The 67,947-nt window shown below is 43.9% G+C and overlaps 6 protein-coding genes across 8 annotated transcripts; 3 read left to right on the forward strand and 3 right to left on the reverse strand.

Annotated features, from left to right (window-relative positions):
* The first annotated feature begins 1,196 nt into the window (after positions 1-1,196).
* On the forward strand, positions 1,197-3,234 carry pdcb (phosducin b). Its single transcript, XM_036521662.1, has 3 exons — positions 1,197-1,245; positions 1,951-2,099; positions 2,716-3,234. The coding sequence occupies exons 1-3, from the start codon at positions 1,197-1,199 to the stop codon at positions 3,232-3,234; spliced, it is 717 nt and encodes a 238-aa protein (XP_036377555.1).
* Positions 3,235-12,679: 9,445 nt separating this feature from the next.
* tprb (translocated promoter region b, nuclear basket protein) lies at positions 12,680-32,857 on the forward strand. 2 transcript variants are annotated; one of them, XM_036522766.1, is made up of 50 exons: positions 12,680-12,831; positions 13,715-13,819; positions 13,922-13,995; positions 14,136-14,232; positions 14,478-14,581; positions 14,697-14,861; positions 14,983-15,075; positions 15,159-15,239; positions 15,388-15,475; positions 15,872-16,012; positions 16,259-16,353; positions 16,523-16,720; positions 16,807-16,914; positions 17,015-17,244; positions 17,637-17,800; positions 18,200-18,336; positions 18,637-18,785; positions 19,052-19,214; positions 19,364-19,498; positions 19,601-19,741; positions 19,838-20,006; positions 20,501-20,667; positions 20,795-20,947; positions 21,313-21,429; positions 21,884-22,087; positions 22,186-22,373; positions 22,566-22,713; positions 22,917-23,054; positions 23,329-23,460; positions 23,770-23,900; positions 24,006-24,216; positions 24,353-24,499; positions 24,782-24,980; positions 25,071-25,267; positions 25,824-25,897; positions 26,037-26,233; positions 26,498-26,773; positions 27,020-27,168; positions 27,351-27,431; positions 27,537-27,707; positions 28,173-28,328; positions 28,743-28,836; positions 29,041-29,234; positions 29,730-29,798; positions 29,896-29,987; positions 30,199-30,305; positions 30,626-30,724; positions 31,052-31,208; positions 31,836-31,954; positions 32,291-32,857. In XM_036522766.1, the coding sequence occupies exons 1-50, from the start codon at positions 12,681-12,683 to the stop codon at positions 32,434-32,436; spliced, it is 7,101 nt and encodes a 2,366-aa protein (XP_036378659.1). In that variant the 5' UTR covers position 12,680; the 3' UTR covers positions 32,437-32,857. The 2 variants fall into 2 exon arrangements, with proteins under 2 accessions (XP_036378659.1, XP_036378661.1); XM_036522768.1 differs by having other exon boundaries at positions 30,199-30,302.
* A 25-nt stretch (positions 32,858-32,882) lies between these two features.
* On the reverse strand, positions 32,883-40,686 carry prg4b (proteoglycan 4b). The gene is made up of 14 exons (XM_036522769.1): positions 40,595-40,686; positions 40,338-40,449; positions 39,782-39,898; positions 38,993-39,112; positions 38,352-38,435; positions 37,531-37,608; positions 37,037-37,393; positions 35,869-36,831; positions 35,493-35,579; positions 34,920-35,056; positions 34,570-34,729; positions 34,376-34,483; positions 33,616-33,753; positions 32,883-33,087 (listed from the first exon to the last, which is right to left on the reverse strand). Exons 2-14 carry the CDS (start codon positions 40,408-40,410, stop codon positions 32,981-32,983), a joined length of 2,529 nt encoding a protein of 842 aa, XP_036378662.1. The 5' UTR covers positions 40,411-40,449; positions 40,595-40,686; the 3' UTR covers positions 32,883-32,980.
* Positions 40,687-43,487: 2,801 nt separating this feature from the next.
* On the forward strand, positions 43,488-49,992 carry scyl3 (SCY1-like, kinase-like 3). Of its 2 annotated transcripts, none has more exons than XM_036521589.1 (14): positions 43,488-43,753; positions 44,594-44,809; positions 45,361-45,546; positions 45,828-45,941; positions 46,182-46,238; positions 46,329-46,431; positions 46,694-46,805; positions 46,952-47,029; positions 47,292-47,431; positions 47,794-47,978; positions 48,287-48,458; positions 48,551-48,718; positions 48,914-49,707; positions 49,859-49,992. In XM_036521589.1, exons 2-14 carry the CDS (start codon positions 44,645-44,647, stop codon positions 49,919-49,921), a joined length of 2,337 nt encoding a protein of 778 aa, XP_036377482.1. In that variant the 5' UTR covers positions 43,488-43,753; positions 44,594-44,644; the 3' UTR covers positions 49,922-49,992. The 2 variants fall into 2 exon arrangements, with proteins under 2 accessions (XP_036377482.1, XP_036377484.1); XM_036521591.1 differs by having other exon boundaries at positions 44,629-44,809.
* A 1,088-nt stretch (positions 49,993-51,080) lies between these two features.
* On the reverse strand, positions 51,081-59,889 carry c2h1orf112 (chromosome 2 C1orf112 homolog). Its single transcript, XM_036522083.1, has 23 exons — positions 59,850-59,889; positions 59,637-59,725; positions 59,436-59,540; positions 59,007-59,147; positions 58,539-58,701; positions 58,094-58,178; positions 57,608-57,746; positions 57,247-57,336; positions 56,707-56,771; positions 56,093-56,241; positions 55,655-55,784; positions 55,351-55,537; positions 54,998-55,080; positions 54,421-54,472; positions 53,788-53,877; positions 53,487-53,672; positions 52,771-52,887; positions 52,473-52,568; positions 52,230-52,343; positions 51,942-52,046; positions 51,695-51,775; positions 51,492-51,614; positions 51,081-51,300 (listed from the first exon to the last, which is right to left on the reverse strand). The coding sequence occupies exons 1-23, from the start codon at positions 59,884-59,886 to the stop codon at positions 51,103-51,105; spliced, it is 2,625 nt and encodes an 874-aa protein (XP_036377976.1). The 5' UTR covers positions 59,887-59,889; the 3' UTR covers positions 51,081-51,102.
* Positions 59,890-65,589: 5,700 nt separating this feature from the next.
* si:dkey-51e6.1 (uncharacterized protein LOC558617 homolog) lies at positions 65,590-66,799 on the reverse strand. Its single transcript, XM_036522557.1, has 3 exons — positions 66,634-66,799; positions 65,875-65,999; positions 65,590-65,695 (listed from the first exon to the last, which is right to left on the reverse strand). The coding sequence occupies exons 1-3, from the start codon at positions 66,773-66,775 to the stop codon at positions 65,603-65,605; spliced, it is 360 nt and encodes a 119-aa protein (XP_036378450.1). The 5' UTR covers positions 66,776-66,799; the 3' UTR covers positions 65,590-65,602.
* Positions 66,800-67,947: the final 1,148 nt, after the last annotated feature.

Here is a 67,947-nt window from a genome sequence, read left to right on the forward strand (position 1 = left end):
TGAATAGTAGCATTGTCTTGTCCACAGTGATCGGCTAAATGATGTATTAATGATATCATCCATGACAGCATTCATAAATGGATGAATAAATATTATTCTCATGTGAGGAATGTCAGATGTTTAAAAATCAATTATGATTTCTTCATGTTTGATTGGTGTGTGAGTTTATGAGTCCTTCATTGAAACACACGTTTCAATTCAACCACCTGTGTTTTCTGTATATTGCATGCCATTTGTGATGTGCATATGGGTATTCACTGGTCTTCCCATTTAAAAATTAGTTTTACTGTTACCTTTTCATTGTTTGCACTGTGTTCTTGGTCCATTTCCAACTTCAAATGAAATAAAATGTCATGCAAACACATTGTTATTGTATTAAATGCCTACTCCTATAACTACTTTATGGTTGAACTTAATTTCTCAAGGATGATTTAGAACAGGTAAGAGTAGCATTCATCAATATACAAGTGCCTAAAAATATCTAACGTTTAAATGTGACAAGACATGTTAGTATGGCAAGGCAAGTTAATATGAAAAACATACAAGATTACAGTACAGTAATATTTCACCTAACAGTGGAAGTAACTTTCTTAAAGGTAAAAATAATCATATATTTTATCCACCATGGGTGATACTGAGAACTGAAGATCTTGTTATGGAAGGAATGTTTTTGCCTCCTGTTACAGGAATGCTTGCTTTGCAACATAGCTGCCACAAAGAGGAGTGTGTAATGTGTAATGGTTCGAGCCAAAAAACCAAACAAAGTGGATAGACTCCTAATCTTCTAATACCACATCAACCTAGATTGACCTTAGTGATGTTGACAGCTTCTTCCTTTATCTTACGCCATCCTGGACCTTTCGCACAGCACATCATCGATTGCATAATAAATACAGAATTCCCAAGTCATTAGGTAAATGTTCTTTGAGGCGATATCATTGAACCACAGCTCTTATCAGTTTGATGCAGATGTATTTAATAGCAATTAAGTATTTAAATAATTTCATCAGTCACCTTAAGCTCTTCAAGGAAATTATTATAGGCTGATGAGAATGACAGTCATCCATTTAGAATTAAGATCAGCTTTTAATTCTGATAAGACAGGACCCACAGGTGGCGCTGTACAGGTATAAGGACCAATGACTTTGAGACATAAGCATGGGTTTATTATATTTTTTAGGTGACTCTAAAACAAGATGTCGGGCCCAGCTGTGGGTGAGGAGGAGCTGCCAGTAAGCCACACAGGTGAGGAGAGGTCTCCACACAATGTGGAGGTACCATGTTAAAAAAGGTAGCATTGAGCCAAGAATTTTGAGGCTCTTGGTTTCATTTTGCAGCAGGGCTCTAAGCTGTAGTTCTGGAGATCATTCCAATACTAGAAATGCCCAGCACAACAGGTACGTAGGGTCCGTTAGTATCAGTTTGTGAATTTTTTCTAATAACATGAACCTCAAAAATATGAACGAACAACTAGCTCCCATTTTCATTATGTCTGGCTCATTATGTCTGAAATGCGTGGTCCAAGCTTTGCAGTAGCTCAGCATGTTCACCTTTTTCCACACAAACCATGTGAATTCATGTTACTGTCGTTTCTTTCCTCCCACACTGACATTTCTCAGGGACTTCAGCTCCATTGGCTGCACTGTCAATCAGCAATTAAGAGATGGACAAGTAAAGACAGACGCTCTAAGCTGCTTTTCCTGTGTTACCCAACGACACTGCAATTAAGAAGCCGCCCTTAAGACGCTTCTTTATACGTAATCCATCGGCCGCTTGTATAGTCAGCATGACCTCCAGCGGCTTTGCAGCGCCGCGCCACAAGGCTGTCAAATACACTGCATGGGCTGACCTTCAAACTGTTAAAACTGTGACTGTTTAAATGCAGAACCTTTCCTGTGGGTATCCTCTTGCACTGATCATTCTGCCATTTTCACCCTGACATGGCTCCAGGTCCCAAGGGGGTGATCAATGACTGGAGGAAGTTTAAGTTGGAGAGTGTGGACCAGGAGGCCTTGCCCCCCAGCAAGCGAGAGCTGCTCCGACAGATGTCCTCCCCGCAAAATCCCAGGGACGAGTCTGGGGAGAGAGGAAACCGTAAGGTTAGACTATCACAACAGATGAGCAAGATTCATTTTATTTACATCCTAAAGGCGTTTGTGTTTGTAAAGCTGAGGTAAACAGAGGTAATGAAAGGATGAAGTAAGGCTTTGCTGCATTTATTTTGTTTGATTACGTCATTTACAAACTCTGGGACTCGCCAGATCCAGCCATACTTTTACTCCTCTGGGTTCAGCCACACTAAATGTGGAATGCGGCTCCAAAGCAGGACAGCTTCTCACTGCTAAAGTACTGATGGCAAACACAGTCTCTGTATGGAGAGTCACATGAAGAGTGAATAGCTTTTGCAGGCGTGTTCTCTGACCCAGCCTTTACATTACATTACATTATTTTCATTTAGCAGACGCTCTTGTCCAGAGCGACTTACACAGGGCAGAATTTTTACATTATATCCATTTATACAGCTGGATATTTACTGAGGCAGTTTTGGGGTAGGTACCTTGCCCAAGGGTACAGAGGCAGTGCCCTAGTGGGCAATCGAACCAGCAACCTTTCGGTTATGAGCCCTGCTCCTTACCACTATGCTACACTTCCCCCTGCCTTTCAACCCTAACATTCCATTTGACTATGTGAATTCCGCCCCCCCCCCCCATACAGATGAGCGCACAGGAATACGAGCTGATCAAGGAGGAGGATGAGAAATGCCTGCGCAAGTACCGCAAGCAGTGCATGCAGGAGATGCATGAGCGGCTGAGCTTCGGGCCCAAGTTCGAGGGCGTGTACGAGCTGGAGAGCGGCGAGGCCTTCCTGGAGGTGATCGAGAAGGAGCACCGCCTCACGCTGGTGGTGGTGCACATCTACGAGGACTCGGTGAAGGGCTGCGAAGCCCTCAACAACTGCTTCACCTGCCTGGCGGCGGAGTACCCCACCGTCAAGTTCTGCAAGATCAAGGCCTCCTGCACCGGCGCGGGCGACCGCTTCTCAGACGATGTGCTGCCCACCTTGCTGGTGTACAAAGCCGGGGAGCTTCTGGGTAACTTCCTGTGCGTCACTCAGCACCTAAACGAAGAGTTCTTCGCCGTGGATGTGGAGGCGTTCCTGAACGAGTATGGCCTGCTGCCCGAGAAGGATTTCAATCCTGGTGGCACCGAGGAGGATGAGGCTGACGTGGAGTGAAGAGAGTGCTTGGCTGAATGGGCTTCTCAGAGAATAAGTTTCATTATTCTTCTTTATAGCAAGCAGAGGCTTCTAGACACAGACTTTTGTCCATCAACAATCAAAAATAGTGAGAGCTGCACCTTAAATGAGAGCCTTTTGTATTTCCTGAGAGATGAAGAAAGCAGTCTAATGTAGACGTTATAGTATTAAAAGCACTTGCTCAGCAGATTCCCTTATTCAAGGAGGCTTACATAGTTGACATCTTACGTATCCATTTATGCAGCTGTATATTTATTGAAGCAGTTCAGCTTAAGATACAGAATACAACATCGGTGTCTATACAGGTATTTATACACCAATACTCATACACACAGGATGCACAAAATATATTTAAGATTTAGTGGAACATTGTGTAGTATGATGTTTCGTGTGTTTATTCTTCACATCATTGTGAACAGTCTGTGCGTGTAACAAAAAGTGTATGTTTGGTAATACTCTTCATCAGTAGCGAGATCAAAAACATTGCAAGTTTGGCAGTGAACTACAGAGTCAAAAACAGGCTAGAGTGACAGTCATCTAGTTGTCTATGATCAAGCACAGTGTTTCCCAAACCTCTCCTGGAGGTGTGTTGGGGCAGGGGGAGATCTAAAACATGAAGGACAAAGGGTCCTCCAGGAGAGGTTTGGGAAACGCTGATCTAGTACATTCATTGGCACTTTGTCCCATGTGTGCAATGTTTTTGGTGATGCATGAAGTTATTTTCTGTTTGTTTTAAGTTACTTCCCAGGGAACTATGCTTCCCAGCGTGCATAACTGTCCCAGCATTCATTGGCAAGTGAAGCATGCTGGAGAGTGTAGTTTATAACTGTGATTGTTAAACCTGGCTTCCTTAAACCTCTATGAAATGCCACTGAGAAGATAATTTTAAGAAAGGCATGCTTGGCACATGGCTTATGAAAAAACATTGAATAGGAATATCTCTGACAGATTTGAATTTCAAGGGTGATATGAAAGCTTGCTGTAGAGATGTTTCATAAAGGATAAAAGCACTCTAGTAACATATGGTGAACTTTTCACTTGTGTAATATTTCTTTCTTTCAGAAAAATTATACAACTTTTTATTTGTTTACAAAAACCATACCAAGCACTGTACTTTTGACACAAATGTGCTGATAATTGGATAATATCCTTAACCATGAAAACCTTACAGCCTCAAAAAGGGGATTTATATCTTGTTCTCGTAATATCTTTGGCATTTGTTTAAAAGGAATTAAATGTCAACTGATGAAAAGTTTTGAAAGCATGTAAAGTTTAAAAAGTGAGTAATCAGTCTATTTAAAATCCATCATGGCATTTTAGCAATGTTACTGAGGAAGAGAGACATATCTTGATACATGCGCAAATCTTTCACAATGCATTGAACTACATTACATTCAGGGAAAAACTACAGCAATTTCTGGTTTTAATGGACTGCTTCCTTGAACTAGCACTGATAATCAACATACCTTAGCTGTTCTTCCTTTGAGCTAACATTAACAATCAGCAGACCATAGATGTTCTTCCATTCAGCTAGCACTGACAAAAAGCATAGTTGCTCTTGGGCTATTCTGCAGTAGCTCTGCTTGTGTTGCTCTATAATCCACAATTCTGAGTGGTGTGTGAATAAATATCAAGTTTTTTTGAGAAAAATACAAAGTTAGAAAAAGTCTAGTACTGTCCATTGAAGATCAATTTGTTCATTAAGAGTCTGCTTCAGTTGCTGTTTCAGATTCTGATTCTGTAAAACAAGGCAGTTTCATTAAGTGTGAACAATATGTTCCCAAGTGTGCACACATTAACCATGTTAATAAAGTTGTTTCCATCTGTTCTGAGTTTTGCTCAAGGACATGGTAACAGCTCAATGAAATATGCCATCATTCACACAGCTCTTTAAGGATGTGCTGTTAGATTGTAGGGCTGGTTTCATCTCCATTTGAACTTGCATAACAAATAACATTCCCTTTGTTTTTTTTTTGTGTTTATACATTCTAAAAACTTTCCAATGCTAATGTAAGTTTGTGTTGAACAATAATAAAATAAAGAGTTAAATGAAGTGTAGTGATTCATGGTGTCATAGGTTTGTTTCTATATAATGGTTACGTCAATGAAACCTATGAATAGAAATAATGTGCTATATTTAGAACAGTCTAAAGCAAAATTCAAAGGCATCTATCAAAAATTAAGTTAAATTATAGATTTCTAAAAGAAAGGTGGATGCACTTATTTTCCTTGGGCATGCTGTTCCTGGAAATAATGCACATACTGGAAAGATCTAGTCAAAATATTCAACATAATGTGTGGATAAGTGATATATACAGTACAGTGCATTTTGTTTTAAATTTATGGATGGGTTTATAGATTTGTGTTGCAGGATCGCACATGTTGGATGACTAAGCAAAATATGGGTGCGACTCAAATGTGACCTGGCACAAGTAAGTTCTTGTATAATATATTGCTGACACATTAAAACAAAGACTCCATTATTTCCCCATGACTTTATGAATCATAAATTAAAGCAAGCAGCTTTCTTATGTCACACTGACAGCTCCTGTAGTGCACATGCACAAAGTGAAGCAGGCATTTGGTTGAACTGAAACTGTTCTTGGACCATTATTCCACGCACCAATGTGGACAGAAGGATCGTGTACAAAGGCCTGGAGCTGAAATCCTTATAGTGCAAGTGTAGATTCACAGGGCAGAAGAGAAACATGTCTCAGTTATGTTTGAGGAAGATGTCCCTGTCCCAGCTGTGTTAATTTAATTCCAGTAATTAAGTTAGAGTTTTGCGCCCCCTGCTGTCAATAATTATGCAACACTATTAACTTCATGAATTTCTGGAATAACGATAACAGCAACGTTAGTAACGACAATATTAATAACAATTACAACAACCGCTAGAGGTTGCCAACACTCTCAAAGCCTTCCAAGCTGAAACATATTAACGTTTCATTTATGAAATATGGCTATCAAGGCATATGTTTTATCAATATGAATGAATTTGTGTCACATGATGTCCAAGATTTTGAAGGCAACACTAGTGCCAATACAGACTTTGATGGTTATGCTACTGACAGGTCAAGCATTTCAATATATGTTTGCTACATGCAAGATGGCTGCCAAACTATATGACATCTATGCCAATAAAATATTTTTCACAAATTTATGGACTGTGACCAACAAAGAAAGCCAAATCTGAAAATAATTGATGGTACCGTAATGTTTCCTTACTGTACACGTTTGGTCATGTACAACACAAATACAGTACAAATTTACACAGTCCATCTTTGCCATCTCGTTTTCACTGGATGGCCCTTAAAAGTAGTCATCATACCTGTAAATCCTTTCAAACCCTGCTTATTTACCTGGTTGCATATTTACCTGATGTGAATAAAAATGCTTTCATTCATTACTAAAACAATACACGCTCGTAAGAGCAGTCACACCAAAGTAATCAATTTTAAACTTGGAGAAATATGGCCAGAAAAATGTAACTTTTAACACAAGCTGGCCTATAAATTAAACAGAATTGCCAATTTGAATTTAAATCTCATATTTCCAATATGAGTTTGTCGCAACATCACATAAGTTCTTGTACTCGCTGTTTATGTTCTATACCGTATATTAGTGGTGTAACGGACCGTAGCTGATCTGTGACCCGTACGGATATAGTTTTATGTTTGCAAGTTTATTCGAACATTTGTATGAACATCTTTGTGTAAAAACTGAGTATTGAATATTTTGTTTTAAGATTTTATCTAAACATTGGACATCTTGAATGTTGTTTTCATTTAAGACCTTTTTTAAGAAGTTTTTTGCTTATCCGCAAAATGATCCGATCCGTAACTCAAAAACAGTGATCCGATCCGAGCCGTGAGTTTTGTGATCCATTGCACCCCTACCATATGGGAAGAAGAGCGCTACATTTGAAAAAATGATACGAAGTTGCATGCTAGCCCATTTTTTCCCAGGGGAATCTGTGGATGTTGTCTTGGCAAGAGCATGCTGTGGAATCTGCTGATACCAAAAGCGCATGATAACGAAATTAATGTAACCTTCGCATGACATCCAAGTCTGTTTCGTGCAATGGGTCGTCTCCTCAATGTGAAAGCGTGTCCCGACAGCATCCTCCAGACATACCCCTCCGCAAGAACGATTACAGTGCTCACCGCAACTGTACGTAGCAGAATAGCCGAGGCCTCAGCTTTAATTTCCTCCCCATGTTTGGACCTCATACCTTAACGTGTAACCACTGGCCCGCTTCTAACATCCCAGTTGTGGCATTTCAGCTATGATGTGTGCATTTGCAAAAGCAGATTTAATTGCAAGTCATGGTGATACAGTGTTGTCTGGATTGTGTTATGTGCACTGTCAATAAAGTGAGTTTAAGTACAATAACAACAAGAGGATGCACTTGAGGCTAACCAACATAAAATGTTTCCATGAGGGGTCTTTCCTGTAAGAGGAGACTATGCAAATAATTCTGATATGTACTCACATATATTAATGAAATTATAAATGATCTCCATTTAATAATACATAACCAAGTTTTCTTCTTTTGATTTGATAGCTACTCGTGTGTTAAATGTTCCAATCAGGGCACAGACTACTCTGTTGGATGCATCGAGAATTTTCTTTCAGTTTGCATTACACACACATGAGAAGATTTATTGTGGCATTCTGCAATAGCTGTTACTGGCCTATTTAATCCATACAAAACTGGTTTTCATCTGATGCAAGAAGCTGCAATAAAGACCGTGGCCTGGAATAACTCAACAGTGAGTCAGTCCATGGGATTGCATGGGTGACGTGTTACATTATAAAACACATAAAGAGAAGGTAAGAACGTCGCTGACGCATGCAACATCTCAGTGTAAATGCCTACAAATGTCAAAGACTGCAAAACCAAATCTCTGATCAACAGCGGGACCTTTCATAAAGATGCAGTAGATAATACATACACATAAAGTAATCAACACATAAAGTACAAGATGGATTTGAAAAATGTACGTGCTTGAAGATACATTGCTTGAGATAGTACAAACTCAGTTTCGCTGCAAACCGTCCTTGAATAAAACCTTTCGGATAAGTTTCTAAGAATGTAATATCAGTCAGCGGATCCTCTCTGGGCATGCATTTTTGGAAATGAATGGAGGCAGAGCAGAGGCAGGGCTATGACAAAAATGGCAATTCCGGCCGCCACTGCCACACCTAAACAATGACAAAGACACAAATATGAGTAATTTGAAGAGCAAAGGTAACTGAGGGGGTGGCAATGCTCAAAGCCTTATGAAGCCGTATAAATTACAGCCCTCCTGCCTATAGGAATGTCATCAAAGATTACGTGTAAGAGTGTTCGCACGCAAAGTGGTTTATTTAGTCAAATGGTAACCATAATACACGAAGAGAAAAATAAATGAACAGTATCAACACCAGAGCAGTAGTTTTCCATTATAGCCTGTATTTTATTAACATACAGGGGGGGCTTACATAATTGATATGTTTTAACTATACATGTACATCACTAAGTAACAATAGTGTGGTAGTAGGCATGAAAACAAGGGGAAAATTAAAAACTGAAAATTTATTTTAAAATGATTACTTTTAAGAACTGAATATTACCTGTCTGTGTTGTATTGCGTTGCACAGTAGACCCACAGTAAAAACCTGCATGCTATTTTCAAGCATTTTCTGGTACACACAAAAAAGACCTTTCCGATGCTCCTCTCTCTGGGCAAATATGGTGCCGTGAACTCTGAAATATACCAAGGTACCAGACCATGCAAATTAAGTATTGAATAAAATGTTGAAATCTACTCTAAAAGCATTTTGCAGCCATCTTAAGGGGGCTTGGAGTAATAATGATGCTATTCCAGTTAGGACACTAACTATAAGTGAGACAAAGCATGGTCATTAGGAAAATTTACATCACAACTATGCATAATTAGACTTTTTCAGTTAAGAAAAGATCTAATTGTGGATATGTTTCCTAATTCATAGCCTCCAAAGTCCATTTAAGATCAAACTTAATGCTAGGATTACTCACCTCTGGGTTTACATAGGTGATTAAACTGTCCAGATAAGAGTGAAATATATCATATTTTTTTACCAGAACCCAGGATCAGAATTTCCAGATTTATTGAACTGGATGCATTGTGACACAACCAAGGCTCAATTTCACTGAGACTGTAATGGAAAACAGATAATTCGCTTTTATCACCCAGATATGACAGCCTTTTCCTGTTATAATGAAACATGTTACAACCTGAAGACAGAAGCTGAATACCTTACAATAATATCATTGTGAGGTATTTGTCTTTTGACATTTTGCCATGAATTAAACCTGTTTCCCTGCTAAGGGGCCGTAGAAGCACTCGGAGTCCAATTAGAAGACCTCAGAAACCCATTAGTACAAATATTTTTGGTAGAGAACACTGGATGTGAATCACATATTTCATGATCAAATTATATCTTCTGTGTTTGTTTATCTGAAAACCACAGATAAAGTACTAAAGATAATATTTTGACAATATGCAAGTAAGTGGATCAAACTAGTAGATAAGCATGTCAACATAAATTATAGAGGGAAGGGCTCAGTTCTCTGTAGTCATCAAATGGTCTGTTGTCTCATTCAGATTCAGAACAAGTGCCGTCACGGCACAGAGTGAAAGTGAGAGAAAGTGAATGACACAAACTGTCACATTGCATGCAGACATGAGGTTACTGAAATCCTCATACTGTATAATATCTACCGCCTGGAGCTATTGAATGACTTTGATTTGTCTTTCTCCCCTTTCATTCAAATTCCAGCTTGATTAATCATATGCAATCACACAACATGTGTGTTTAAACAGGTCAGGAAGCTTTGTGGGTATCAGGTAACTATGACACAAAGGAAATAGAAATGGGTGTGTCTGAAACTGAAAACAGACTTAAAGCCGAGCAGTAAATCATCAGATAAGCTCGTGAGATACACTTGTGTTTTTGTGCAGTCTTTTTTTTAGTTTGAGAATACAGTGTAGGCCCAACATCTAGCTGACAGAACTATAGCATACAAAGGGATCAAACATGGTGTTTCCCAATACACTAAAGCCCTTGAAAGATAATACTTTTAGTATATGTTGTTCACTAGAGTTTGCTATTCAAAATTCTCTTTTAAAATCCACTAAGACAATTGGCCTTTTGCCAAAAAGGTTTCAGATTTTTACAATCTTTTTCATCAATTTTCTAAAACCAGTTTTCTATATAATGGTTTATTGGCTTAAAAAAGGAGCAAATGCCGTTTGTATTTTCGGTTCAAGTGACAGAAACAATACTCTGATGTGAATAACATGTGAATAACGGCTAACTAAAACACCAAGTTCACAACACGTTCATAGGACCCAATAAAAATGAATTGAGGACCAACTGCGCCATCTAGTGCTTCAGTATATATATACACCGATGAGCAAAAACATTATGACAAAACAGCGCCGCCAAAACAGCGCCGACCCGCCGAGGCATGGACTCTACAAGACCCCTGAAGGTGTCCTGTGGTATCTGGCACCAAAACATTAGCAGCAAGTCCTGTAAGTTGTGAGGTGGAGCCTCCATGGCTTGGACTTGTTGGTCCAGCACATCCCACAGATGCTCAATCGGATTGAGATCTGGAGAATTTGGAGGCCAGGGCAACACCTTGAACACTTCATCATGTTCCTCAAAACCATTCTCCAGCAATGTGTGCAGTGTGGCAGGGCACATTATCCTGCTAAAAGAGGCCATTGGGGAATACCATGGCCATGAAGGGGTGTACCTGGTCTGCCACAATGTTTAGGTAGGTGGCACGTGTCAAATTGACGTCCACATGATTGGCCGGACCCAGAGTTTCCCAGCAGAACATTGCCCAGAGCATCACACTCCCTCCCCCAGCTTGTCATCTTCCCACAGTGCATCCTGGTGCCATCAGTTCCCCAGGTAAGCGGCATGGCCATCCACGTGATCTAAAGGAAAACAGGACTCATCGGACCAAGCGACCTTCTTCCACTGCTCCAAGGTCCAGTTCCCACGCTCGCATTCCCATTGTATGCGCTTTCGACGGTGGACAGGGGTCATCATGGGCACTCTGACCGGTCTGCGGCTACGCAGCCCCATACACAGCAGGGTGCGATGCACTGTGTGTTGTGACACATTCCTCCCATAACCATCATTAAAATTTTCTGTGACTCAGTAGACCTTCCATCGGTTCGGACCAGACGGGATAGCCTTGTTTGAGATGTTAGAGATTTTGTTAAAAATGTTAGAGCTAAGAAATAAAATACATGTATCAGTATGCATTCATATGTGACAGCACAAATGGGGCCTGCACTGGGCCATGTGGGTTACTGAGGTGCTGTTACCTCTTTGGCTGCAGGTGTGTTGATGTGAATATGGATTCAACAGTGTATGGCTCCCTTCAACTGCACAGTGCATATGGTGTAATGCAAAAGAGAATCCATAGGCTATAGCAGATATACGATGGACTTTTGATAGCAATAAAGAATATATATAGTACATCTCAAAAAAGTATTAGCTTTGATATTTTATACAATATGACAATATGAAACCGTTCAGATTTGATGTTGCTTAATTACTCTCATTTTAGTTCCCTTGGTATGCTTGGCATTCCCTTGATAAGCAGGAGGACAGAGTCAGCTAGGCCTGCCTAACTGAAGATGTAAAACCATTCAACCATAAAACACAAAACTATAATCTGTCGTAACGAATGCTATCATTTCTGTTCATCATTGGGGAGGCAGCTACCCTCGGAATACCTCTGGACATGGGCATAAATTACCGGGGGGGGGGGGGGGGGGGTTGTAAACACCCCCCCCCCCCCCCCAAAAAAAAAAAAATCATATTTATGGAGACCTCAACAACCCCCCCCCCCCCCCCCCCCCCCCCATGTTCAACCCAAAGTTACGCCCTTGCCTCTGGACATACCGTTTTTTTTTTTTTTTCAAAAATATTACACAAAACTCAGTTGTTTGGCATACAGTACTTGATGGCACCATGTAGCAAAATTAAAATCACATCCACTAAAAGTGTAGAAATCATATCAAATCATCACTTGATCAACTTTAGTCTCCCAGCGTGAACACATTTTTGCAAATCAGCCCGGGTGCTTTTTCAGTAAATATCTTTTTCAGTAAAAAATCTTCAGCAAATGTCTTCTCAACTTCGCTCATAGACACCGTGACGATGAAAGTCTCCGCATGCCTTTTGTTTATGTTACTACAGTATCTATAGTACGCAGACGTGAGCGGAGCGCAGTCTCTTGTCTTAACTACACACGAGGGCCAATCCAGGTCGTCGCAGCGGAGGTTCAGCTCCCCAGCCTGTGTTACACTACGGAAGTGGGCCATCCAAAGGTTGGCGCTATCCCCCGGTTCAAATCGCAAGCAGGGTGAAAGATGGCGGCAGTCATACAGCAGATCCTGGAGCGGTCTGAGATAAGTAAACTGCCGAAAGCCGTTCAAAACAAACTCGAGAAGTTCTTCTCCGACCAGCAATCCGAAGTAGATTCTCTCAAATCGTACCATGAACGTTTTAAAGTGGACAGTGGTAAGTTGTAACGTAAAAGCATTTGTTTTTGATGATTTGCATGGGGTGCAACACTTAGCTAACTACACTAGCTAGATACGAGGCTAGCTTTGTAGCTTGCAAGTTTATGAGCTGGGTTATAATAGCTAGCTAGAAGGCTGCGTACTATGTGATCTGCATTAATCGCTGGCGCTTCTGCTAACTGACCAGATATAAGCGTAATATATTTCTTCTGAAATACGTGTATTGAAACTGCGTGCTCGGGAAGATGGCCTAGCTAGTTGAGTTCCGACAAGCAGGCTATGACACAGCTAGCTACAATTAGCTAACAAGCTACTGTTTGTGTGCTGGACGCATCTTTTAATAACCCGGTAACTGGGTAACACCACTTATTTATAATGAAGCGGTGTCTTTTTGCCGGCGTAAACTTACCGAAACAGTGTCACTTCTCAGCCCTTAGCTTTCTGTTGTGTTCCGCAGTGAAATGGTAGTTAGCTGATGTTAATGGCTCACAGATCTGTCGTGGCTAGCTAATAGTGTCAGCAACATGTAGTCATATTCACTTGTAACAGGTCGGTGTTTGAGCCATTTATTTAAACATGGATATATTTCATTACCTTCTGTCTTGTTTCAGAATTCAGTTTATCCGTATTGGTGATCTAGTTGGTCTCACATGTTAGCTAGGTATGCTGATGAGCCAGCACAAGCCATCATGTTGGTCGGCTACCTAGCTATATGGTGGCGGGCACGTTGTCGGTAATGTGTTAAGTAGTGTTCAAGTTCACGAATATACTCACGTAGAATGTCAGTGCATCAACGAGTATTTTGCCTAACGTTACATTTTCCCATTGCCGGGATCCCGTTCTGTTCTTTAATTAACCACAACCTTGTCTAACAACATCAGAGCAACAATACTTCGAGATTGAGAAGCGTCTGGCACAGAGTCAGGAGCAGCTTGTGTCCCAAACTCAGGAGCACCACAAGCTCAAAGAGGAGTTTGCCACGCTCAGTAAGTGAACGGACAATCTGCTTACTGCCGTGAATGCAGCCGAGTGGAAATTATATCACTCTCAGTGCAGACCGTTGTTGACAAACCATGTTGTCTGTGCAGGTGAAGAATTGAAGATTGTAAAAGAACAGAACAAAGAACACGAAGCATCCAAAGACAGGTTCTCTTCTGAACAGGTGAAAACATTCTGTCAGTCTATCAGTTTATGCAGTAGTGGTTCTACACTGTTAAATAATGTCATATGGAATAATAACTGTGTTAGCACTGAACAAGCGTCTTATTATAATATTCTTCCTTAAACTTTTTTCGGCTTTAGAGTGAACTCTCCAAGGCTAAATATGAGCTTGAGGTGGAAAAGCGGGAGCTGGTGCGTACGCTTGAGAAGCGATCCCAAGAAGTGGAGCATCTTAACGGTATGGACATTTATTTGCTTTGGCACTCATACAGCCATACAGACTCAGACATACATTCCTCGTCCCATTAAGGAAAACCAAAACATCAGTTTGAAACAACTTAATGTCATCATTAGCATGATATGTACACAGTGAATGTATCTGTCTGTATACCTGAGCTAATACCACAGTACAGCCACGCTACTTTGCTCAATGTGTTAAATAGCTTATTGGTGCTTTGGTGGTTCCATTTAAAATTCTCACAGAGGACCTGAAACGCCTCAGCGACAAACTTGTTGAGACCAACGCAGGGAAGATGGAACTCCAGCTAAAACTGGATGAGCTACAGTCCTCAGAGGTTTCCATCAAGGTGAGGAGCATTCCCCTCTCTCCCTTGACAGAAGGATCACAGATCCCAGTGTGGTGTTGCAGATGTTGCTGTTTCATTATGCCCACCAATTCACATGGTTGTAATGGCGTTCCAGTACAGGGAGAAGAGAATGGAGCAGGAAAAGGAGCTCCTGCAGAACCAGATCACTTGGCTGAACGCCGAGCTGAAAACCAAAAGCGAGGAGCTGCTCTCCCTCTCCAGAGAAAAGGGCAATGAGATCCTGGAGCTCAAATGTAACCTGGAGAACAAGAATGAAGAGGTAACATAGAAAGTGGTGCAGGCTCTCCGTTGGACTTGCTTGTTTCACAGATTTTGAAAACGTTTTCCTATGAGGGAAGCCATAGACAGTGTTATTTACATTGTGGTCTGTTCTTGTGCAGTTGACCAGGCTCCAGGATCAAGTGACCAGCCTCAAGACATCTAATGAGCACCTCCAGAAGCAAACAGAGGACTTTATAAACAAATTGAAGGAGGTAATTTAGTTTGGCTTTCCCTGTCGTGACTTGCCTTTAAATTTGAAATTTCAGATACCTAACATTTTGTTTGTTTTCATAAGGCAAAAGAGCAGCACGCCAGTATGGAGGAGAAGTTCCGCAATGAACTGAATGCCCACGTTAAGCTGTCCAACTTGTACAAGGTAAGAAGAACTTATGCACGCAGGGGTTTTGTGGCGTGTGTGGAGGCTGTAGAACTTAGCTGGGGGGTTAAAGTAAAACATGAAGGGGCACTCTGATTAGCCAGTGCAGCCGTTTAAAAGTTCAGGCCTTGTTGTCCGGTGCTTGCAGGGTGCAGCTGCGGACTCTGAGTCCAAGAGCGAGGAGCTGAGTCGTGCTGTTGAGGAGCTCCACAAGCTGCTGAAGGAGGCAGGAGAAGGTGAGGGACGCTCGCCCTTCCAGACTAATTCTCTGCACATGAACCCTGTTAAAGGAGAGCTTGCATTTGAATTCAAATTTAATAAATTTTAGGATGTGTGTTATGTACATAAATGTAGTGAGCATTTCAGATCGTGGCCCTTTAAGCCAAAAATCCACTCCTCCTTTTCTAATCGACACGACAAGCTGACTTCGCTATCAGAGTTCTCCATTAAAATGGTCATCGACAGAATCATTGTCATTTTCAAACAGGTTGTGAACGCGTGTAAACAGTAAACACATGGTTATGTCACAACCTGAATGTTCATTAACGTTTTTCTGAAGCGGGTTAGAATCTGAAAGGATGGGATAGCTGGTCCATCACTGTTTGCTAACGATTTTTTCCTTGCTCTCAAAGCCAACAAAGCAACAGAGGCAAGACTGCTGGAAATGAAGGAATCCAAGGACCAGGTGGAAGCAGAGCTGAAGGACAAGATTAGTAGCTTGGAAAAAGAGCTAGAAAATGCCAATGTGCTACTCTCCGATACCAAGCGCAGAGGTGAGAAATTCATTATAAATGAGTTATTATTCATGTATGTAATTATTTCGCAGAGGTCCCTATCCAGGGAGACTTACAAGATTAATATGTAGAATAAGCAAGTAAAGTATTTCCTGGTGCATACAAAAGGCAAAACAAATGTGTTCAGAGATATTTTATGCAGTGTCTTCATGATAAATTCTTTAGTACTTTGCCCAGCAGAACAGGTGGTGACTTGAACTTTAGTGGATTGATGGTGTTTTTCAGGAATAGATGTCCTTTCAGAAGACCAGCTGACCACCATGTCCCCGACTGCAGCAGCTGTAGCAAAGATTGTTAAGCCTGGCATGAAGCTAACGGAGGTATGAAATCAAGTCATCATCACAACTCTGTAGCCTCAATAACGGCATGATATATGAAGGAAGCTTGACTGTTTTTTTGACGCGCTCCATCAGGGTACATTGGTGGGTATGGTTGAACCCCTGTGATGGGGTGTAATTGACACTCTTTCCTTGTGCCCCTATGTTTTAGCTCTACAGTGCGTATGTGGAGACGCAGGACCAGCTGCAGATGGAACGAATGGAGAACAAGCGAGTGAACAAGTACCTGGACGAGATCGTGCAGGAGGTGGAGGCCAAGGCGCCCCTGCTGAAGCGCCAGCGCGATGAGTTTGAGCGCATGCAGAAGTCCGTGGCCAGCCTGTCCACCAAGCTGGAACAAGCCATGAAGGTGGGAGGAAGCTTATCGGTCGATCTACAAGGAGAGTGTGGTACACATGGGGCGTTTTTAATAATGTTACCTTATTGCTGTTCCAGGAAATTCATCGCCTGCAGAAGGAAACGGACGAGGCCAACCAGCGCTCCTCTGTCCTGGAGAGGGACAATCAGAGATTTGAGCTGCAGCTTGCTGACATGTCTCAACAGGTGTGCTAAAACTATGTCCTGTATAAAAAATATAAGTATCACTGGTTCACGAAGCTGGGTTTTGTCGTATTGGGAAAGTGACTTGAACCGCTTGCCATAGGTCCGCGTTCTGCTAATCGAGCTGGAGGAGGCCCGTGGGAACCATGTGATCCGAGATGATGAGGACGTTAGCTCCGCTGACATCACTAGCACCTCTGACGTCATCTCTCAATGCCTGGTCACCTTCCGCAGTGTGGAAGAGCTGCAACAGCAGAACCAGCGCCTCCTAGTGGCCCTGAGGGAGTTGGGCGAGGCCCAAGAAAAGGAGGAGATGGAAGCTGCATCTTCAAGGTGCCATATTCAGTCTGCTCTGTTTCTCCTATAGGCTGCTTTTTTCCTGATAGTAATGCATGTTTATAGAGAGTTTATATTTAGCAGGCAAAACCAGGACCTGTTTGAATTCAGTAATTTGATTCAGAAACAATTTAAGGCATTTTAGCACGTAACTAAAGTCCTGAATGAAACAACCAGTATAGATGATGCCAAACATCTCATTTGCTACTTTTTGTCTGCGCTTGAATAAAACTAATCAGGTGCATCCCTGAAGTAGGCTTGCTGGCATTAGGGAGTGAGCGTGCCAGGTAGTAGTATACCTTAAAGAAGCTTGACTGTGTTAGAGCTTCTTTTCGTGACTGTATCTGGATGGCTGCTGCAGTGCTGGAGAGTATCTCCTGTCCCTGCAGGAAGACGGAGCTGGAGCTGAGTCTGGACAAGGTGCAGAGCGAGCTGGAGCAGCTGCGGGAGCAGCGCAACCACCAGATGCAGCTGACCGAGTCCATCGTGCGGCAGAGGGACATGTACCGCATCCTGCTGGCCCAGACCACCGGGGTCAGCTTCCCTGTGCAAGGTGGGCCGGCCCTCTGCTGCGTTCTGACGCAACGAGGAGGACCTCTGACATTCAGTTTCAGACCAGAGGGGCGAGAAGAAAGGGTGAAATGAACAGCTAATGGTTCAGTTACTGTATTAGTGCCAGTGTGAGGTGAAGTTCTTAGCCATCGAAGTTGGCAGTGTATTGGCACTGAGGTGGTAGGTCTATGCATGAGATGGATGAGACGGAAAAGAATGGCTCTTTTATAGCAGTGTTGCAGTATCAGCTCTTTACAGATTATGCACAATGTCATCCTGCTACTGATATTTCATAAATTCTGTAATGCATTATGTGCCTTACTAAAAAGGCACCCAGGACCTAGGTGTAGTAGTTGGTAATGTAAAAAATTCGCTTCATCATACGGTTCACGCTTCCTAGGTGCAACCCCAGAGGAGTTCTCCCTGACCTCCACCCCTCGCCGGTCACCAGCAGTCACTCCCACCACAGCCACACCTGTGCAGGTTGCTGTAACAGAGTCCACAGAGGCTGTCGAGGCCAAGGCTGCTCTCAAACAGGTGAGGACAGCTCTCGGACAAATAATGTGAAGTCTTCTCGGAATGGAAGTGCGTTTTTGTTGGCAAGCATGCCACTAGAGGGCAGTATTCAACTTCTGATAAGATTTTTCTTTCAGGTTTGTCCCTTCTTCGTCTTTAGTTTTGCTTTGAAAATTAAGTCTCATCAACCTTGAGTTATATTGAATGAATATTGTCAATGATTACCAGCAATAGAAATAGCTATAAGTCACTTCATCTTGGTGAGAGTTTGCTCTGAATAGGCAGTGTGTTGGTATACAATCTGTTGTGCTGTTGCTTTAGCTCCAAGAGGTGTTCACCACATACAAGAAGGAAAAAGCTGAGAATGACAAGATTCTCAATGAACAAAATGAGAAGCTGCAGGAACAGGTGTCTGAACTCCGCTCCCAGAACACCAAGATATCCACTCAGCTGGAGTTTGCCTCTAAACGGTAAGCTAACAATGCATAGAGGATCTCTCTGCCTGGTAGTACATTGTTTATAGCTGTGAGATGTTATAATGTGTGAGTTTGTTGGAACAGACTTAAAACCACCTGTGTCAATATTTCCCATCTCATTTGTTTTTTTTGTGGTCCCTTTAGCTGCTGGATTTTAAAACATCTTTGCCATTTAGATAGTACCTCAATTGGAAAACCAGGTCTGGGATCACACATATCAGTCTGTAAATGTGGTATTTCATTTCCTGTGTGTGTTTCAGGTATGAGATGCTTCAGGACAATGTGGAAGGATACCGACGCGAGATCGCCTCACTGCGTGAAAAGAGCCAGAAAATGACAGCCACCACCCAGAAACAGGAGCAGATCATCCACACCATGACCCAGGACCTGCAGGCAGCCAACGAACGACTCGCCATGGCTGAGGTAGGAGAGGGCGCTTGGGTGTTTTGTGTGTGTGTGTGTGTGTGTGTGTGTGTGTGTGTGTGTGTGTGTTTGTTTGTTTGTTTGTTTGTTTGTGTGAGAGCCGCCACTCTCTCACTGCACGAGCTTATGCAGCGCATGGTCTCCCTCAGGCCCGCACTGAGAACCTGAGGAAGGAGAGGGACATGCTGAAGATGGTGGAGACCAGGCTGAGCCAGGAGAAGGAGTCCATCCTGGCCGAGCAGCGAGGGCAGAACCTGCTCCTCACCAACCTCAAGTCCATCCAGGTACATGTGAGAGGAGCACAGCCTTTAAAACGGCCTTGGAAAACCACTCATTGGTACATGGGCCCTGATGTGTAGCACCTCCCTCCCTCTTTCGTGCGATAGGTCACCCTGGAGCGCGCCGAAACCGACACCAGGCAGCGCCTCAACAACCAGATCGAGAAGCAGGAGCGAGAGATCAGCCAGCTGCAGAAGAAGCTGGAGCACGAGGTGGAGCAGAGGCACGTGCTGAGCCGCAACCAAGACGTAAGCACCTGCTCCCCTCTCTCTCAGAGCGGCCCTACTCGCGCAGCAAGGCCCCTGTAACCTGTAACCCCCCGTTCTGTATCATTGACATTCCAGCTGCAGCTGATGGATGCTAAGAAGCAGCTGGAGGCCCAGAGCGCCATGCACCAGAAGACCAAGGAGCTCCTGAACGCCGCCCAGCAGGAGATCAGCACTCTCCGGCAGCAGCTCAGTAGCTCTGAGAATCGTCTCACCCCGTTGTCGTCGCCGGGAGCGATCCTCAGAGGTGTGGGTTGCCGAGGCTGTGGAGTTCTGCATGGAGCACGTCACTGAAACTGCGTATCGCGCTTATCCCTGATTTCAGTTACAGAATGGAGAAGTTTGTTTTGTAACGCTACATGTGTTTGATTTCAAACCCAGAGGGCTGGTCAGCGTTCAGTTAGTCTAGGCCAGCCTTTTTATGTTTAAAATATGTGTCCCACTTCTTTTGCTTGAGAAGAAACATGTAAATTCTGTCTCATTTGGTTGTTTGATTTTCCATATGTAAGTGGAGGTCAAGCCCTACAACAGAGTTGAAATTGTAAACAGGGTGGGTGTTTAATGTTTTCAGGGGAATGAGGCAATTAAAAGTTACATTCAAGCCTGTGGTTTTGAAATACAACGCCATCTTGACTGTTATGTTACTTATACAGTAAAATTTAACGCAGGATATGGTTTTTGGGCAGCCCTAACAGATGTGCCCTCTCTGTGGTTTGCGACTCCTGTTTGTGTAACTGCCAGGGCTGCGTGGGTCGGACCAGGACGTGGAGGAACTGCACGGCCGCCTCAGGCAGGCCGAGGAGCAGGCCGGGGAGCTGAGGGAGCGGCTGAAGACCACCGCCACCAACATGGAGCAGTACAGGGCCATGGTGCTCAGCCTGGAGGAGTCCCTCAGCAAGGAGAAGCAGGTCAGACCAACCTGCATGCCGCAGTGCTTGTAGAAGTGTGCAAATGGCCCAGCACCTGCCTCTGCCGCTGCCCACCGGCTGTTACAGGTTGTCACCGTGTTGAGGTCTGTCCTCGTTCTCTCTGAAGGTGACGGAACAGGCTCGCTCCACCATCGAGAACCGGCTGAAGGAGGCCGAAGAGTACCACAAGCAGCTGGAGAAGAAGCTCTTGGATGCTGAGAAGGAGAAGCAGGGCCTGCAGGAGGAGAAACGCACCGCGGTCGTGAACATAGAGCAGCAGGTACCGCAGGATCAACAGTCTTCTCAGCAGCACAGATGGATGTCAGACCATGGATGTCTTCTTTGAACATTGCCTAGAAGTCAGAAATATACAGCAGAATACAGTGTCAGTTATACCTGTCTATTTCAACTCATATGGACAATTACTTTACAGATAGCTCATTTTGATATTTATCTTATAGATTCCTAAGACATATGTATTAATATATCTCCTTTAAGCACAGAGAAATGCAGTGTAGTGAGTTATTGTACTTTGTTAAGCCGTACAGAGTAAGCCTTGTCCAACTGAAAGTGAGTCCGTTGTTCGTGCACCTCTGAGCTATGCCCCATCAGAGCTGAAGCTGGAAATCTTTCTCCTCCCGACAGGTGAGCGAGCTGAAGAAGAGCCTGAGCAGCTTGCAGGCGGAGCTCCAGGAAGCCCTGCAGCGGGCGACGGTGGCAGCGGCCCACGAGCAGCAGGCCATCGAGGACAGCCAGCAGCAGGTGAGGAGTGCGCACATCCACGAGAGAACCGCACCCACCCAGCACAGCTGCTCTCCACAACCCCGCTAACATTAGGGATGGTAACGTCACCCCACGTTAGAGAGAGGCAGCCAGAGTGCCGGTGTTTCTACCAAGTGTTTCTGTTTTTTTTGTTTTCCCTGAGCTCTTCACATAATTGGATTAATTATCATGCTCAATTGATTCAGGTCACCAAGTTCTTGGGGTGCCCAGCATTTCACCGAGTGCACACAGTCACCTGCATACGCCGTAATAATTGCCCCAATTATGTTATTTACAAGGTGAAACAAAAACAAAGTCTTCTGTGCTCCAGGGCCAAGACTGCCCCACACAAAAATAAGAGAACAACCATAACCCATTAATGATGAGTGGAATGATATAATGGGCCAGCTGCAGGCGCTGCCATTGTGACGGTTGTCCCGGCGGTCTGTTTCAGGCGAAGATGGCTGCAGAGGCCCAGAATAAGTACGAGCGGGAGCTGATGCTGCACGCCGCCGACGTGGAGGCCCTCCAGGCGGCCAAGAAGCAGGTGCTGCAGGTGTTCCAGATGCGAGCGCAGCTGGAGGAGAGGGCGCAGAGGGCCAGCGCGCAGCTGCTGGAGGCCCGCGTGTCCTGGGAGGAGCAGGAGAGGATGCTGAAGGTGAGCAGCCCGCGCTTAGAGGCCCGGTCTGGGAGGTCTGGGCTGGTTTTCGCTGGCTCCCCCACTCACCTCTTTCTGACCCTTTCTCTCTTTCCCAGGAGGAAGTGTCCAAGCTGCTGTCCCGCACGGAGGACCTGCAGAAGCAGAACGGCCTGCTCCATGAGCAGATCGAGAACATGAGCAACAAGATGGTGGCGTCTGTCCAGCAGGCCGCACAGGACAGCCCCCTCAACATCTCCCTGACTGAGGAAGGGAAGTCCCAGGAGCAGCTCCTGGAGATCCTCAGGTAACCTGACCTCTTTCTCTGTCATTTCTCTCTCTCTCTCATTCCTCCTCTGACTGCCTCTCCCCTGTTTCTCTTCTAGCTTAGACAAGCAGATTGCCTGGCTTATCTCATACAGGATATTTGACACTCAGTCTCAGTGCACCTGAATGTCTCCCTGACTCACCTGGCTGTGGAAATGTTCGTCGTGTGCAGGTTCGTGCGGCAGGAGAAGGAGATTGCAGAGACCAGGTTCGAGGTGGCTCAGGTGGAGAGCCTGCGTCACAGGCAGAGGGTGGAGCACCTGGAGAGGGAGCTGAGGGATCTGCAGGACAGTCTGAACGCAGAGCGGGAGAAAGTGCAGGTGAGGCTGCAGAGAAATATTACATTACAGTCATTACGTTACATACAGTAATGCGAGTACCATTATATCTCAATCTGAACTGAACAACAAAGGAGTTCTGATGTTAGATGATTGGAGATTAAAAGGAGTGCTATCTTCAGCCAGGACAGTCAGTTCAGGGCCCTTGGGGTCTCATTTCTTACTTGTAACCATTTGCGGGGCAGGTGACGGCGAAGACCTTGGCACAGCATGACGAGCTGATGAAGAAGACGGAGACCATGAACGTGCTGGTGGAGACCAACAAGATGCTTCGAGAGGAGAGAGAGAGACTGGAGCAGGAGCTGCAGCAGACGCAGGCCAAGGCACGTACTCGCACACAGAGGGCTCACCGTGTGGGGAAATACCAGGCCCACTGCAGTCACCTCCCGCAGCAGTCAAAATCGGACACAGACATATATAGATACATGATCTGAGTTGTGCTTAAGCACTGGGGTTCATGTTATGCCCTATCGTGTCTGTGTTAAGTCTTACATGATGATGAGGACGTGCTGTCAGTCTGAATCCTGGTATCCTTGGAAGCAGCTCAGATCTGTGAGGGTTTCCATGCTGATGCTTGCTGTGGGCTGTGACCGGCAGGTGAGCAAGCTGGAGGCGGACATCATGCCCCTGCAGGAGTCGAATGCGGAGCTGAGCGAGAAGAGCGGCATGCTGCAGGCCGAGAAGAAGCTGCTGGAGGAGGACATCAAGCGCTGGAAAGCCAGGACTCAGGTCAGAGCCCCGCTGCGGTGTATAGGATTTATTCACGAACGTGTATTTGCTCTTCTGCATTTTTACCGTTTCATCATGAAGCACTGGGAAAGAAGTATGTTTTCCAGAGACAAAAAAAATCAGACAGAGCCAGCTGGAAAGCGCTTAAAAATTGATCCAAGAAAAAGGCAGGCAATAGAACCTCCAGCAAAACGGTTTATAATTGAAAACTCAGAATGACGGTTATATTCATTTACGTATTTATTCGAGATCCTGTGGCCAAGTGCTTGTGTGCCTAAGATTAATGTGGGGTTTGTTGTGTCTTGGCAGCACCTGGTGAGTCAGCAGAAAGACACTGATCCAGAGGAATACAAGAAGCTGCACTCTGAGAAGGAGGCCCATCTGAAGCGCATCCAGCAGCTGACTGAGGAGACGGGCAGGATGAAGGCTGAGATTGCTAGGTAAGTGCCTGCCCTGGGTTCTGCTACTGAGTGCCTGCCCTGTGGCCTGCTCATTTTCTGGGGGAGCCGGCGGTAAATATCTTAACTTTTCCCACCTCAAAACAGGAGCAACGCTTCTGCAACGACCATGCAGAGCCAGCTGCACAACCTGCGGGAGAACCTGGGCAAGGTGACCACTGAAAGGGACAACCTGAAGAAGGAGCTGGAGGTCAAAGTCCTGGACATCCAGGAGAAGGTGAAGACCATCACACAGGTCAAGAAGATTGGCCGCCGATACAAAACCCAGTATGAGGAGCTCAAGGTCCAGCATGACAAGGTGAGGTGACACAGTGCCCTGCCATGGGCAGAAACCGCAATAGCTTTCAGCCTCATCCTTTAAGCTACTCAAACCCATTCACTTACTCTGAGGATTGGTGGGCCTGAATTTGTTGTTGTGGGGACACATCTTACAGCTGGTCGCTGAAGCCGCTGCCAAGCCATCCCAGGAGCAGGAAGCTCAGCAGGCTTCAGTCCAAGAGATCCAGACCCTGAAGGACACTCTGAGTCAAGCAGAGACCAAGACCAGAGAGCTGGAGGCCCAAGTGGAGAACTTGCTGAAGGTGAGAGAGCCTTCTTGGAGCAGTTGTGGGCTTATCTCATGGAACCAAAAAAAAGCATCCGTGTTTTATGTGTGTGTAGTGGATTTTCTATTTGTTTCTCCTCTCTTCTTGTACCTGAGAACATCCACACAACAGTTTTACTAGTATTAAACCTATTCATGTATAAAAGTCTAACAGAAACCAGACAAAATAAGACACTCTGTGGACAGAATGGGTTTCTGTGCCTGCATGCCATATCTGCTGGTGAGTGACAGCGAGGCTGACTGTGTCCTGTCTGCTCAGACGGTGGGCGAGCGCGAGGCCGAGGCCAGGGGCTTCCAGGAGCAGGTGAGCAAGCTGCAGCCGGAGCTGGCCCGCCTCAGGCAGGAGCTGCAGGAGAAGTCCGTGCAGGAGGAGCAGCTGCGGCAGCAGATGGCCGAGAAGGAGGATAAGACCAAGAAGGCCTTCCTGGGGGCCAAGCAGAAGCTCAACCAGCTCGTCAGTGAGTAGCGTAGCGCTCGGCCCTCACTAGTGTGGCTGTGCGGGTCACAGACATTGTCGTTCGTAACCCGAACCCCTGGCTGTGGCGCAGGTGCGAAGGAGCAGCTGGCGAAGGAGAACGAGGAGCTGAAGCAGCAGCGGGAGGAGCTGGAGGTGCGCATGGGGGCCCTGAAGTCGCAGTACGAGGGGCGTATTTGCAGGCAGGAGCGCGAGCTGCGGGACCTCCGGGAGCAGCAGGAGAGGCACAGCGAGCAGCGCGACGAGCCCCCCGAGCAGGGGCCCAGCAAGGTAGGGGGCGAGGCCAGGGTGTCCACTGTGTACACATTACATTATGTTACATTGCGTTACATTCATGTGGCAGACGTTCATATTCAAAGTGACTTTCAGCACAGAAGAACATAAGTGTATCCATTCAGATTGAATGAGCGACATTCAGACCAGGCTCACAACACTCCTAGGTCAGTGAGTGTTAGCGTAACACTGTTCAGACCCTACCACAATTTAATTTGTGCAACCTGGCTAGACAAGGAAAGCCAAGTATACTACCATACATAACTCACTAGATCACAGAATCCAAAACACAAACACTAAACATAAAATACAGCAAGTAATACAAGTAGCAGGTGTTAGGGGGTGGGAACTGATGTAGTCTGAAGAGGTGGGTCTTCAGTCTGCGTGGGAAAATGGCCAGTGATTCCGCTGTCCTGACCCCTGTGGGACGTGTATAGCCGGGGAGAGGAGCGACCCCATCAGGGTGGGACAGTCAGTTGCCCGAACCTGGCGGTGAACAGACGCACAGTGGTGATCGATCATGCAGGGTTTACACCAGCTTCTGACCCCACAGGTGCAGGAGCAGCAGAGACCAGCGGAGCAGAGGCAGATCACACTGAAGACCACCCCAGCCGCTGACAGAGGGAGGTAGGACGATGGAGGGGGGCACGGCATGAATTCACACGTGACTGTGATGTTTAAATGTCTTCCGTCATGTGATTTGAGTGTTGTCTTCACTTAGCGTTGCACGGTGATGATTGAAATGACTCCCCTCTGTCCACGACAGTGCCAGCACTTCAGAGACACCAACGGCTAACATAAAGCCAACTCCCCTGGTGGCGACCCCCAGCAAACCCCCTGCCATCCCTGGGAACAAGCCTACACCCAGGGCCAGCATCCGGCCCATGATCACGCCAGCCACCATCACTACGCCCACACCAACGGCCACGGTCATGCCCACCACCCAGGTGGAGACACAGGAAGGTGAGCTGAGTATGGAATGTAAGTTCTGTCTGCTTTATGGTGATTCACTTCAGAGACTTAAGATAGCATTGACAGTCAGGAATTTCCTGAGGGATCTTTCTCTAAACTCATTTCAAATGGAGCTGCCTTTTTCATTCTCATTTCTTCTTGTGAGGGTCTTAGTCAACGTCTGCACGCTTTGCTGGAATGCAGTTACTACGTTGCTGTAATTTACCGGAACATGACATCACTTTGCCGTTTTTTTCCCTTCGCCTGAACCCCCAGCCATGCAGTCCTCGGAGGGGCCCGTGGAGCATGTGACCGTTTTCGGCAGCGCCAGCGGCTCCGTGCGCTCCACCAGCCCCAACGTCCAGACCACGCTGTCGCAGCCGATCCTGACCCTGCAGCAGCAGACCCAGGCCACGGCCTTCGTGCAGCCCACCCAGCAGAGCCTGCCCCCTGTGGAGCCGACCAGCCAGGAGCCGACCCCCAGCGTGATGGAGGCCGTGCCCAGCGCCCAGATGGAGAGGCCCTCCACTTCCACTGCAGTATTTGGTACAGGTGGGTCCAGTTCCTCACTCTCTACACCATGGTTTCATGCCAGGCTCAGAAACTGGGCCATTGGCAAGCTGTACTGTTTACATAACTTCTCATTACTGTCAGGAGTAATTTAGCAAGTGTTGTGGCAAGACCCCAAAGAAATCATTTCCCAAGTGGATTTACATTGTGGGTTTGATTCTGCCCAGTGTAGGCAGTGGGGGTTCTGTGAAGTGTTGGAGGCACAGGACTAACTGTGGGGCCTTGCAGTTTCAGCCACCCCAGGCACGTCCGTTCCCAAGAGGCCCCGCGACGAAGAGCAGGAGAGCTCCACAGACAACACCGAGACGACGCAGGAGGAACCCGGCGAGCCGCCCATTCCCAAGAAGCTCCGCATCATCCAGAGGGTGGGCCCGGAGGTGAGCGCCGCGCCCTTAATCTTTCTCACACGCACTGTTCGAGCTCAAAGGCTGCTTTCACGCAAGGTGTGCTGTGACGTGGTGTATGGTTGCTGCACTAGCCGCACATGGTTGTGGGACTGTGTCTCACATGTCTGCCTTGCCCTGCCTGATGGTGGTGACATCACCATTCCTTCCTACAGGAGGAAGTGGTAGCCGATGACAGCACTGACGCTGAGATTGAGGTCCCTGGAGAGAGCCAGGAGGCCCCAGACGCTTCCCAGGTGAGACCTGCTCTGAAGGGTCTGTGACGTTTGGAGCCATGTCTGATAGTGGTGCTGTAACAGGCGCTGAACAGTCTGTCTGTCTGCACATCTGTGTGGCTCTAGGTGTCTGTGGAAGAGGAGGACCCTGTGCTGGAGGATGGGGAGGGGGAGGGGCTATCCCAGTTCGTCCCCTTGGAGGAGAGCATGACTGAGCAGCCTGAGGAGCAGCAGCATGATGTCATTGTCATCGGCACAGACAGCGAGAGTGAGGAGGAAGAAGAGGAAGTGGACCAGGTACGCCTCATCTGAAACATTAAGTGTTATATCACATTCATTTAGCGTATGCTCTTATCCAGAGCGATTTCTGGCACAGTAGAACATAAGTATATCCATTCAAGTCGAATGAGTAACAGTGTCAGACCAGGCTAACAACACTCCCAGACCAGTGAGTGTGAGCATAACACTATTCAAACCCCACCACAAGTTAACTTATGCAACCTGACTAGACAAGGGAAGCCAAGTATACTACCATACATCAGTCACTAGATCACAGAATCCAAAATGTATAACAATACTACACATAAAATAAACAGCAAGTACTACAGGTGTAAGTATACAGACATAGCAATGCTGTAGTGTAAGTAAGAACATGCTGGCTCATTGAATTGTAGTATGTTTCCTGAATAATAAATATTTCCTGTTATTTCCAGAGGGATCTCCAGCTGGTCATTAAATATCTTTTGAAATGTTTCCCTGCAGGAGTACGAAGAGGAAGAGGAGGAGGAGGAGGAAGACGACGATGAGGAGGATGAGGACGAAGATGACGACGTTGGGATGGGCGACGAGGGAGAGGAAAGCAACGAGGGGAGCGGGAGCGGGGACGGCAACGAGCCGTACGAAGGAGACGACACGGAGGTGAGCCACATCCCCCACGATCCCCGGAGCCAGCAACGCCTACGCCTACGCCCACGCCGCGACCGGGCCAGCCGCTGCGCTCCGCCACACCCCGCAATGTGGATTCAATTAATCAGCGTCTCAGCAGGCGTATAGCGTTCTGGTGATGACTTTATGTTAGCGCCACGGAGCTGCGAACAAAGCGGCGACGTGGCTTTGTGATCGCAGCTGTCTCTCGGAGATTTTACTAGACCTCTGGGGGAATGCCCTTCACACATGTCTGCCTCCCTGTTTATCTGGAGGCTTCTGCTTCGAGGGATGGGAAATGAATCATGAGCTCAGACCTAGCGCGTTGTTTCCAGGGCAGGATGCTGAAACGTAGCGTTTGTTCCGCGACGTGCCGGTTAGTCACATGGCTTCTGTTTCACCCTCCAGGGAGCTGAGGCCACCGACCCAGGCACTGAGAATGAGGAGAGCCTGGGAGCCACTGACTCCAACCAGAGGCTGGCCGACTCCCAGATCCCCAGCTGTAAGACCCAAACTGTCTGTTAACGCGTAAACTCTACCTATGAGCTGTGAACTCTGAACCAATTAACAATGAGTACTCTGTCCTCTCGCTGCTAAAAACAAACATGTGATAAGCGTATAAGCATATTATAAGCTTTACGTCTCCTGGTCCTTCGTGTTCAGTAAGTAGTCGTCTTAATCCCCTGTTGTCCCCCCGTCATTACAGGTGAGGGGAGCAGTAGCACCACCGAGTCCTTTTCTGCTGAACCCCCAAGAGAACAGCAGGCAAGCACCAGCTCTGCTGACCGCCAAGCCCCCCGCCCGCCACAGTCGCCTCGGAGACCACCACACCCACTTCCCCCTCGTCTCAACATCCACCCCCCACCGGCCCAGGAGCTGGGACCACCTGCCCAGGTGCAGGTATGCACGCCTCCCAGTGTGCAGTGTGCTTTAACTGCCCCCGCCCCCACCACCACCCTCTACATTATTACATTACATTACGTAATTGTCATTTAGCAGGTGTTCTCATCCAGCGCGACTTGCATAGGTTACTCTGTGTTATCCATTTATACAGCTGGATAGTTACGAAGGCAATTCTGGGTTAAGTACCTTGCCCAAGGGTAGAGCAGCAGTCCCTGAGTGGGGAATTGAACCAGCAAGCTTTCAGTTTCCAGCCCTGCTCCTTACCACTACATCACACTGCTGCCTCTTATCTTTGCGCAGTAAGCTTGCAACAGACACATTGTAGTCTTTGTAATTCTCCAGTGTTGAAAATCAGATCAGTTTAATCAGATGATATGTGCACCAAATATCTGTCAGATTGCTGTACACATATCTTAGCTTGGATGTTTCTGGCTGCCTGCTGCTGTCTGTCGGGGGGGCCTGTGTTGAGCCACTGTGTTCCTGTCCCCACAGCGCATTCCCATCCGCCGGCAGTCGGTGGGCCGCGGGCTGCAGCTCACCCCAGGGATCGGCAGCAGCATGGTGAGTGTCTCCCCCCCCTCCGGCTGGTCTCATCTGTCTCTGACAGCCGAGGCTGAGAGAGTCCCCCCCTGCTCATCTCCGCTTTCGTGTCACGCAGCAACACTTCTTCGATGACGATGACAGGATGGTCCCCAGCACCCCCACGCTAGTTGTGCCTCATCGCACCGACGGGTTCGCAGAAGCCATCCAGTGAGTATCGTTATCTAGACGGTGTCCTTCTTTGCTGAGAACCTTTATGGTGTAGATACTTGTTAAGTGTGTTAAATGTTTAAATGTAACCTCCCTGGTGGTGGACACACTCAGGCCCACGAATGTGGTCAGGTCGGTGCTTTACCCATGTCTCTACTGTTGTACCATTGCTGGTTCTGACCCATTGGCCTCTGTTTTTTTGTGCGCTCAGCTCGCCCCAGGTGGCCGGAGTTTCACGGTTCCGGTTCGGCCCGCCTGAAGACATGGCACAGACAAGCTCCTCCCACTCAGACCTGGGACAGCTGGCGTCTCATGGAAGTACATTGTGTTTCTCTCTTAACGCTTAATGGCGGAAGGCGTAATTGTCACTTGCATATTCTTAGCATGTTGACTTCTGAATATATCCACAGCAGCTGTTCTGGCTGGATCGTTAAAGCCAAATTTGAAATGCCAGTACACTGTTTTTGGAAACATGGACTTGCGCTCTTTAATGAACCGTGCACAGCCTCCAAGGTGTAATTTGTAACTGTTTCCAGTTTGGAGATGTAATTTTGAACAGTGTCTGTAATTGTGATGGAAGTCGCTCTGGAGAAGAGCGTCTGCGAAATGCACGTAATGTAATGTAATTTGTTGTACAGGTCTGGGAATGTACGAAAGTCCCCTGTTCCTGTCAGCACACGAAGAGGAGTCTGGTGGACGCAGTGTTCCCACCACTCCCCTGCAGGTTGCTGCCCCAGGTACGCCGTGGTACATCTCACTCGTACTCCTTTGGAATACGTTTTAATAACTGCTCGTGTTGTTATGCTTTGTTCCTTCAACATCATGACTGTTTGATGGATTCTGTGTAAAAGTTGAAGTCTATTACAGAGAAAGTGTTAAACGTTCCTTTGTAGCTCATGGTATTATTGGGGACTGGGAGAAACAAGACCATTATCTTTTTGTCCTCTTTCACAGCTGGTTTGTGCTTTTTTTTTTCGCTTTGTTTGTGTTGGCCCAAAAGTGGCCCTCTGACAGCGCTGGTGTGTGACTGTGAGGTGAAGCATCACTGTGTTTGTCTCTGTCAGTGTCTGTCTTTACTGAGACCCACCCATCGGACGTGCCAGAGAATGCCTCCCAGTCGGTTCCCATGGTGACCACGTCCACACCGGGCCTGTCTGCTCCTGGGGACCCCAGCCCCGGAGACGAGAGAGACGAGGTGTTCATGGAGGCAGAAAACGAAGGGTACGGTATCAGTTCAACGCAGCAGCTGTGTTTGTGTGGACAACAGAATTGAAAGCAGACTGGAAATCTGAGGCATGTCACAGAGGAAACGCAGCCATGCTGGATTGTAGCATGGTAGTTGGATGCAAGGCCTTGAAATGAAAGCCAGATTTCTGCCAGATGTTGGGGTGTTGGGCCATAGGGAAGTGTTATGCCTTCTGGGCTCAACAGGACCAATTACCTATTGAAGTGATTAGGAACACTGCTGAAGGAGGTGTAAAAATGAAAACCCTGACTTTTCAAAGTGGTAACCTAACCAGGTGTATTGCTGCACTGATGTGTGAAGTGGCTCTCCCATCACCATCATTTAGTGGATAAACTTATCTAAAGCAACATAGATTACACATAGATTACAGTTTTATCCATTTTTACAGCTGGATATTTACTGAGACAGTTGTGGGTTAAATACCTTGCCCAAGGATACAACAGTAATGCCTCAACAGAGAATCAAACCACCAACCTGCTCCTTTCCCCAACACCACACTGCTGATCCCCTTGGTGATCATTAATCCCCAAGTACTCTGATTGAATAAGTGTAAATAAATGAAATGGAAATATGGCACGTATGTGTTTTTTTTCTTTGGTCAGGACCAGTGTTGAGGCCTCCCTGGAGCCAGAGAGCCAGGCAGAGATGGAGGAGCCGGCCCAGCCTTCGGACGAAGCAACCCTGAGCTCGACCAGCCAGGACCCGTCCTCCAGCTCCACTGGTACGCCAGCAGTCCTCAGTGCGAGAGGGGCGCAGTGTATCTGACTCAGTCTGGATCCATGCTTAACTTCACATCTGCTTTGTTCAAACATATATTTCCATAGAATGCTGTTGAATTTAGCCATGTTTTCCCCAGGTTTAACAGGTGCTTGGTTTATTTTTTAAAACGCCACCTTACAGGTGTTCTCCACCAGTTAGAAATCGGGCTGCAGGTTCTCAGGTTAAATGGGGATGTGCAAAGTAAAAAACAGTGGTGATGTGATTGTGAGTGATGTCATGTCAGTTCTTGGATTCAGCAGCAGTTTAACATCCCTGGTTAACACATCTGCCCCGTCAGAAATGCCCAGCAGTCAGCCCAAACCGCTGAGGCCCGGACCCAACCGCCAGCTGCAGCGCTGGAACGAGAGCAGGGGGAGGCACATCAAGAGAGGTGAGACCCCCACGCAGTGGACCACTCTGGCACTCAGTGAGGGCACATCCTGACACACACCACTTAGACAGAATCAAACTTTAATGTACATTCCAAAAAAAAAATAACAAGTGTTAGAAAATAAACATTACAAAGCAGCGTGTTAATTTAACTGATTCCTGTCTGGATTATTGTTAATTTTTTTACTGGCACTGTATACAATGTATGATTCTACATGACAGGGTTTTAAGGGATCATTCGCAGGTTCAAAGGCAGATTGAATATCACCGTGGTTTGACAGTTATTGTCCCGCTAAACAGGGTGTTGCCATTGTTCCCACAGGTGTGATGGGAGTAAGAGGCCGCTTTTCCAGGTGAAGCAGGAGTCATTGACCATCAACTCCGTGCCGCCATACCCCAAGGCTTCTGTTTTTTTAAGTTTCTGAGGTATTGAAATCTGCCTAAATGCGCTTTAAATGTTCGCTTGCGTGTGTGTATTGGGAGGGGGGGGGGGTTGTTGTCGTACATCAGTCCTTATGAAGCAATGTTTCTTTTTATTAATAAATTTTGTGAAGATTTTTGGTGTCCTGAGTGCAATCATTCTTCAGGGAGAGACGTTTTACGGACACTTGAACCAGTTCTTAGCGGAGTTCTGCTGTGAGGTCTGGCTCAGTGGAGTGACCAGAGCTGGTTGCTCGTCGTCCATCTTGATATTGTAGTATTTGGCTAGAAGACAAAACAGTATTGTAAGATTCTAGAAACATTATTTGCTTGTCACATTAGAGTCCCCTTGTGAACGTCGGGTACCTAGAATATAGTCATTGTGCAGAGCTTGTTTCATGTCTACAAGAAACCCGGACTCAAAAGTTGAATGAAATAAATTCGTCGTTGCGTTTGAATCAACAAAAAGAGAAACAACTATATGCGTGTGCAGTCTGGTGTATGTGCCAGACACGCACAGGCAATGCAGAAAATATGAAATTTGGGAGCTTTCGTGAGATGACGAACCCCTGAGGTCTGGTGCAGTTTTGTTTCTTTAGTGACAGAATGACTAGACAGTTGGATCTCCCTGTGAGGCTTGACTACCTGTGAACAGCGTCCGGCAACCTCTGAGGAACAAACTGCCAATGTGTGCAGGGAGCCTGAGTCACACTCTGTGCATGTGTGACATGGCATGAGTAAACAGAAAACAAAGTCAATATGTGCCAAAGTCAGTACAATCGCCCTGTACGCATTTCCGTATCATTTACTTACTCTTTGAGAAGATGTAATAGTCGTATCCGTCTGGTTTCCTTGGGCTGGGTATGGACACTGCGGACGTCACCACAGAAGGGAATCCCCTCCATGTGAGCCTAATGTTAATCTCTTTACTAAGGCTCATCTGGGAAGGTGCTGTGAATGAACAACAATCAATACATTACATTACTGTCATTTAGCAGATGCCCTTATCCAGAGTGACTTGCATAGGTTACAATTTTAACATGTTATCCATTTATACAGCTGGATAATTACTGAGGCAAATCTGGGTTGGGTACCTTGTCCAAGGCTACAGCAGCAGTCCCACAGTGGGGAATCACACCAGCCGCTTTTCAGTTATAAGCTTTCTGTTACTAATGTGTTAAATAAGAGGAATGTCCAATCAATCAATTGATGTTATTTTTCCCCATTTCTCAAGCTTGCACAGTATAATACAAGATCAATTTGTCAGCCTGGAGGACATTTTGAGTAGTTTCCTTCCTAAAAGTTGAGCAAGTGCCCTTAAATCCCCAGATATGTTGTTTTTAACCTTTTGAGTGGCGGGTAGGCTACATCTTGCAATACTTCCCAGCAAACCTGTTTAAGCTGTTAGTTTTTGCAGAATCTGAACCTTGTACCCCCCTGAGTCATACATTTCCCCATCTTTTTCATTTTTGGGAACGCACAGGCACTTCAGAGGTGTACACAAATGAGAATACTTTACTGGTACTTTTTTCCTGTAAGATTCTGAGAATATCAAGAGTGAAGAGTACAATACCTGCTTGCCTGGCCGTCCGGGTCCTTACAGCATAGACTATGTGCTTGACTCTGTTGCTGCAGGTTGGGTTAGTCCCATGCAGATAAGTGTATTTTTGTACCAGGCCACCTACAAGCAAACCATTGAAAGGAAAATGTCAGAGGACAATAAACTGAAAACTATGCACTGTAGAGCAGTGACAGAGAGAACGTCACCTCTTTTGAAGAAATACACAGATTCTTGGCGCCTCCTGTCGGTAGCAGGCACAGACAGAGCAGCTGTGATCTTCCCAGCCAGTCCGCTGAAGCCTCCAGAGATGGGTTTGGGATAATTCGGATCCATCACATCATTTTCAAATCTCCAGTAATTATTTCCCTGTTGAAAATAGAATGTGCACTGTATGAGGAGATGATTTTACTATTACAACTAATCCTAGCTTCTAAATATTTTCAGAGGTATTATAGAAGTATTATATTATAGAAGTATTAGAGATAAATTATTTCAAAGATATGTCAGCTGGGGAAGCTGTGTGATTCTTAAAATCCTTGGAGATGTTCCTGTATACCTTGAAGAAGTAGGTCTTTCCCTGGCAGTTGCAACGAGTAAAGACTGTGTCAATGGGTGAAGGAATGCCCCACACATCTGTGATACCACGGGCTGGGCCAGGCACCCTGTTGGCATCCAACACCCAGAAATAGTGTCCTGATGACACAAAAGGTTAAATATAACTCAAAGAAGGGCCACAGATCATATGATGAGCTCAACCAATCACTGTGCTACAATCCTCATTCTCAGTTCAAATCTGAGGCTTACTTTTATGTAAACTTAAGCAGAAAGTTCTTCAGATTAGCCATCACATGCATACAGAGCCTTTCCTCTGCTATTTTCAGTCTCACTTGCTTACAGAACATTTCTCCCCTCTGAGATTAATGTTTTAAAAATACGAGGATAGAAGCAGAATCCAGCCTTACTTCACTTCTTCATTTAAAATCCAAATGGAAAAAAAACAACTTGGGAAAAAAAAGACTAAATTACAAAGTTATGTAATGTCAGAGAGGAATTAGGCAGTTGCATCATCATTCCTGAATGCTCATCAAAGCAAATAAGGTAAGTGGAAGGTCATCTGAACAGGACATACCTCGGAACACAACAACTGTTCCGTTCCGAAGCGTGGTTAACCCATTGATGGGCCTGCCACTGCACAGATTCGTGTCATTGTTGTCATCTGAACAAAGAGTAAGAAAAAGCCTCCAATGAGTAAAAACATTCCCAGATAAAAACACAAAGTACAACTAGTGTAATTATTGGATGTACTGGTAAATTGAATTACGTGTGGATGTGTGTAAATGACAAAAGTTTTTCCCGAAGCAGGATATTTACCCCTGCTGGGGTTTTTTCTATTTTTTTTTTAAACCAAAGAAACTGGCTTCAGTGTGTTGCTTCAGAGAGTGTAATTGCTGCCAAAATGGAAATAAATGAAAATGCACACCATGCAAATGAACAGATGCTCCTACCTGCTAAATGGTCACTGGGGCTGTTGGTGGCCAGTGCCTCAGCAATGTCTGTTAGAGTGCTGGGTCTGGGCTTCTTGGAAGGCCATGCTGAGGGGAGACTGGGCTTTAGTGGGGCGCTGGGGGTATTGCCTGAGAGGGTGGCCTGCGTGTCAGAGTCCTGAGCTTCACCAGCAGGTGTGGGTGGCAGCTCAGTGGCTTGCCCAGATGTTGAGCCCCCAGGCTGAGCAGCGCTGGTGATGTCATTGCCTGCAGACGGTGTGTCAGCTCCCGTTGTCGCGCCAGGAGACGCCGGGCCAGACTGAGCCTCTGTCTCGGCCTGCGGAGTGACGGACAGGCTAACCTGAGGGGGGGAGCTGGTGGAGGCATCACCCTCTACCTTTGGTTCATCTGCCTCCATACTCAGGGAGGGAGTGCCAGCCGCTGCAGAAGTCTCATCAAGTGAGGCCGGGGTGGTGCTGTCTGCAGAGACCAGCTCAGGCATATTTGTAGGCAATAACCTGTCTGCAAAACCAGTAGAGGAAGGTATATCTGTGTCCTGACTGACTGATGGTGAACTGTCTGCAGTAGCAGCAGGCTTGTCTGTATCCTGACTGACTGATGGTGCACTCTCTGTAAGGCCAGGGGCAGCAGATGCATCTAAACTCTGGCTAACTGAGGGTGTGCCCTCTCCTGAACCAGTGGGGGCAGGTGTGTCTGCTTCAGAGGTGGTGGCTGTGGTCTGGGGTTCTGGGGCTTCAGCGATCTGAGTGGTGGTTTCAGAACCCACAGGGGAGATTTCTTCATCCTCTCTGGTTGAAGATGTGTTGGGGTTCATCGTCTCAGCAAGATCTTGCATAGACTCAGCGGTAGGCTGAGGGGTCAAGAATCCATTAGGTGCTGTTACTGGCATCACGGAAGATGATAGACTGCTGTTAGAATCTGTCTGGCCTCCAGAAGTTGATGAAGTAGCAGTAGCAGTATTGTCTGTCAAAAACGGAGAAAATGGTCTCAATTATTCGAATCAGCTAGTTCATTAATGCATACCTCAACCTGGATGATGAATCTTCATGACAGATGCGCTTTATGAGCTGATTATGGTCTTGTGAGTCATTATGGATGAAAGAGTTGGCCAGTTAAATACATCTTGTTAAGTGTGAAATACCTCTGTAACAAGACAGATATCGGTCACCTGTTATCTCAATGGGAGGCTCACTGGCTGGTATTGCTGGTGTTGCAACGGAGATATCGTTGCTTTCATCCACAGTAGGAGTTCCAGTGGGGTTGGATGGCAGCAACTGCTCTTCAGGGACCGGTGTGTGGATCTCCTCTGCAAATGCGTCTGGCTCTCCCTGTGACGTAGGTGTTTCTAGGCTGGGCAGTGTGGGGTCTGGAGTTGTCTCAGCATCACCAGGTGTGGGCATGTCCTCGGTTGTGTTGATCAGTAAGGGTTCTTGTCCACTCATGCTCTCCGGGCTCAGAGTTGACACCGGATCAGCAGTTTCAATCGTTGGAGCTGGAACCTGATGCAGCGTCTGATCTATGCCCTCTGTGAGAAATAATCCAGTCACAATGGGATGGGGCGTTCACTTTAACACTGATGCTGAGAAAGTGACAAACATGACAAGATGGTAATTACTTCTGACATGACTCATAGGGACTGCCCCTGCAAGTTCATGTACTCACCATCTCTCTGTATTTCCAGTGTCTGCTGTATGGGTTCAGCAGGGGTGGACAGGGGAATGAGAAGACTCTCTGATAGATCTAAAATGGTATGCATTTATTAAAAAGAATGAATTTACACATTTATGTCTCTTCAGAATTAATACTCGCAGTATTTCTTGGCAGTTTCAGATACCTCCCAGTTTCTCAGTTGGTCTTTCCTGCCTCACTTTGAAAGGGTTATATCAATTTACTTGTCTCAATCAATAGCATTAGTAGGGAGTCAAACAACATTCCTTCTTCGAGTTGGTTTGACTCCTGCCTGTGTCACTGACAGGAATTTGGTGCTTGATCCCAGCAGGGTGGGAACAGCCATAGCACACCAAGCTCCTGAAAACTCCCCGGAGTAACCCCTCCTGTTCTCTCACTGCTTACGCAATGACTCATTCCCCATTCCTCAGTCCGATTGATACTGAGCCCAGACTCCCTTTCAGTGCAGCCCCCAAATTACATTATTTCCCTGTATTTCCCTTGGCCCACAGGCTAAAGACGTGGGATGCCTGTGAGAGGAGTTGGCCTTGCGTTCTGACGCTGAAACTCAGTCGATATCCATGAACTGACAGCCAGGCTGAACACTTGGGAAACACCATCCCCAGCACACGTCTGGCTTGTTATTACATCATTTAAAATAATATTTCATTTTAATGAAAAAAGACAATGCAACTATTTCCCGTAGGACTGCATGCACATTTTTGCATTTTCAAGAAATATTCAAATACAGTATTTTGCTTTTTGACCACTGGGCACTGTTTGAGTGAATGCAGTTCCCCTCCATTTGGGTTTACCTTGGTTAATGTCCTCATTCTTAGTGCTGACAGGGCTCTGAGTCACATCTGACGGCTCCTTGATGGGTTTGCTCTTTAGTGAATCTAAAAACAATTCATTTTAAATAGTTCTAAGCAAACAAGCATTTATTGACAGTGACTGCTCTCAGAAAGAGGTTTAATTCAGAATCATCTTAAAAAGACGTATGCAAAATAGATTACTCCTTAATGTAGTAAATGTTCATTTTGTTGCCATGCTTTTACTAAAGTTAGACCTGATGGCTTGTTTTTCTTTGAATTTTGCCATATGGTGCTTTTCAGCGTTGTTGCTGGGACTGCTGTGCTTGCAGGTCTTGTGGTAGTTTCTGTAATAATGATTCAAAATTAATAGGCACAGAAACGACATACAATGTTGTTGTCAAAACAACAAATGTTCAGTCTGGGAAATACATACAATTTCCTGACCATTAATGACAGCAGGATCAATATGTGTGCATATGATGCATAGTGATGTGTTGTTGCTCATGAAAATGTAATGCAACTGTCTGGCTTATTTGTACAGCATATGGAAGGACAACAGAAAGTGAAAATCATGCAAATTATTGTGATTAGTTTGGAGCCACAGAATTCAGTCTATATGCTGAATATGGAAACAACCTTACCTCTACCACAATGATTTTCATAATCAGGACAGCACTGGTTATACTGAACGCAGTCAGAATCACAGCTGCAAGGCCTACCCCTCCTGAAGGATTCACCACAGCGTCCTTTACATGAATCACCTGGAAAGCCAATAGTAGGAATTTCTAGTAATAGTAATTTTCCACCTATACATCTATAAAGCCTTGGCGCATGACACTATGATTTATATTGTATGTGGTTCTACTGCAATCCCCTGTGCAGCATCACTTATAATGTTTGATTCAGAGGATATACCTATGTCCATTTCCAAACCTCATTTAAAGCTCAACTGTAAATGTAAAATAACTAAAAACTGATTCAGTTCTCCCCGTCCAAAACTGCTAGGTTATGGAGGAGCTTGTTTTGCCACTATTAATGATGTTAAATCTGCTGATGTGGGCCCCTCCTTATTGAGAAGCAGAACCAAGACGATTTTGTACGGACTACAGGTACTCAGTATTACCTCTAATTCCCAGCAACATTGATGAGTTTACAAAGTGAAAGAAAAGTTGATGCACTCAGTTAAGGAAATAAAAATTCATTCTTAGGTTTTTTTTTTTGCACTGTGTACAGACAGCACCAATTCTGCTCTCAAGTTTATGCAGTGAATGTGCCATACTCACGATCAAAGGTGACAGAACTCAGCTAACTCATACTACTCTCTCATCACTACACTATTATACAGATAGGCTGTGAGAATGATGTGTACTTCTTTTTGGATACATCAAACACAAGAACAGAATAAATTGAGGAGATAATCAAGGCCTTACTTGTAGTGCACATGGATTCATAGTCCTTGCAGCATTCGTTGTGAATGAGGCAATTGTAGTCACAATGGCAGATATGACCCCTGTAGTATGATTCTCCACATCGCTCACTGCAGCTTGCTAGTGAGAAGACGACATATTCCTTTAAAAGAATCTGTTTAGCTCCATATGATACAGTAAGGTACAAGAATAACTTTAAATCTACACTAACAACACTCCCAGTATAGTTGGACTTCAGTGTAACTTGGACACACAACAATTAAAATATTAAGACGACAAGTGAGCTGAATTAACCACAACCTTTCTTAACATCTGCCGGTGGCTAATGATTTGCTATTATGTACACAGTAAGTAGTACATGAGTGGGCTATGGACTGCACATGCTGTTTCGTTGTCAGTCAGGACTCAAGAAAGAAGCTTATCTGTACTTTGGTTTGTGCTATCAGTAACTCTTTATGTTATTTAAAAATATATAAATGTTTCTACCATCACTTTCATCTTAGAAATAAACTTTCACTTCGTTAATAAAGTCTGCAAAATACTCAGTGACTGAACTTACCTTGGGCTTCACATAATGGGAGAAGAACACAGGCCATTGCCAGAAGGATACCAAGTATGGATGAAGCAGCCATCGCTTGTACTTGTTCCAAACTGAATGGCAAAATATAACTCTAAAATAGAGACAATAAAAAGTGTAAAAACCTTGAATAATATTTCGGAATATGTGGTTATTCTCAGTCCAAATACAAAATATCTGTAAAAACAGAGTAAATGCCACAACAATGATTTGTGAATGAAACAAAGAAAATGACCCACCTTAGGAAAGAGAGCTCCTGTCCAGCTCACATAGTTTTTCCTAGGTGGGTATCAGCTTTTATATGATGTGAAGGGGAAGGATTTGTCTGACAGGGCAGGTCTTTCTAATTAGCAAATCCAGCAAATTAAACCACAAATTATGCGCCCACTAGAGGCCCAGACTTTGTTATACGCACACAGGAAGAGATCCCAGACTGTACGGGTTTCACTCCCGCATGCTTTGCGCAAGAGCTGGACAAACATCAAAACACATCTGTTTAAAGAGCACCGGGTGACATCATAGACTTTTGCCTTTTTAATGCCCAAAAACAAAATGTTCCATCGCATGACAGACTTAAAATTGATATTTTTTTTCACCCAATCAACACCAATTAACTCAAGGGGTATGTATCAAAATAATTGTCTTGTTATGATGGCTCAAATTCAACAATTCTTTTCATCCTGTTTATTTCAAAATCAGAATCTCAGACTGAAATTAACCATTTTTGGCTGGGAAATCGGTTCCCCAAGCCAATAATTTACTGGAATAAATTATTTTTTATTTCATTTTTTATTTCGTGATTATGCAATGATAATTGTCTGCATGTACTGGAACTGACACCAGTAAGTAACTTACCATTCAATGTTATATTGACAGGGTACCTCCACCAGCCCAGCTCTTTCTGGTCTATGTGTAACGCAGATGTTATATACACCATAAAGATGAAAGGCACAATATATAGTAGAATAGGCTTGAATGGCAACCTCATTTCCCCTGTCTCAAAATAAAATAAACATTGGTAGACATGGGTGTTGCAGACAAGTTTTTTTAACCATTCATCTCCAATATTTGTAAGCCTGTTGTGGTTATGACCACCATGGAAACCATTCCAAACTCTACTCATTGCTAATAGAAAAAGCAAATGCTTTCATTATTGTAATTGATGTAATGAGGCAATGGTTTGTGTGAGAAGTTCTCTCATGATAAAAAAAAAAAAACATTTGATGATACTGGTGCAAGAACCAGCACAAGGAGGAAAATATTTGTCCAATTTGCTGAGCCATTTTAGTAATGAGGTAATGTCTCCAAAACAACACCCAGGACTCCTCCTTTGAACACAGGCCCACAGAGATTATTTTATTCAATAGCAAATACCCTGAACATATGTTTTGTACAAAAAAAATTAAAAAGCTAGAAATACAGCATTTAATAAAATAACTTAAAAACATAGCATAACATAAATATGGCCTTAAAATAACTAAGTAATAAAATGTCCTAATAAAGACTAGTTGTCCATATTTATTAATACCCTTATTAAACAGGAATAAAAATATATAAAAGAAAAAAATGTACATATTGAATTATTTTACTTTATCAAAGCTTTGTGGGGCAACCCGCAAATGTAAATACAACAGCTGGAGATCTCTAAAACTAAGTGGCATCTTCAGGATACAGAGTGTTAAAAAGTACTATTCTAAATCATTTGCATGACTGCATTTATGGCCAGGTGTCAGGAAGACCCCTCTTCTGAAGGCCTACTACAAAAAGAGCTGCCTTGAAGCCTTTAATTTGGCTAATTACATCTGAATGACAAGTATTGTCTTGTTGTCAGATGGAAGCAATAGCTGAGCTTTTTGGCCTGCTTATGAGTGCAATGTTTGGTGTAAAATAGAAGCTTATGTTGAGAAAGACCCCATGTCCATGACGAAATATGGGCAGGTGGTTATTATGTTTTGAATGCTTTTTCCATTAACAGGTCCTGGAGCCCTTGTTAAGGGTGTCATGAACCCCAGTACACAACAAACAATTTGGGCTACATGTGTACTTCCCTCTGCCAAGAAGATCAGGTGAGGCTGAAAATTAACATTCCAGTAAGACAACAATCTAAATCCACAAAGAAATGTTTAAGTGAGCACAATATCAATATTCAATTCAATTTCCAAACCTCAGTCCAATTGGACATGTGATTTGCACTGATAAGAGCAACACCCCCCCCCCCCGCCCCAAAATGTCAGAACTTCAATGGAAATGTCTTGTAGCCTGCATGTGCATTTCTACATGAAATGTAAGTATAGTCAAAGTCTGAGTAGGAGCTATAAAAATACAAACTGGGGCAGCAGTATAGCATAGTGGTAAGGAGCAAGACTCCTAACCAAGAGGTTGCTGGTCTGATCCCTGCTGGGGCACTGCTGTTGTAGCAAAATGGTACTTAGCCCAGAATTGCTTCAGTAAATATTCAGCTGTATAAATGGGTAACACGTAAACATTGTAGCCTATGTGAGTCGCTCTGGATAAGAGCGTCTGCTGTAATGTGATATAAGTCAGAAGTCATTCCGCGCATTCTCTGACGCAATATCGTGCAAGGTGAAGTTGCCACAGAGTTACTTTAAGGTTACTTCAATGTTGGTAGGCGCGGAGGATGTTAGCTGCCAAACTGATTTAGTCTGCTTGTAGTATATGACTCTCTAACTACCTATAGTTCCAGATATGGCATTTTGTGCCCGGCAATCTGTTACACTTGCATTACGTTACATCGCATTGCCTTCAGTTAAGGCAGTCCAGCTAAACTGGGTGACTTTCGTTGTACTTGGCCTTCCGTGCATCGCTGAATGTTCCTCTAGGCTGCGCTATGCACAACCCCTGCGTTGCTTCACACTGGCCAACTGGTTACGTGGTAGAGACCATAACAGTCAAATGTAGAGTATGCAAGCTAGCGACGCCCACGTAACTTATTGGGCAAATTCACGGAAGTTGTAACTTAAATATGAAAAAATACATGTAATGAGTAATATTCTCAATTTATAACTGGCTTCTAAATTGACGTTTCACTGGACGTCTCCGCTTCTGTACTGTGTATGTATCCCCTGGTTTGTAATGGCTCATTCCAAATCCGTGACAGGAAAAACCGGTGTTTACACGCAAGATACAGGAAGCCTGGTGTTAGCGCGATGTTAATAGTGAAAATGGACTCTTTGTACATGTATTGGCATTGATTGGAATGCAGATATCCCCATATCTTTTAGTCATTGGACGTATCATTTAGCTAGCAGGCACAGGCATCAAGCCGTGTAATCGCCGCGTGAAACTTGAAAAGCCAAGTCGCCATCAATGGCTAGCTAGCTAACAAGCTAGCCTGCTAGCCAGCACACCTCAAATAGAAGTGACATACCACTGCGCAGGTAAACCCCGATGTGACACGTCGATTTTGAGAAATGCGTAGGGTAGCTCTGAGTAATAATGCATGGAGCCAACATTACTGTATCATATTCCGTTGGCAACAGTGCAAGATATCAAGTTAGCTAGCTAGCTGAAATGTTTCTTCTTTGACTCCTGTCAGGCTCATGTCATGAGCAGAGATAGCTAGCGTTAGCTTCCTGTAACGATGACCTGCTTTCTATCTAGTTAACGTTAGCTAGTTATCCCTACTTACGATAAGCAATATTTTTTACAATCACACCAGTTAGGCTGTAAGCAAATGCAGCTTCCTAAGGCATCTGGCGACCGAAGTTTTCAACACTAGTAAATAGCTTAAGAGGACGCCAACGTTAGCAAGTTACCAGTTAGCCAGCTGCATTTCGTTTCCTCCAATCATGAGAACAGCTAATTAACCTGACACATAGTGAAATTATCTATCTGAAAAATGCATGAATTCACAATGAAATGTTTGTAGCTTCTGTTTAACATGAACACGTGTTTAGCTAGAAAGTATGTATACCTCAAAAATCTACCAGAATGGCCGATGTCTGCGAATAGTACCACATTTTGATGTTCACATGTACAAAATAAATATATATTTATTCTTTACTTTGAGATTATCACAGAAACATTTATTTACGGTGGGATTATTGCTGCAATGGAAGCACAATGCAAGCAAAAAACCATTGCCGGATTGTCAGAGAAGTATACCTGAGAGTCTAGAGCCTGAGTGAATGTTATACTCTATCAAATACACTAGTACGTGGTCCTTATACCGTGTTTACGTCCGCTTAGTATTATAAGTTACGATGTGCTTTGTGAAGGGTGGCCTTGTCATCTCCTGGGTCCAATATCGCAGCACCTCCAGGGTGATCATGGGTGCGGAGAGCAGCGCCGTGAGGAGTTGCACCTTGGAGGAGCCTCTTCTCACCCTCCCCTCGGGCCTCACCATGTACTCCGCCCAGCTCCAGGACGGCAAGCCTGCATCCGTGTTTGTTCACAAACAGGGCAACGAAGACAAAGTCAGCAAAGCGGCAAAGGTAACCAGACTTTAAAGGAGATGCTGCTGTTGCTTGTTGCGCTACATGCCATAAAATTGCTGCTTTGGTACCCTGAAATGAATTGTGCAGTGTGTCCTGTTGAGGTTGTGGAAGTGATTGGTGTTTCTCTCTGAGGCTGGGAAAAGTTTTTGGTTAGTATATTACAATTATTCAAGTGGCTTTTGTGCATCTGCATCTACTCCACATGTGACATTACATTATTGTCATATAGCAGACTCTCATCTAGAATGACTTAGATAGGCTAGTTTTTTTGACAAGTTATCCATTTATACAGCTGGATATTAACTGAGGAGATTGTGGGTTCAGTACCTTTTCCCAAGGGTACAAAAGTGTCATGTAATTAAGAGCAGAGACCAAGCAAAGCTCATGCAGTTTCATTCGAGATTTGCTAACTCAGTGTCACGAAAAAAGGGCTCATCTGGTACTTGAACCCGAGACATCTCACACTCTAAGCAAGACTCATACCCCTAGACCAACGAACCCTGCTCGTGACCTGTCATGGTCTACCTTTGCGTGCCCCTCTCCCTCAGCACCTGAAGACCCTGCGGCATCCGTGCTTGCTGCGTTTCCTGTCCTGCTCGGTTCAGGATGGGGGAATCCACCTGGTTACGGAACGCGTGCAGCCCCTGGAGCTGCTGCTGGAGAATCTTTCCCCTGAGGAGATCTGTGCTGGAATCTACGACCTCCTGCAAGCCCTTGTCTTCCTTCACGACAGAGTGGGTATCCATCTCCTTTGAACAGCCAGCTTTGCAGAAGCGATCCCTAACAGTGTGGACAAAAAGATTTCTCAGAGGAACTATTTCTAAACAAACAAAATATGGATGAGAGTGGTTTGACATTATTAATGTCATCAGTATTATCCCTGTATTGTCCTGTACCCTTGTATTGTGTTTGGACCTTGACTTGAGATATTACTCTTCAGAATAAAAAAAAGCACTCTACTCAATACTACCATTTGATCTTTGAAATAACAACAATATACTATCCCTTAACTCAGGGGAAGTCAAGCCACAACAATGTCTGCATGTCGTCAGTCTTTGTTAGTGAAGATGGCCATTGGAAACTTGGGGGAATGGAGACGGTCTGCAAGTTTTCTGAAGCAACTCCTGAGGTGATAGTTTTTCTTTGAATAAAAATGGATTTATACTCAGAACATTGCAAAGACACTCCAGTAAAGTGTAAACGACTGAAAAATGTATTTCATAATCATTTAAAAATGTAATTTGAAACACTTAAACTCGATAAGAAGAATCTCAGTTTACTGTTCAGATGTTCAGTTCAGGAATTTTATTAAAAGTCATTTAGCGTGTTTCATTGGCAGACAAATGCAATGTTTTCTTTATGCTATTAGTTCCTTAGAAGCATTCAGACAGTGAGAGAGAAAAGTGCAGTTCCACCTGAGGAAAGGGTAAGTAGAGGACTCCTCTGATGGTGCTTCATTAAAAAATAGATTTACATATATTACTCTTGAAAGTCAAAAGAAACATTTTCATTGTAGGTTGAAAGCTTTAAAACACTAGCAGACAAATATGGGCATTCAAGAGATACCTTTTCCTTTGGAGTGATGGTGGAAGCTTTCATCCCTCTCCTGAGTGGTTATGGTAAGTTAAATATTTAAATCTGTCATTTCCTCCCACCTCATCCCAAGGAACTCATCATTCTGAGCCCACTACTTACAGTCAGTAAAAGAAATATCATGTGGCTTGAAGATGACATTCCAAAACTATGACTTAAAACAGGAAAATCTACCTAGAAGGGTATTGTTTATATGCAAGAGTTATTGTGCCAGATACAATGTTATTGACTATCGTAGAAGAACTGATGATTTGACCCATCTTCTGTTTTTGTCCTTCTGTACTGTAGTCTCTGAGGAGCTGTCTGAGAGTTTGAAGTGCACCCTGCACCAGAGCCTTCTGAACCCCGACCCCCTCTCTCGCCCATCTCTCAGCACTCTGCTGACCCACGAGTTTTTCAGGTGTGCTGCCGTGAATGTAGCCTGCGCAGAGCATTTTCCTCTCACACGGAAAGTTATACTTGAGTTGAATTGGTCTGACCTTTGACCTTTGACTGTTGTTTCATTCATGAAGTTTTAATGTTGGTTGTATGTTTTTATGTAAACAGGAATGACTTTCTTGAAATAGTGAATTTTCTGAAGAGCTTGACTCTGAAAACTGAAGAAGAGAAGAATGAATTCTTCAAGTAAGCGCCCATATTGTCCTCTTTGTACGTTATTTTTGAATCTTAATGGCTCACAAGCAAGATTAAGTGTATGATATTTTTTCAGTACTTAATCTGAAGGTTTCATTTTTAGTATTAGATCTGAAAAATCTAAAATGACTCCTGGGATTAGCGTTAATGTAACTAGATATTTAATTTGAATATGACTACAAAATCACAAGGGTAAACTGGTGAGGCTGTTAGAAATGCATGTGTCAGTGCCGCTGTGGGCCTGTCTGTGCAGGTTTCTCCTAGACCGGGTTCAGAGCCTTCCTGAGGAGCTGATCGCAGCCCGACTTGTCCCCAAACTCCTCAACTCTCTGGTGTTCGCAGAACCCACAGCCATAAAAAGCTTCCTCCCACATCTCCTCAGGCCAAAGAAGGGTAATAACAATATCTGCAGTACACCAAAATGGATTTTTCTTTTGGAATAATCTCTGTCAAACCGTACATCTGAACCCTGTCTTCAACAGTAATATTGCAAACATGCCACGCCAAGAAAACAGATAATGAATAATAACTGTTATATTCCATTTTGCATGTTAGAAATGGCCAAAGTTATAGTTGGAATCTAAGCATTTTGCTTACAGTGAAAATTCTAACTTTCTACTTACTGTCACTTGGGATAAAATATTGACATTGTACTGTTCAAGGAAATGAGGAAAAGCCCTTGCCTTGGTGTTAGTATATGGTGACAGTCATGAGGTTGCTTTTGTTTACTTGACTTTTCTTGGTGTTCTGGTCAGATTCGAGTGGCAGCAGTGAGGACTGTCTCCTGTCTGTGCCCCTCTACCGTAAATATGTGACCCCTCACCTACTGAAGCTGTTCAAAGTTAACGAGGAGCACGTCAGAATGGTGCTGCTGTCCCACATTGAGGCCTATGCTGATCTTTTCTCTCATGATGAACTGAAGAATCAGATACTACCTCAGGTGAGATTTTGGAAAGACTTTTCCTCCACCTCTATATGTGTTACAGTGTGTTACATTGCATATTACAGCACCCACAATGGTCCCATAATCTGTTGTATCTATTTTTCTGTCATATTTTTATGGCTGATCACCCCTGCCTGTCGTGTAAGAATGCTGTGCTGTTTCTGGCACAGAATGGATATTTGATGCTTGCATTAATTTCATGGGCCATTATCATTAGCATGTAATTTCAGAAATGGTTCTGAAATTGGGACTTTTAGTTTACCTGCATCAATGATAGATTTTTCCTCTTTGTTTCAACACTGCAGATTTTACTTGGAATGAGAGACACAAATGATTCGCTAGTTGCCATGACGCTGCAGAGTCTAGCAGTTCTGGTTCCTCTACTTGGAGCGCAGGTTGTGGTAGGTGGGGAAAGAGCAAAGGTGTTCAAGCGGACAACCCCAAACTTCACTAAATCAACCGAGGTCACCCCAGAAAGTAAGCAGTTTTGGTACTTCAAAACATTTCACATCACATTTCAGGTCATTTTTTTTTAGTGGAATGTTTACAGAGGTATTCTTTCTCTGTAGGCTCTCCCATTCACATCGTTGACACTATACAGCCACAAATGTCTCAGCCATCTAAAATCCTTAAGCTCTTCCCTAAGCCCTCTGGAAGCAGAGAGGTGGTCCTAGAGAACATGGACTCCTTCTCTTCTGGAGAGCATGCTGGTGAATTCCAACCAGCAAAAAAGTCAGGTACTGAGCAAAGGCAGATCTGGAAGTGGGAATCTCACTGTCCTTTATTAAAATTTTTTTTTTGCTAAATCTATTTGGGAAATTGGGTCTTCACATATCTGATTAATGTGCAAGGTATTTGGGAAGGTATTGTCTTGAGAAGATAAAAATCTGTACTGTGTCATTAATTTTGCAATTTATCTGTTCCTTTTACAGTCTCAGCAATGAAGAGAGACATGACTTTACCACTGAATGGATTCAGTGAGGGAAAAGAATCTGCTCTGGCTGGGGTAGAGGCCTACAGTTTAAAAAGACTAGACAAGCCTGACCGACAATCTGAGGAATGGCCAGACTGGAGTGACACAGACGAGGTGGAAAAGGACAAAGATCAGTCTGTCCAGATCTATATTAAGCCTGCAGAGAAGCAGGAAGGAGCCAACAGCAACACCCCTGCCGTGTCTCATGTGGAAGAGGAGCCGTGGGATGATTTTGACGACTCTGAACTGACCTCAGATCAGTCCCCTACCACATCAGCCTGGGACTCTGGGGTACCATTGCATGAAGGCTCTGGAGCGAGCACTGTACCAGAAGCAGCAAAGCCTTCCAAAGCCCTGAAGCTGTCTTCTGTCTCTAAAACTGCAACAGAGAGAAAGCCCACCACGTGGGACAATAGCTGGGACCAGGAGGGGGATGTGAAACCAAACAAATCAGTAGACTCTGCCAAGCCAAATCACACACGAAAAGACACAGGAAGCGGGGTTTTGGGGGAGGAATTCACGATTGAAGTGAAAAAGAAGCCACAGAAAGACCCTGAGTTGGACTTCTTTGCAGATATGGTCCCAGACATTAAGTTGTCCTCGGCAGCGCTGTTGCTGCCCTCTGAAAGGACTGTTGCCAATGCTGGCCTACTTACAGCTGCACCTTCCGAACACCCTGAACCCACAGCGCTGGATCAATCAATAGACGCGCAAACACTCACAGCAAAGTTTGCCGCAGCTGACGTGGCAGAAGTAAGTGTCACTGGAAACTGAGCTTTGCAAAAAAGAATCAATCTCTCCAGATTTCATTCAGAGCAACATTGGCATGTTCATTCGCTGTAGGCTGTGTTTAGGCTATGTTCATGTTTCAGTGGTTCTCACTTGGTGTGCTTGGTTGTTGCAGACCGAAGCGGAAGGCTGGGGTGATGGCGATGACCTGAACTGGGACGATGAGAACACCTGGTGACAAACTGGAACACAGCCTGCTCTGAGCCATTGAGTGGATGCAGGACACGGCACACAGCTTACGACCCCCCCCCCCCCCCCCCCCCCCCCCCAAACAGGCCAATCGGAGCGCAAGGGAATTGTCTTCACTTTCCATGCATTAGGGTTAATTTTGTCTTGTTATCTCTGAAACCATGTGAAAAGGTGATTTCAGATATCGATATCTAGAGATGTTTTCTATTGATCATTTTATCTCTGCAGTTTTTAAGCTTACAAATTGAACTAGCATCTTTTTGGTCGTTCTTCAGACAAAATGTTTACGGTGATCGTTTATTTCTTTTAAGAGGCCACACTTACTGGGTAATGTTTCAGCTTGACTGGACACGCTTAACTCACTTTGCCAAATCTTACAACAAAATTTAGTAGACGGCTTTGGTTGTTGGATCAGGATTTAAATTTGGAGACAATGGACCGATACTGCAGTAGATTTTCAAGGCTAAGATGTGCCATAGGTTTAACTTTTCATCACTATACTGTAAGAACAGGCCTTATGAGGACACTTTGCCTTGTACAAAGTGAAACAAATATACCTTTAATTTGGGGAGACGGTAGACGTATAATTTATTTGTATTAACAGCTGCTGATGGAATAAATCATTATTTGACTCCATTTTATTACTTCTTGTACTTGACACACAGACCTATTGAATGTTCCAGACACTTATTGTTTGACAAGACTACAGTGCTTTCAACTGCTGAGAGCAATTAGCCTACCTTTCTGTTGAAGACATGCATGAAAAGCTAAATGAATAGAAGACTGTTTACAGAATTTCTTGCTGATCTTGTTTCATAATCAAACTAAAGTGGTACTTAGCTAACACTTTAACAGAAACCTCTTGGAAATAATAATGTCCAGCTGGTTGGAAATTTGACGCAGAACGAAAAAGCAGGAACAAATTACACTAGTAAAAGACTCGTTAAGAGCGCTATAATTTTCAAATATTAAAGTTTAATAAGATATCAAAGGACATTGTTTTGTGACCATGTGCTGACCCTTGCCATATAAACAGCATTTGTGACACACATGCAAGGACTGATATATCACAGAACAGTCCTGTTGAAAAGGAACACAATTGAGCTTACTTCATAAAAACAAGGGAATGTACAGTACAGTGGGACGTTTTTCCCCGCTTCCACGGCAGTGCTATGTTCTTGGGGGCTTGGCTGTGTTGATTCGGGTTATCAGTGCCTGCAGCTCCCAGAGCCTGGCCGTCACCCATTGTGGCGGGGGACTTTTTTCAGTCAAGGCCTGTAGTGTTTTCAGGGCGCTTTCCGCTGTCTGGAGATATTTCTCGCACTCTTCCTCTTCGCTCGTCTCCTGTCGGGCACGTTTCGGACATGGCTGAGAAGGAAAGACAAACGTTTGCTCACATTGCCTGTGTAACACTCCAACCTCCAGCAGGCATGTCTAAAATCTGCTGTAGGTATATATATAATACATCCACAAGTATCTCTTGAATGTGTATCCCATACCACCTTACCTTCATAAATACACAACACAATGTCCACTTAATGAAGGTACGAAAGGCCCACCTGTAAGTCAGCTGTAGACTCCTCTCCATCAGCTTCCAGTCTCTTGATGTGTCTTTCAAAAATGGACCTCTCCATTTTTACCCTCTCAAGTCGTTGTTGCTCTGTTTCTTGCACATCAACGGTCTAGATCAAAAGACAGGTCTCTATTACATTCTTCTTTACTGGTAATTGTAAGAATTTCCCATTCAGGACTTTAAGTTTACCTTGCTGAGGAATTTCACGACTTTATTTTTTGTTTCTTCTGATGACAAACTCTGGGAGATCACTTCTTCATGATTAGTTGCCTAATAAATCGAACAAATAAAAAAAAAAAATCAAGACAAGTTTTATGCTATTTTCCTTCAAGCCCCCAAATAATTCAGTGAAACAAGACTGAAAAGAAAAGGCTGTTATTCACATCAACCATTTTACAGATTTTCTACGGTGTAATGAGAATGTGTTGAGACTCACCTCTGCAAATAGGGAGAAGGCCTCTAGAGAGTGCTGGTAGAGAATCCAAGACTCCTGGGCCAGCAGGACACTGAAGAGGCTGCAGATTTTAGGCAAAACCTGGCTCTGTGGGACAAGACACTCCACTCATCAAACAGAAATAGACCCCTGTTTTAAAGCAGTTAATGATCTGGCCCACAGAAAGGTCCAACTGGTGTGATTTTCCCAATATAATTTTTGTTTTTCTATGATGTACCAAAATGAGGCATTTAAATGACTGAAATTAATCAGTGTAACATGTAGATATACCTGAATTTCTGAAGGAATAAACACCTTCCCCATGGATGCCAAAAAGTCCAGTGCTGCCAGCACAACATCATCAGGACACTTGTGTGACAGCAGGGAGCTCAGACACGTCAGAGCCTGAGACGAAAATCAATTACGTATTTCAGTGAAAACACAGTTTCCTCTTACGCGTGACGAGGCTCTCAAAGCTAGAGGAGGTAGTGAAATGAATGGCCATGAAGTTGTGAAGACAGGCTGACCAGGTACCTGGCAGATGATGGGGGAGTCCACTCTCTGCACGAGAACAGCAGAGATGCTAAGGAGCAGACACAGAGTGCACTGAACCGCTGGGTAAGTTTGCACCTGAAATACAGTCCATAAAAACGATGACCCAAACTGCACATTACTCGGACCAAACCAAATCTGTTCTGGCACTGCATCAAAGACGCACATATTCATTTCACACGTTCATCCCGAGAGAGTAAGCGCATGCTTTATTTTTGGCCTTCACATAAAATCTTGCATCACTGTGTCGTGATGTGTCGAGACCTGTTTCCTGCCTTACCTGTTGTGGACACATGCGAGGCCACAGCTGTGTGACCAGTCTCAGGACGGCGGACACACACTCTGAATCTGGAGCTTCGCTTCGAACTACAGCCAGCGAGGAGGAGAGTGCCACATTCTAAAGGAAACAAGCATCCCATCAGTACGGTTCAGCTGCAATACAAGCGTAATGAAAATGCATAATACATACATTCAGTTTACATATGTTTTCACATGGGTCCCTGTTCACAGAGCTGTTTCTGTGCCAAGGCTAATCTGTTTGTTCATTGTTTTGAACTAAAATCTAAGATAAAATAGTGAACTTTAAAAATATGGTGACCATTTGTAGGCCACAGCCTAGTTGAAGCGATCCTAAAATAGCTCTGTGAATACAGGCAAATGTCTACCTAAGCTCTTTTACACCCAGACTTGTTCCCAGTCAGCTATGAATGACCTCTTCATCCCCCGGTTTGTAAATGGCCATGGGAACATGTGAACGGGCACAGCTATTCTTCCTCAGCACTTTCAGGGTCAGGTCCTTGGGTATTGCAACGCTACGCAGTTTATAAGACAGTCCTGGTCTACAAATGAGCCTGTTTACTTCTTGTTCGAGGGCAGGACCAAGGTGACGATATCTCTGCGCTATTGTAGCACTGTGGCCTTTGGCCAACACGGACGTTTCCTATGCTTGTTCAGGGTCGTACGACCTTGAGCCTGGCCCCGGCCTGGTGTCCTCACCACTCTGTCCAGCTCCCCGAGCCTGCAGCCCTTCTCCAGCCAGCTGGTCACCACGGCGCTCGCCGAGCTCGCAATGTCTTCCTCCACCCGCCGCCGGACGTCCTGCGAGAGAGCCCTGAGGAGGACATGGCGCCACACCGGCAGGTTCTCTTCCAGCCTGGGGGGGAACGTCTCCACCACCTCCACCTGAACGCCCACACAGACGAGTTCTCCATAATCGCGTGGCAGGGATGCATTAAACATGCATTATTTTATGGTCTCTTGAAAATGACTAATCTCTGCCCCCCCCCCCCCCTCCGACCTGGTGGTTGGGTGTCATCAGGAACATCATTCGCCTAAGCAGAATAGCCAGGTGGGTCAGCTGGTAGCATTCCCCTGGGCAGGATTTGATCTATTGTGAAGAACAGGTGTTAGAGTTACTAGCAGGTATACCCATACAGCAAACTGCTCCTAAGGAAGCACTTATTCATCTCGTTTCACAAATGAATTGCGTAGAAAACATACTGCTTGAAAACTGGTCTGTGTGCATTCCCCCCTTATGATTTACATGCATCAGGTCATATGTCAAAATGCCTGTTTTTTTCCTGTTCATTACATTACATGATTCAGCCATGCATTACAGGTGTTGGATTTGTGTAAATGTCAGACTTCGCAGAGAACCAGTCCCTTCATGCAGATAATTTGGAAAAAGGTCGATCTGGCCGTGACACAGGGTGGAGGGGTGTGTGTGTGTGTGTGCCGGGGGTCAGCGCCCTCCATGTAACGGACAGGTGTCTGATCCCAGATTAACTGCCACTAATTGTCACCTTTGGCAGGGAGTCTCCAAGAGGCCAGGCTCTGAATTAGCGTGAAGAACCCTCCTGTGTCTCTCCCAGAGAGCTTTAGTTTTGGACATATTCAGAAAAGGTCATCTACATAATGCATTCTTACTCACCAGATGAGCTGTGAGGACCACATGATGTAGACACAATTCTGCTGTTCCATAGCTGTAAAAGAGAATGCCTTTCAGTGCCCACTGCAGTTCAGAAAGACTATGTGGTAAGAACAACAAGAAAAGGAATCCAAAGAGGTAGCGATGTAGCAACAGTCTACAATCTGTGCAAAAGTCACAACTAACCCGTTTTAAGGTAAGAGTGTGTCTGTTCTACTGTAGCTGGAGGAAACTACTGTTAAAATAATTTTGAAACATAACATTTTAATAATCTTGACTAATTATTTGAAAAATAAATGTCAAGGCAGTGTTAAACCCATTGTAGAGCATTTAAGAGTTCAATAAAAAACAACATCTTCACAAGATAAATTTGCAGCACACGTCTGTAAATAGCTGTAACGCAAGCTGACACCTGTCTTGAATTATGGCAGTGCAGTTCAGAGTTCCTCTTTTGAGCTTCTTTTTTGATAAATACCCTAATCACCCTTTTATGAATCTACTCATGTCTCGTATTTCTACACATACAGCTCTCTCTTGTCTGACACGTGTGTAGGTGTTTTCTGTTTAAAGCAAAGCTCACCGCGCCAGGAAGCACCAGATGTCGGTTGCCAGGAGAGCAGTCTGAGTGTCTGGCTGAAGCAGTGCCTCCAGCAGGGAGCGCTCCTGAGCAGAGAAGAGAAGCCCAGTGAGACTGTGTGACCGACCCCCCCCAACTCAGTAACACTGATTTCCAATCAAAGGGCATTTCAGAACAAGCCACACAAGCCCAGTGCACCTCTAAAGGCCTCATGCCCTTTTGCTCTCTTGTCTGAGTCCTCATTCTTTCCTTGTCCCTTCTCATCTCTGCTGTTCTACCACGGACTTGCAAAATGTACTTGCTGAGTTGCGGCAGGAAGCCGAAGGAAGGTGAGCCAAAAAGGAGAAGGGCCTCACCAGCTGGGGGAAGTGTGCCGCGGGCAGCGCAGCGACAAAGGCCGACAGTTGCACGCAGACGTGCTGATGAAGGGTGACATGGCTCTGGGCCTGCCCGTTCATCATCAGCCCTGGCACCAGCACTGGCAGGGCCCTCTCCGCGGAGCAAGCCCGAAAACTCTGGAACAGGGCCTGGAAGACAGACAGCCTGGCAAGGCCGGCCGGACACAGAGAGCAGGACCAAAGCAGGGGTTAGCGACCATCTGGTTTACAGGGGGGCATGTACAGCGGCGCCGAGTGGCACGCCTGGCGAGCGGATTCGTACTTCGGCGTCTCCTCTGGGAACTGGCTGCCTTCACACCACAGGCGAAGCACTTCCTCTGGCTGCGAGAGGAGCTTGCCTGTGATGTTCACAAGCAGGAGGCAGTGAGGAAACACAAGCTCTGGACTGGACTCTGGATTAATAAAGAACAAAAAATAAAAAAACGGAAAAACATCACAATGAATGCCAAGCCATACTAATGGAGTAATATAAGCTACGACCCTAATTAATTTGGTCCATACAGTACACATACACACAGTACAGTACACTACACAGACAGCCTCTGTTATCAAGGGGAGGAAAAGGCATGGGGCAGTGCTGAGCGAAGCTGTACTGTATGGGACAGATACCATTCTATTCAGCCACAAAAGCAGTTGCATAAGCAGCCTGTGCTGAAAGGAGCCGTCGCCCCCGTCCATCGCAGCACGGAAACGCACTCACGCTGCTTCTCTGCCAGCACTGCCTCGGCAAAGGGTCCGAAGGCCAGCAGCTGGGCGACGAGGGCGTCCATGGCGACCAGCACCGCGCCGTTCAGCTCGCTGTAGTGTGTGGAGGAAACGGACGGAGACCAGAGGCTGGGGGGGAACTTGCTGGAGAGCACAGTACAGCAGTTGAACTCTCACAGAGATTTACGAGACCAACACCATTTACACAGAAGGCATCAACAAATGTAACAGCGACTTACAGGTTACAGACAGCTTAAGTATTTGAGGAGGGGGGTCATAAATCATAGCTTCCCCTTTTATCTAATCAGCAAATGACTTAGGACTAATCAGCTTAAACTTAAACTGAACACTGACCAATCAGCAACTAAATTCCAGATGAACTATGTTCCAATCTAAATAATTCAATAACAGGAGGAAAATAACCTGCCCCTTTAGCCCTGAAGAACAAGAGTTGTCCATCTTTTAGATGTTAAGCACAAATAAGAAAATGCATTCTTATGTCAAGAGAGCTGTGGTACAAGTTAGTTCAGTTACAGCCTCTACAGTTAAGCTCAGCTGAAATTGATCCAGAGAGAGAAATCAGTTTCCTTGAGGTAACTATTAAATCACCTGAATATCTGAAGGTACAGATGGTGAAGCCGGCTGCAAGACTTGGCCAGAAAAGCTTTAAATTCCTATAGGAGAGACAGCTGTTAGAACTGAATTACATGAGTATGTTTTCAACAGTAACAGCTAAGATTGAAGGAATTTAACAAATATTTTTTCCTGCATAGGTGATTTGTGAGGTTTCCTTAATCAAACTGCAAGTATCTCATTAAATGGTGCCTTTGTTTTTATTAAATATTATTAAAAAGAACCACTGTGCAAACTGGCTTTTAGCTGAGATATTTACACAAACAAGCAATTGATTGATGCATCACTGTATCCTTACTAAATCACTCCAATGAGACAAATTAGAGGAAATGTACTGCTCTTATCTAAATAGATCATTTTAGTCAGTCTGAATATTTAAGCCTAAGGCATCTGAAAAATGAACACAAATTTTCCAAATCTAATTACAATATTCTGTATATATATAATATTGTATTAAGCTTATAATGATCACAGGGCTATAAATATGCTGAATTAAAAACCCTTTCACTTTATTACCTTTATGTAGTGAACTAATGTGTTGGCAAAAAACCTACACATCTTCGTTGTTTTCTGGAACAACTTGTATTCGGGATTCTGCAGACTCTCCTTTGGAAGACAACAGAGAACACCTCAGAGCACTTCACAAGGCAGCACACATCACAGTTGTGGATAACATTAAGTAAATTACAAAGTGCTAAGAACCCATATTGTTTTGACAACCTCTTTACTTTCTTGGGAGTCCCTGCTCTTACATTAAGACTGGTCTTTGATCAGGCCATGGGCTTCTCAATGGAACACATGGAAAGCAGTGGATGTCAATGATGCAATAATGTTTTTTTTTGTTTGTTTTTTTTGCAGCGGTCTTGGATGTTCGTACCTGCGGCACGGACTGCTTCATCTGCTCAGCGAGCTCCAGGCAGGTGCGAAAAGCAGCCAACAGGTCGTCACACAGACAGGACACGATGTCACAGTGACGCAACTGCTCCTCCACCAGAGCCTGGTACTTCACACTTTGCCTGCAACAATATCCCATCAGCCATTGCTCTGTGCAAAATCTTATATGTGGCAAATAACACTATGACTATGCTAGCCCACCAGGGGGAGGTGCTAAATGCTTGAGCACCTGGCTGGGTATTAACTTGATCAATTTTTTTGATTATTTTGCAAGACAAAGAATACAGTAGACAATATAATACATTCTAAGAAAAAAGACACCAGCTATGTTCCTGTTACTAGGTTCCAAAAAGGCAAGGGAAGGGTCAACATTGCATGCACTTGTGCTTCAGGTTTTTATAACAATTAAACAGGTCACCCCAATGCAGTATGAATACCAAAGATGCAATATAATTGGTTGTACACTTACTTAATAATAAACTTCCATGTGTTGGCATGCAAGGCAATGTCCAGGTTTGATATTACAGAGCATATTTCCAGCAGACTATGAATCACTGCAGAAGATAAACACAGCATTATTCAGAAATTGTTAAATTAGAGATTAGTGTGCCAATTATGGAGATAGGAGGGCATAGTGCTGGCAAAAAGAATATTTAGGCTAACAATGGGAAACTAACACTGTCTAGAGTCAGAGTCCTGATGAGTGACTTTTTCATTAGCAACTGATCAACACATGGTTAACAGGACAAATGAGTTCTCAATAAAATAATTACAAGAGTTAAGAGATGACCCTCAAAGACTGGAAGTATCAATCCCCAATCTATTAAACAGCAGGGGAAAAATGCAAGGTACTCTTAATGTGTGTTATATGAGACAGCAGTTATGACTACTCTATTCTGTCTTCACAGACTCACCTGTCACAATGTCGGAGATGTCCTCCTCAGAAGCTGTGTTTTCTAAGGCTATCCTGTCCAGTAGTTCCATCAGGCCCTTCTGAAGAGAGTACGCTTCTTTAAACAGGGCTTGCAGCAGATCAGTGACCAGAGACAAACGCCCATTGTAAACAGCTTCACTTTCCTGGAAAAGGAGGGTTTGAGGGACAGGGGGGTCAAACACAGACTGCCATGTACTATGGACCAAAGAGATTTGAGTGACATGTGCATTGTATGACTGAGAATGTAACCAGTTTGTCAGTTTAAACCCAGAGCAGGACACATCATTGTTTGAGCTGTAGCACAGATATTTACCTAAAAGAGTTTCAGAAAATATCATGCCGCACAGATGGATATGGAAACATAATGTGTAAAGTCTAAGTCATCCTGATAAAGGGCTCTGCTAAATAAACAAACAATGTTACATCGGATTTCTCAGTAGCCTATTACCTTACAGTGTTGAAAGGTGTCCTTCAGGACCTTCAAAATGCAGGAAGGTAATGAGCGAAAGTTCTCTAGAGCTGGAGTGCTCTCCAAAGAGCACAGGTGTCGAACACAGCCAGACAGAGCTTCCAGTATTTGCACCATGATCTGTGGGGTTTAAAAACAAGTTTTTTGGGCTCACTTAAATACCAGACTAGCCAATCTAATTGAGATACACCAGTTAAGACATGAAATAGAAACCTCCTGTTGCATTACAACATTCACTCTCCACTACACATTACAAAAAATGATGCAGCATTCCAGCATGGCAGCAGTTTGCTGAATGATGCCACAAAGGTATCTACTTGCCTGGCACAGAGTGACATCCATTACACATCTCAGGGGTTATATTGCCCCAGTAACACAGAAACAAACCAACCCCAACACATCAGTTACCTGCAGAGTATTCCTAAGAAAGGCACGCAGCTCTGAGTTCTGACTGGACAGTCCTCCAGCTTGGCTTGAAATCTCTTCCATTAAATTCCTGAACATCTTTGCTGCCTGTGAAAAATTGGCAAAGTGGCAGATGAGTTTTATGATGAGTCCTTTTATCACCATAATCTTACCACGTTCTGCAGGGAGACAAGACATATTCACCTTAGGTAAAACCTTGGAGAAGCACTCTTCCTCCAGCTGGGACTCATTCAGATGGGGCAGAAACATATCTGTGATTACTTTCAGGATGCCTGCAGAAGACACCGACCCTTGTGATTGTTGTTATCAATGCTGCTAACGCTCCTTGTGGTTGTATGCAAATCGAATGTTATTTTGTTGAAATGTAAAATCTAACCACTCGCTGACATGACTTACGTATTTGTTCGTCCCATTTGTCACAATGGAAATGCATGGAGTACACGAGTTAAAGATCACATTCAGTGATTTCTTTTGACATTCTGTTTAATAATCTAAAACAAAAGTCATTTTTATGAACAATTATTAAATTTGAAACAAAAAAAGTCTATGCTCCCAAATGATGTCTGCCCTTTCTTCAAATGTCTCCAACTGCGAGAATTTTAACCAGTGCATTTTTGTGCTTCTCACTTTGCATCACAATAAGGCGTTTAACTCATATGGATACTGGACAATTAGGACTACATTGTATGCACCTTTGAGATTAAAGCAAACCATGGGAAGTGACAGCATTCACCATAAACTGGGAGCAGATCAATGTGATGCCAGATTCAAAGTCTGCACTTTAAAAGCCTTTAAAACTTACGCAACCCCCGACAGTTGTGTTATGAGATTTGTACTGTTAGTGAAAGGATATGATAAGCTTGGGCAGGACTGACTTGACCTCCTGTCGACATGTTTCTTCGCACCACTGGGTGACCTCTTCCAACAGAGTGGTCTGGGACATTGTCGTACGTAGCTAGCAAGGTAGCCACAAACCAGTCTGCAACAGATTGATGTCGGCACATAACAGCGTTTAGTACAGTGCGCTAACCAGGCCAGCAACAGTGGCTGTAGCTTAAAAATAACTGTTCTATGCAGTAAGTAGAACCCATTCGTCCCCCCCCGTCAAGTTAACGTCGATAACTTGACAGACTGTCTACCATTACGATTTCTGATGTAACGCTGAAGTTAGTCTACAAATCTAAGATTAAAAATAGGTACTACCACTACGTAAAAGTTGAGTGAGACTTTGTAAGGTAACGTTAGCTAATCAGAGAGAATTCCGTAATAATAGCCACCTAGCTAAGTAACCGATGTCTCTTGTCAACCGCTCACTTGTTAACTTTACTATATGTAAAGTTACCGCTAGCCAAAGGCCTAACTTCAGGACGCTGAAGGTTATCTTTAAAAAACAAAGGATCTGCACGCTAGACAGCCTTACCGAAACGAAAGTAAATGCCAAGTTAGCAAGCTAGCTACATTCACAAGCTCCACAACAATGAAAAACTTAAATGACGTTGTCTTATTAACTTTACCACTCAGAAATTAACAAAACAACGCTTATCTACGGATGTTCTGTCATCAAATTCTCTGCAAAGCGTTAAATAATTATATACCTAATCACATATTAGGTTCAGGGCAATACCGTCTTCAATTTTGCCTCCGTTTGGTCTGAGACCGGCTGGTTCTAACCATTCAGTTTGCAATGTGGGGGTACTGCGAGTAGTTGATATGTGCCGCTTTGTTTATCTCTCCACAAGCGCCCAATGGAAATACAGTAATAATAGCATTTTATGCACATTTAGATGTGGGCAAATATTTACTATGACCATATTGTGTTTTCTGTTTTGATTTTGTTTTTCTAAATGGAGTCGATGTGGTTTGGCGCCTTTGGTAGGCTTATTTCGGATGCTCAAACGAGTTGTGCTTTGATTGGTGTACCTACTCCACGTGACTTGTGTAACCCAATTGTAGTGTAACGCGGTGAGTAATCGTTGTTTTAATGTATCGCTGAAGATTTCCTGCATTAGAGGCGGGGTACGCGTGTGCTAAAGGCAGGAGATAGTCTTGCCGAAGTCGAGGAGGAACTGAATAGTCGTCATAATTGCACAGTACGCAGGAACTGTGTCACTCCACTTCAGTTCTTGAGCTCACTCTTGGAAACCGTTGCGCGGTTGATGTTTAGTACTATTTCATATTATATGAATCATATACCCACGGTGTACACTTCATTGTATGTCTGAGCCGAGGAATTGTTTGTATGCTTGAGGCAGACTCTGCGCCAGGAGAAGATACAGAGGGGTGCAATCGCAATCCACGGGTGTACACAGAAAGTCATAAATACTATGTAGACATAGGGATATAAGGAGACAACTGGGGGGGGCGCAACGCACCCCTAAGCACCCCCATAGCGCCCGGCCTGACTTGAGTCCGAGGAATTGTTTGTGTATTGCTATTTTAATGCAGGTAATTTGCACAGAAAGTCTAGGTTTTAAGAGATTAACACATGACTATTTTAATTTAACATATATTAAGATTATATACATATATATCACAGATGAGGTGGTTATGCCTATCCTGCGTGTGGCTCAAAGCACGACTGTTGTAATTGCCTGCAATGCCTCCTCCCTGGTAGTGCAAAGTCTGCTACCAGAAAATGTAGTACATATTTTTCTCTTGGTGCTACTAAATACTGATCCAGAAAATTGTCTTCTCTAAATGTAATCCTAATTCCCGTCATTTTGTGCATCATTGAATTGATTCACTGCCATTGTTAAGGGCAATATTTCTCTTCCCTGCTTATTTGATAACAGTGTTTCCCCTTTGACTGTTTCATGTAAGTGGCTGGGTGGATCGTACTGTAAAACTGAGGACAGGGGCCATGAGAACAAAGAAAGGAATCTCAGTGTTTACTATTAGCCGTAACTCCTCATTCTTGTCCAACCAGCGTTTCCCAAATGTAAACAGGCACACAGTCTGTTAGGAGATGTTTTATCCTCCATTTCAAAACATATGATTTAAAGTCAGTTTTACACTTCCATTTACAGAAGCCAGAAGTCACTTGCACATCAACGGTTCAGCAAGATGCATGGCAGAATGTGAAGCTAAAGTTAGCACAATTATGAGTTATTGAACACAACTGTAGAAAGAAAGTGATGGTGGTTCTGTGCATTATTATTGGTTGTCTTTAATAATAATAATCGATAATTGTTCTTTGCATTTGTTTCTATAAACCACAGGAAAATATTCAGTGGACACGGCAAGAAAAAAAAGCTTTCTCTCAAAACTACATGTTAAATATTGCTTTCTGTGTGACTTGTATTCGATTGCTTGCTTATTAGCTGAGATTTGTGTTTAAAAAACTGCAATTTTTATTTGCAAATTCTACTTTAAATGTAAATTTCCTTTATATGTGTTTGATGGCTTGTGTATGGTAAGCTGCCTAGAATGAAAATGCCTGCTATGTGAGTTTGAGTTTTTTCAATGGTGCATGGCAAGGCACAAATTTCTACAACAAATGCTTACTGAAAAGGTCCCCGCTTGTCACAGGGCTGCAAATTTGTCTTTAATCATAAGCTTGCAAGTACAAATAACACTGTATTTAGCACAATCACCTCCAACATTATAAAATATGTGCGTGACATTTCTTAGCTTTTACTTCTGTTAATGGGATATTTCACTGAAAGATGTTGGTGTGTTTTGGGAAACTATTTTTCAAAGTGTTTTCTGTCTGTGATTAAAATTCTGGGAATTTCTTTAATTCACAGGATAGGCGGAGGGAAAAACCCAATATCAAGAAAAAAAAGCAATCTGTTTCCTCCAATCTCTCACAAGGCCTTGTAGTTTAACAATCAAATCTGTAAAAACTGGCGCCTAGTGGTATGCCATAACATGCCCTCCACCCAAAACTACCGTGAACAAGCATGCTGGCCACCCTCTCTCTGCCCATGAATTGGCTCATTGCCATTGCATAGCATTTGCTTCAACACAATATAAATATTTTCAGTTTGCCTTTTATAATTGAATGTGTTTGCATATACTCACATGATATGATACTCACATGACGATCATGCAGGTATATGCATATGTACTTACTGAATCAATATACTCCTAGTTGGCTAATTTGAACTTAAATTTTAAAGGGCTGGGTTAGTGTGAACTGTACAATAGCCAATCATTTTAAATGTTTTCTCTTCTTTTATTAATAACTTATTTAATTTTCAACTCACTTCCCTGGCGACCTTGTTAGCCCTTATTACCCAGAAAATCCCCTCTGGCAATTTTTCCTTCCAAGAAGCAGACTGGAAATCTGACCTGTGCCAAACCGTCCTTTCACTGCTGACCTCTTCTTAACTAATAATGGGGTTCACATCCTTCAGTCCTTTTTTTCCACTCACAAAAATCCAAAGGAAGCTGGCACAAGACAATGGAAAACATTTTTTATCCAACATGAAAAGTGCCTGTTAAGTAAATTTTAAAGTTTATACCTTGGAGTCAAGGTTTGGGGAAAGCTAAAAACTGAATAAACATAATCTACCCATATTATAATGGTGCCAGTAAACCCAGATAGTACACAAGCCAACAAAGTTGGCACATCAGTGCAAATGTTTATTTTACATGTTGGGTTTTTGTTGAGTCTGTAGAGGAAGCTCTAATGAATTGTGCAAGCAGAAAAACATATCCGATTGGCTTTATGGAAAAAGTCAACAGCATGAAATTGGAAAATGTTATTCCCCATTACTTATTTCATTAACAGCCTAATAATGCATGACAAATGGACAAAAATACAAGCCAGTTCTAGGTAAAGTATCCACCAGCATATGGCTGAGTTCCAATTTGGTAATAATAAGGAACTGCACACTGTATATATAGGGACAGAAGGAGAGACTTCTCATATTTAAGTTGAGGATGATCAGATGGCTCGATTAAAGCTGGAAACACACGCACCAGACATGCTGCGATGATACAGTCTGTCAGGGTTGGCTGACAAAATGGTCTGGAATACACAGCCCAGTCACTCTTGCCACTGTTATGCCTTGACTCTGCCTTTTATCACTCAATTACCTGTAGATGCATAGGTAGCAAGGAGAGAAACACCAGCTAATAATAGGAACAGGAACTCACAAACTACGAAAACAATAAGGAACAGAGGCTGCAAAAATATATTTTCTTTTCTTTGACTCTTTCTTTAATTTGATTGTGTGTCTGTGTGTGTGTGTCTTAAGACAGTCAGGTTGGATGTCTGCCTATGTCACCAGTCTATCCTTCAACTCTAAAAAATGTAAAATTTACAACTTGAATAGAATTGATTCCAAATGTACAAAAATATGACAAATTTCAAAACCTGGTAAATTGATTAAACAGGCAAACACGAAAATTAAGACTTGAGGAACTGAGAGCTGTGTGTTTTTTATTTTTACATAAATTATCTTGATTGAAACAAGGGTACAACTGGGTAGGCTATACTAACTTGAAATAATGTGAATTTAAACTGAGAATAATGAAGATAGAAATGCTGTAGTTCATGAGAAATTAACACTGATAGAATTTACTAGCAATATATGCTGACATTTACAGAATTGAGTTATTATTAGAAATTGAGAGAAATGAGAAATTGAGTTTATTATTTCGGTTTTACTTGTTTCAAAATAAACTGGGACCCCTATTCAGCATTCTAGGGGCCCATTTTTTATATAAAGACACCCTCTCTTCTCTGTACCTATTGCAAATGTTTAGCATTTACATCAGCAGATTCATTGTTTCATCTTTGGAAGTGGCCTCCTGAATGTGATGGAAATACAGAGCCCTTTCCCTTGTGAGGAATCAAGTAAGAGAATATTAGAAAGTGTGATGTAATGCACATTTAAAATAAACTTATACTGTTCTGTGTTCATTCTCCTACATACAACTTTCACATGAATACACATGACACAGCAAAGGATAAACAAGTTAATTTATTGCGAGCATAAATGCTAAAAGCATCTTTTCACACATTTCAACCCCTCAGACAAATTATTGTTCATACAAATTTCCACAAAGCCCATGTCTCAAATGCAGTATGACAACTTTTGTCTTTGCAGATTTCATATGTATTTAACAACAGAGCTGAAAATGGATGCGTGAAATTAACAGTGCTGTTTGAATGTTTGAAATATAGTGCAATTCCCCATCTACTTTTTGTCATCAGACCAGTTGATTTCATAGTCTTGAAAGGCAGACTTCAGCTTTTCAGCAGTCACTGAATGGTCAGCTTTTCCATAACCCTGAAGGTGTAAAAAAAAGTGTTTGTCAGACCAATGACACGTTATATATAAATATTATTCAACTGGAAAGAGAAGCCTCAAAACAACTACATAATGAATGGTCCCATTAGTGATAGTCAGTCATAACAATAACAGCGTGACCCCCAAAACAAGTAACAGCCAGTTTGCAGCTCACTTACTGTAGATTCACCAAACACTCGGAGTTTCTTCTCTTTGCTGTTGTGTTCGATCTTCCCTCCTCCGAGACAGCTGCATTCCAGTCCAAAGCCCTGCATCTCAGGGCTGACCTTCTCAAATATGTGATCTAGATGGGGCATATCATTAGAAGATAATGTAAAATAACCTACAAAGGAAATACAAACGACTGCATCTGACAACAGTAACACTGTCTCCATGGTAGGGGTTCCTCAAGAAAAAAAAAATATTTACATCGCTTGAGGTCATCAGGCTACCAATTTAGTCTGGGCATTGCTCTGACCTAAACAGCATGTAGATTGAGCATTGCAACACCGCAACAAAGTAAAAACAGCATTGCATATGGACCATGACACCCCACAATAAATATTGTCACAAAACCACAAAATCAATCGTAATTAAACTTCTTATTGACGTTTAATGTGTATCGACATTAGCAAACCTATCTTTTGTAGCTGTAATGTGTTTTCACTGTTCCTGGACTAGCTGACAATGCATTTTAAGGGTAGTCACCCATTAAATGCTAGCATTGTATATCAGCAATTTCACCAAACGTTAGCTATACAAGAAACTAACATTATGCACATTTTTAGTTGCATTTCAGTAACATGTTCGTGCTTGCTAACGTTAAACTAACCACCTTCCAATGCACCGTTGGTCATAACATTATGGAGGCGTGTCAATACACAGCCAGACAGCCACATTCCAAAAGCGATCAGCTTGCGTTGTTAAAATGAACTTACTGTGATATTGGGCACTCTTTGTGCCCCTCACTATGTCTTTGTGGTCTGTTCCATCTTTTACTTTCACCCTTACCAAAATGTATTTAAACACTCCATCAGGATCGATCTCCACATCAGAAACCTTGCCTAACGTGTCTGCCATTGCAGTACAACCGACAGCCAAACACTGCACTCTACAACCTAACATGGGCATAGTTTGAAGGTGGGGCCTAATTTTTAAGGGTTTCTATTTCACATTTAAAGTGGTAGCCTGTCCACATGTATTAAAACTGATTAAACGCGCATGTAGAGTCGCCAATTGGTTGTGGGACAGTTTCAGCCTGAGAAGCGGTAATGGTGATAATTTTTCAACAGCTAGCTGAGATAAAAATAGTAAATCAAATATATTGAGATGACAAGCAGTGGTCTAATTTTACTTTCTGGTAATTAGTGGCGCGGCGCCATGGCGCCACTAATAAAATAATCAGAATAGAAGATGAAAGGGGGTGAACGGAGGTAGTAAGGATGCAGGAGCCTGTTGGACGTTTCCCAGTGAGTCACTTCCACTAAGTAGCGTTGGTCATTCAAGATAAAGACATACTGCCGCCAACACTACCAGGAGCCAGAAGAGTGTGCAAACGCAAAAACTATTTTTTTTTATCCGGTGGACTTTCCCACCTCAGGAAGCTGAGTTCACGGGCGCACTTTAGAGGGATCTAGATGTTGTCAGACAGTGTTAGTAGTGTGAACATGCTTATGTAAGGATAGGTCAGAGAAGAATATTTATCTTCACTAAATATAGTTCCCTGAGTTGGATAAGTAGTTGTAAGTGAGAACGATGTTATTCCCTTGAGATGGATATCATTCTCTCAAGAGTCTCATCTCTTCACACATCTCTCACAGCCAAGCTTCCTTCTGTCCTCCTGCTCCTTCTGTAATCCTACAATACACTTGCATGCAGCAAGTCCTACACTGTGTCACAAGTGCAGATAGGAGGATTCCTGCTGACATCACCAAAGGCTTTTGCAGGTATCCCATGAGCCTTTTACATTACATTACATTACATGACATTACATTACTGGCATTTAACAGATGCTCTTATCCAGAGCAACTTACATCGGCTACAGTTTTTTTTTTTCTACAATGTTACCCACTTATACAGTTGGATATTTACTGAGGAAATAGTGGGTTAAGTACCTTCCTCAAGGGTACAGCAGCAGTGCCCCAGCGGTTACAAAGGATCGCAGCGTGACAGAGAGACGGGGGGACACTGCCAACATGACCCCACCCTACCCCCTGCACCTAGAGCAAACACTTTAGCTGGGTCAGCCATTT

Source organism: Megalops cyprinoides, chromosome 2, assembly GCF_013368585.1.
Source record: "Megalops cyprinoides isolate fMegCyp1 chromosome 2, fMegCyp1.pri, whole genome shotgun sequence".
NCBI classification, from domain to species: Eukaryota; Metazoa; Chordata; class Actinopteri; order Elopiformes; family Megalopidae; genus Megalops; species Megalops cyprinoides.

What these genes read in the sequence shown, in the direction of transcription:
- pdcb (XM_036521662.1), top strand. Translation starts at nt 1,197, where the DNA reads ATGTCGGGCCCAGCTGTGGGTGAGGAGGAGCTGCCAGTAAGCCACACA. An exon ending in GCTGCCAGTAAGCCACACAG is followed by an intron (nt 1,246 to 1,950) that starts GTGAGGAGAGGT and finishes ACATGGCTCCAG; the next exon opens with GTCCCAAGGGGGTGATCAAT. An exon ending in GGGAGAGAGGAAACCGTAAG is followed by an intron (nt 2,100 to 2,715) that starts GTTAGACTATCA and finishes CCCCCCATACAG; the next exon opens with ATGAGCGCACAGGAATACGA.
- tprb (XM_036522766.1), top strand. Translation starts at nt 12,681, where the DNA reads ATGGCGGCAGTCATACAGCAGATCCTGGAGCGGTCTGAGATAAGTAAA. An exon ending in AGCTGTCCAACTTGTACAAG is followed by an intron (nt 15,240 to 15,387) that starts GTAAGAAGAACT and finishes CGGTGCTTGCAG; the next exon opens with GGTGCAGCTGCGGACTCTGA. An exon ending in ACGAAGGAGACGACACGGAG is followed by an intron (nt 28,329 to 28,742) that starts GTGAGCCACATC and finishes TTCACCCTCCAG; the next exon opens with GGAGCTGAGGCCACCGACCC.
- prg4b (XM_036522769.1), bottom strand. Translation starts at nt 40,410, where the DNA reads ATGGCTGCTTCATCCATACTTGGTATCCTTCTGGCAATGGCCTGTGTT. An exon ending in TGAAAATCATTGTGGTAGAG is followed by an intron (nt 38,436 to 38,992) that starts GTAAGGTTGTTT and finishes AATTGTTTTTAG; the next exon opens with ATTCACTAAAGAGCAAACCC. An exon ending in GAATGAGGACATTAACCAAG is followed by an intron (nt 37,609 to 38,351) that starts GTAAACCCAAAT and finishes ATACCATTTTAG; the next exon opens with ATCTATCAGAGAGTCTTCTC.
- scyl3 (XM_036521589.1), top strand. Translation starts at nt 44,645, where the DNA reads ATGGGTGCGGAGAGCAGCGCCGTGAGGAGTTGCACCTTGGAGGAGCCT. An exon ending in GAGAAGAATGAATTCTTCAA is followed by an intron (nt 47,030 to 47,291) that starts GTAAGCGCCCAT and finishes CTGTCTGTGCAG; the next exon opens with GTTTCTCCTAGACCGGGTTC. An exon ending in AGAATCAGATACTACCTCAG is followed by an intron (nt 47,979 to 48,286) that starts GTGAGATTTTGG and finishes TCAACACTGCAG; the next exon opens with ATTTTACTTGGAATGAGAGA.
- c2h1orf112 (XM_036522083.1), bottom strand. Translation starts at nt 59,886, where the DNA reads ATGCATTTCCATTGTGACAAATGGGACGAACAAATAC. An exon ending in ACACCTTTCAACACTGTAAG is followed by an intron (nt 58,702 to 59,006) that starts GTAATAGGCTAC and finishes CTCCTTTTCCAG; the next exon opens with GAAAGTGAAGCTGTTTACAA. An exon ending in TGAAGCAGTCCGTGCCGCAG is followed by an intron (nt 57,337 to 57,607) that starts GTACGAACATCC and finishes TGTCTTCCAAAG; the next exon opens with GAGAGTCTGCAGAATCCCGA.
- si:dkey-51e6.1 (XM_036522557.1), bottom strand. Translation starts at nt 66,775, where the DNA reads ATGGCAGACACGTTAGGCAAGGTTTCTGATGTGGAGATCGATCCTGAT. An exon ending in AAAGAGTGCCCAATATCACA is followed by an intron (nt 66,000 to 66,633) that starts GTAAGTTCATTT and finishes TGCCCCATCTAG; the next exon opens with ATCACATATTTGAGAAGGTC. An exon ending in GAGTGTTTGGTGAATCTACA is followed by an intron (nt 65,696 to 65,874) that starts GTAAGTGAGCTG and finishes TTACACCTTCAG; the next exon opens with GGTTATGGAAAAGCTGACCA.